Raw genomic sequence first — 69688 nt, 5'->3', positions numbered from 1 at the left:
TGTGCATGCTCCCCGCCCCCGCCCAGCCTGGCCCAGGCTCACAGTGGGCACTTAGTAAGGGCACACCAGAGCCGCTGGTTATGTTGATGAGATGACAGGCACAGCACTCAGTCTGCAAAGTCCAGACTTCTGTCTCTCCCACCCCCTGGGAATTTCATAAATAAATCCTTGGAACTGTTCCAAGAAGAATTTCAAGGCTTCTCTGCGCGTGCGTGCCTCTGTGCGTGTGTGTGTGTGTGTGTGTGTGTGTGAGTGTGTTTCCAGAAGCACAATTTTACATGCTGCCTGGTGTGCAAACTCCAAAGCAACTCCTGGGGATGGATGAGGACTCGACATGACAAACAGAAGGTAGAGGCCGGGTCAGGCTGGGCCGGATCGGGCTGGGCAGCCAGCCGTCCACAGTGGAGCCCCTGCAGCTGGCTCCAGGCTAACCAGGCTCACAGACACCCAGCCGCCTGGGGCTCAGGTTGCTTATCCTCCCCTCCCCCGCCTCTAGCTTTGGCTATAATCTCCACCAGGTTTTTGAAAAGTGCTGGGGTCTTAAAATAGCAGGAAGGCACACACACACTCAGACTATAGTGTCAATTCCCATACCATAGAGTGATCAAAAAAAGGGGGAGAGAGGAGCAGGAACTCCAGGGCATCTTCCTGAGCAGAGAGCATGGCAAGTGTGAGCTCAGGCCCCGGAAGGGTGGGCACTTGGCCTGAGGAAGGGGATGGATGAACCAGGAGGAGAAGATAAGAAAGAGCCCAGGTCTGGGTTAGTGTGTGACAACCTGACAGTGCTCATAGTCTTGTTTGGGGAGTGTGTGCGTGCATGTGTGTGTGTGTGTGTGTGTCTGGAATCGTGAAACCGGAGGCGGTGTTGGTATGACTAGTTTGGCAAGGAGAACATGGACTTCCCTCCTGGCCTGTGAACTCCGGTTGGGCAAAGAACTAAGAACTGCATCTGAACCATTCCCAAAGTCTAGCCTGGTGCCTGGCACCAAGACATTAAAAACATGTTCTAGGATGAATAAATGATGGCTGGACCCATGGATTTGCCAGAATATAAAATGATAGGGATAAAGATAATCCAGCTTCATATGGCAAAATCAGAACTGGGGACCCCAAAGTTAGTACATTCTGAACATGGGGAGGGCAGTGGAAGAGGTGGGGTTTATGATCTGTCTGGGGAAGCAGGGACAACATACCCAGGAAGGGGAAAGACTTCCTGGAAGAGTAGGGCTTTGAGTTCTGTCTGAAGGATGGATAGAATTCCTTGAGATGGTGTTTTAGCCAGGGCTCCTAGGCTAAGAGAACCAACACACTCAAACCAGTGGAGGTGAGAAAAGAGGATTTCCTGGAAAGATACGTGGGAATCTCAGAGAAACTGAGTGGGAAATACGGCCAGATCTCATGGGATCTGGACTGAATAAGTGTGGAGGACAACTTGACTGTTAAGAGTGGCTGCGGCTAGAGGATGTGTGCACACGAGCACACCTTGGTGACCACCTTTCCTTCTCCCTGCCTCGACTCCACTCCACTCTCTTCTCGCAGTACATCCTGATACCACATGGCTTCCAGATACTACTCAGTAGCTTCTGCCACCATCCAAGTAACTCAATTTCTATGCCTCCTTGGTTCAAATGCTCAGGAAAGAAAAACGAAATAGCTCAGCCAGTCTATTTACCACTTTCTCTTGGTTCAGATGTCCAACACTGATGCAATCATCTGTGACCAGAGAGTAGACCGTGTACTCATCTAGGAGAAGGGGGTGTAGGCAGGTGAGAATGATACACCCTTGGGATCCAGATGGAGAAAAAGAGAGCAGGGGCTGTGTAAGCAGCGGGAGGACAATGAGTTAGGACTTGGCAGGTGTGCTTGAAAGTGTATAAGTGTGTAAGAGGGGAGGGATTGAGGAGGCGGGGGAGCCAGGATGAGAGGGGAGCTGTCAGAACTGGGTGATTTGGGCAAATTATCTGATCTCTCTGTACCTCAGTTCCCCATCTCTGCAATAGGGTGAACAGTAGTACCATGTCCACTGAGTTTGTGAAGATAAATAATCCACAAAGTGGTCTTAGGAGAGTACATGGTCAGTCTCCATACACTCTTTTTCTGTGTAGGGGAAGTAAGTGTGGATGAATATTAAGTGCTTGGCATGTAGAGGTCTTGACTGCCAGTTCTGGTTTTGTCCTGGACAAGTCATTGAGATAAAGGGACCTCAGTTTTTCCATCTGTACAACAATGGGGTCACACTAAATAATTTCTAAAAATCATCTCCAGATTTATCATGCCATGATTTTGTCTTGGTGTTATGGGCAATAGGGGGCCTGTGTGTTCTCGGTAAGGCAGATGACAAAGTGAGAGGGAACATGGGCTTGCACGGGGGCTTGCCTGGGGACTGCAGGAGGGGTGACCAGGAGGCAGGGAGGTGACAGCAATAGCAGAGTGTGTGATATGAGGCTCCGCATGGGCCTTAATCGGGGCATGGAGAAGAAGGGGGCGCAGATAGACAAAAGCTCAGAGGTCCACAGCAAAAGAAGAATGACCGGGAGAGCCATCCTGCTTGCCCACTGGGCATGCCTGAAAGAACTGAAGTATGAATCATCACGGCCGAGGGCACTGGGCCTGTTTACCCAGGAGGCACTGGGGTGGAACGAGGTCAACGTGAGGCTTATAGTAATCTACAATCATGCAATGCCTCTGGAGCAGAAAGTGAGGGGGGAAATCCTGGGAGGGTTTTCTTCAAGAACAGCAGAGTTCAGCACCATCCCATGGGGGCCCCTGAGCACATTCTGCAGCCACCGGCTCTATCAGATCCTAAACGCTGATTGGGGCCTTCGGAATCCTCAGGCCCCTAGTCAGCAGTGCCTCTAGCCGGCCTCTCATCCTCAGATGTCAGCCACATTACATCAATTGCCTTCCATTGCCTTAGCTGCCCTTCTTCTGCTTTCCTGAACTCCCTGACCAACCCATTCTCCCACTAGACCCTATATCGCTTCCTGCACCCCTTCAGCCTCCCAACATCCCCACTTTGGCTTTCATCCTGGGATGCTGAGCATTTCTAGAGGAAACTGTAGCATCACAGAGGCTCGTTATGACCTCAGCATAATGTTTGGCAACACTTGCTGGGCCCCACTGCTCCTCTGGCAATTATCTTCTGCTGTTTTATGTGTCTGGACACCATCCGATGCCCTGCAGTGGAGTTTGCAAATTCTCACTACTCTTTTCAAGCATGTCCTCCATTGTATGCTGTCCTGCCTCCTGATCACATTGACTGAGGACATCTAGGCGGACTTCTCATGCCTGTAAACTTTGTTTCACTCCCTTCCCCCAACTTCGAGCTACATTACTTTTTCTTCTTCTTATATCTTTGAACTCTTCCAGGCTCCTTTATTGTGCTCTAAGTTGCAATCTCTCCCTTCTTAAAGCAACAAAACCCACAGCAAACACTCCTTGACCTCGTATATCCTCTGGAAATTCCTTTTTCTCTCTTTCTCTTCTCTAGTCCAGAAATCTGTATTTTTAGTTTGGATTATTTAGCCCATTCATATTTATTATAATCACAGATGTATTTGAATTTACTTTTACCATCTTATTTTGTGTTTTCTATTTATCCCCCCTTAATACTAACCTCCCCCCCCCCTCCTTCTTGTCTCCTTTTGGATTGCTTATACTTTTTTATTCTGTTTTTTTCCTTCTCTTAACCTGGAAGTTATATAGGCTGTTTCTTTTCTATTAGAGACTATCTGACAATTAACAAAGTAGGCATGAATTCATATATAACTCATATATTTTTAAAATTTAACCCTCATTTTTGGAAGATACTTTCTGAGTACATAATTCTAGGTTGTTATTTTTCCCTCGATCCTATATAGTTATTTTTGGATTTTTTACTACATAGATGTTCCCTGGTGGCTCAGAGGTTAAAGCATCTGCCTGTAATGAGGGAGACCTGGGTTCGATCCCTGGGACGGGAAGATCCCCTGGAGAAGGAACTGGCAACCCGCTCCAGTATTCTTGCCTGGAGAGTTCCATGGACGGAAAAGCCTGGTGGGCTACAGTCCACGGGGTCGCAAAGAGTCGGACACGACTGAGCGATTTCACTTTCACTACATAGATTATATTTCTTGGAATTTTGTCTGTGAGAATTCCTTGCAACCTGAGTTAAATATGGATTCCTCTAGAGGTTATTTGCTCTTTTTTCTTCCAGGTACTACCAAGGGGTCCTACCAGTCCAGCCCCACTGGAATCTAAATAGTGTATAGTTTTTTAGACCACCCAGGTAGGGTTAATTTGAAATGAAATTAAATCATACAGGCCAACTTGTGGTTCTGAATTCTCAGGAAAAATTTCCCCCCTTTCTCCTTCAGAGCCAAGGTTCAAGTCAGGCAATTTTCCTGGCAGCCTTCTAGAGGAGTGAATAATATCTAGCTTATTCCTTGACCAAGTGTTTTACTATCCCCGTGAGTCTTAGATTTAAGCAGAGGGTGATTTGTTAGACCCTTCCACCTTGGGTAGACCTGGGCTTTGTTTTCTGTCTCCTAAATCCTGCTCACCTTCAGAAAACCAAAATTCAAATTCACCTAGTATACAAATGCTCTCAAGGTGAAAGCCAGCTTTGGTTCTCTGCTTTCCTCACTTTGTTCCTTAGTTTTCCACTTTATTTTTCACTTTCTTGCTAGTTTACTGAGCATTTTGAGTTGTTTCTTTAGTAGAAGTTTTGCTTAGGGAACCTGGTCTATCATTCTGAAGGAAATCCAAATCTCTTTCTCCCATAACTGCCAAGTTCTTTTAAAAAAACAGATGACACTCAGTCTTTCTAAGCTTTCCCTTCCCAGTCACCTGGAGCCTCCTGAAGTCAGGCCTCCACTCCACCTTCCACTGAACCTGTTCAAGTAAACGGCACAGCAGGACTTCAAGTTATCAAATCCTAGACATTCTTTGGTCCTCATGTTACTTGATTCCTTCTCAACACTGGAAACTACTGATCTCTTGAAACTCTCTCCTGCCTTGGTTTCCATGATCCTGCTTTTTCCCCACATCTTTTCCCATTTCTCTGTTACTTTTTGGTCTCCTCTTTCCTGTCTGTGTTGCTGTACTTTCAGAATTATTGCACACCCCTGAGCTGTTTGAACAACTATGATATGCTGCTGATTTCTAATCCATATCGCCATTGCTCCTACCTACAGGATGCCCTTCAAACTCACTATGTCACAGGGGCTTCCCTAGTGATCCAGTGGGTTAAGAATCCGCCTTGCAATGCAAGGAACACTGGCTCGATTCCTGGTCAGGGAACTAAGATCCCACATGCCTTGGAGCAACTAAGCCTGCAAACCACAGCTAGAGAGTCCATGTGCTGCTATAAAAGATCACGAGTGCTGCAATTAAGACCCAAACCAAGACCTGATGCAGCCAAATAAATAAACAGAGAACAAACTCAGTGTGTCCAATGATGAACTCATTATCTTCCTTCCAAGCTTGCTCTTGCTAATCTGCTGAATGAAGTCACCACGTAACTAGTCACCCAAGTCAGATTATGCTGGAAACATGATGGGCATCTCCATTTCTTCCCCACTTCTCACATCCAACCAATCTTGTAGCTTCTACCTCTTTAAAATGTCTTGAATTTATTTTTTCCCCATCTCCATTGCCGCTGCCTAGGGTCAGGTCCTCCTGGTCTTTCTGTCTGAGCTACTGGAATTGTCGCCTCTTTGGTTTTCTTACCACCAGTCTTGCCTTCCTCCAACCATCTGCACAAAGTTTAAGTTCATTTACTTCAACAAAGTGATCTTCCTATAACACACATATGATCAATTTACCCCCACTCCCTGCTTAGAACCCTTCCAGGAGTACCAGAGAAAGGGACACTTCCAAGTGGATTTCCACATCTGTCTCTCTCTCCCACATTACCTTTCAGCTCCACCACCAGCCCCCCTTCACCCTGCACCCTCTGGTGTGCTGTCATGCCTAAACATCTAGCAATTTCACCTTGGTGTCTTACTCATACTGCTGCCTCTGCCAGGGATAATTTCTGCCTCCCTCTGCCCCACATAGGCCTGACTATCCAAGGAACACCCTTAGATCTTCCAGGAGTCAGCTGGAGCATGGTCTCTTTGTGATCTTTCCCATCTCCTTAACCCTGCAGAGCTGCATCATTCAAGCCCTCTGGAGTGCCCCTGCTGAACCTTCACGTGTGTGTGGTACAGCACATACAACATGTGCCTTTTTCCTCATGCTCATCTTTATTAGACTGTAAATTCCACGAGGACAAGGACTATGACTTATCCATGTTTATAAGTTAGGCCATATATACCATAGGTGCTCAATACGCACTTGCAGAATGGTTGAAGATGAGCTATTGCCTTCTTGGAATGAATGACCCTGCTGCTCACCAAGGCAAACTGTGCTGAATCCCCTAGGAGGTGGAGTGTCTTGGTGTGTCATGACCAAGTCAGCAGCTGTGACACTGGGTGGTCTAATCAGTAGAGCCTGGGGAGTAAGACTTTTTCCTAGAGAAATCCTGGGAGCTCTGGGGAATTCCATGACAAAAGGACAGAGCAAGGCAGGTGAGTAGTTCATAGAATGTGATGTGGGTCCAGTCCTAGGATTCAGGAGGCTTACAGAAATGGACACTTTGCTCAGACCTTCAGGGATGGTAGCAGAGCCAAGCTGTGGGAGGGAGCACGGGGAGAGTTGGCGGTCTGTCTCTATACAGCTAGGGATGTAAAAGGGAAGGTATATGCATCTTCTGGTAAAGTTTTGACTTGAGGAGATGCTGCAAACTCTCAGGAATAGGGTGTGAAGAATATAACTCACTGCTCCCCATCCCCATCAAGTCTAATTTCTCACCATCAGCTGGCTCTTGAAAACTAGTCCCTGGAAAAGCAAGAGATGCTGTGATGTTGAAGAGGCACAGGATCAGTAAGCTAGAGTTCAACACTTAATTAGATGTGAGCTCCGGCAAGTGGCTTACCCTCCCTTGGTCTCAGTTGCTTCATTGGTAAATTGCACACACCCTGACATGCCTCAACCACTTCACAGGATTATAGTCAAAGTCAATTCACCATCATCACAATAGCTGTTCTTTTTATATCACTTCCTATGTGTCAGAGACTGTGCCAAGTGCTTACAGAGGGTATCTTCATCCATTCTCACAATATCTCTATGAGGCAGAACTAATATCAGCTCCGTTTTACAGATAAGGGAATCAAGGTTTAGGGAGGTAAAATAGCTTGCCCAAGTTAAATGCTCTCAAGTGAGCTGGCATTCAGTCTGTGGACCCAGTCTTATGATTCCCTGGGCTGTGCCTTCAGCTATGGACCATCCTTGTAAACCAGGGGTAAAGCAACCACAGGTCCCCTCTGGGACTCCTGGTCTTGCAGCCACAAGACAGCACTTAGCAAGGTATAGGGGAGGACAGTTCCTCCCTCCTTGGCCTGGTGATGTGCTCCTGAGGGGGTCAGCTTTTCCTTCCCAACCACAAGAGTTGGTGAATGTCCTGTAGTATAGTGTGTCCCCATTTTTCATGTCTACTCAGAACCTGTGAATGTGATCTTATTTGAAAATAGGAACTTACGCAAATGCAATCAAGTTACAATGATCTGAACTCATACTGGATTAATTGGTGTCTTTAAAAGAGAGAAATTTGGACACAGATGCAGACCCAAAGGGAAGACAGCCATGTGAAGACGGAAGCAGAGATTGAAGCTATGCTTCCCCAATCCAGGGAACACTAAGAATTCAGGGAACTTCCAGAAACCAGAGACAAGAAAGGACTTTTCTCTAGAGCCTTCAGAGAGAGGATAGGGTTCTGACACCTTGGTTTCAGACTTCCAGCTTCCAGTACTGAGAGAATAAATTTCTGTTCTTTAAGCCACTCAGTTCATGGTATAATACTCTGAGACAGTCCTAGAAACTAACTTTACACTGTAGGGCTTCCCAGGTAGCGCAGTGGTAAAGAATCCACCTGCCAATGCAGGAGATGCAGTTTCGATTCCTGGATTGGGAAGATCCTCTGCAGGAGGAAATGGAAAACTTCTCCAATATTCTTGCCTGGAAAATTCTATGAACAGAGGAGCCTGGTGGATTGCAGTCCATGGGGTTACAAAGAGTCCCACATGACTGGGTGATGAGCACGTGAGCACGCAATCTTACACTGCGCCCACCACAGCTGGGAATCCTAAAGGGCAGGTGGAACAGAGTTTGGGAGATCAGTTAAATAAAATAGAGGGGAGGGGATGCCCATTTTGGGGGATGAACACTTATAAGACTACATAGAGGCAGAGCACTATAAAAATAAGGTGTTTGATCATTCAGTTACTGACCAATGTGTAGACAGTGCCTCTATAAAACTTTGCATATGTGTGTTTGTGTGTGAGTGGTGTCTGGGATATCTGCAGTCCAGTTTTTTCTTTACATTAGGAGGGGCGTTCTTCAGGTTGGTAACAGCTTTGAAGGTGAGGATTCCATCTGAGGAGCTCCACCTTCCCACTCCCACCCACCTTTGGTCATTCTCTCCACCTCTAAATCTCATTTGATGAGACTCTGCTTATGGGGGTTAAAAAGTCTGCCAAAGTTTTCATGCCAGTTAGTAAGAAAACGAGAATTCAGATCCAGAACTCTGGGTCCAAAACCCTGTCCTTGTCATGATTTCAAGCTCTTTTTCAAGATAAGAAAAGTGAATATTTTCAAAAAGATATGAGTGATTCAGTTTACTGTTTATAAGCATTTCCCCCTAAATTTGAAAGTAACAGTAGCTTATCTGCAAAATATTTAGAAAATACTGAAATGTTTAAAGAAAAAGTAAAAAAAAAAAATTATTCCAGTGATAACTACAGATAATACTAAGTTCATATCAGTCTTTTTTCCTTGCAGTTATATAGTATCAACAAAATCAGAACAATACTAAAAGTAGTTTTGTATTTTGCTTTCTCATTTAGCATTATCTCATGAATATCTCCTCACGTCATTATTTTTACAAACATAATTTTTAATTAGTAAATAATGTTTCATCGTATAGATGGGGCATAATTTATTTGTTTTCTATACTGAGTATTTGTTTCCAGCTTTTACAGTGATAAACATGCAATAGTTAACATTTCTCACAAATACCTATCCTCATTTCTATTATTGCTTGAAGATAGGAGACTGGGGTATGAACATTTTAAGACATTTGATACATAATGCCAAATTGTTTACCAAAAGGTTTCTACCTACCAACAGCATGCGAGTGCTTCACGAAGCACCCTCACCAAGACTGAGTACTGTCATGAAAAAGCCCTGTACATTCTAGGAAGGGGCATCCCATGATTCGATCACACAGGTGGCTGTGCGTCCTGCGCATCGCAGGGGGCGACTGGGGCTGGGAGACTAATTAGGAGATGGTTACGAGGATCCCAGTGGGACGTGATGGGCGCTTGAGGCTAAGCAGTAGGCACGAAGGAAAAGGGAACAAGCGCACGGGACTCGTAGAACGTTCCATGCGAGGGATGGGGGCCGGTGCTGATAAGATCACTCCGCGCTGCGGGGGGTGCAGAACTGGGCGGAGGCCGCGTGTGGGGCTCGGCCTTTGCGCCGCGCTTGGCACCCACGGGTGAGGTTGGCCGAGGCGCGAACCCCTCCCACCCCTTTAACGGGGACACTCCCCTTTAAGGCGGGCGCCCGCGCGCACCCGGCCCCGCCCTTCGGGGGCGCGCGCGGCGGCCGCGGCGCCGGCTCCGCCGGGAGCGCACGTGCCGGCGCCGGGTGGAGGAGAGGGAGGCGGGAGCCGGGCCGCGGGAGGAGGGGAGGCGCCGGGGGCGCGCGCGCGCGCGCTGGGCGCTGCTGGGCTGCGGCGGCGGCGGCGGCGGTTACTATGGCGGAGTCGGCCGGAGCCTCCTCCTTCTTCCCCCTTGTTGTCCTTCTGCTTGCCGGCAGCGGCGGGTCCGGGCCCCGGGGGATCCAGGGTGAGTCCCGGGGCGGGGGCGGGGGCCGGGATGGAGCGGGCCGGGCGAGGGCGAGGCCTCGCGCCGCGGCTCCTGGCTACAGCGCGCCCCCTCCCCACGCGCACAATATGGCCGGGCGGGGGGCGCGGGGGAGTCGCGGTGACCCCCCACCCGGGTCGGCTTCCCCCGATCCCCGAGGCGCGGCCGCCCGGCCGGGACCGAGCTCACGCCGGGCCCCTGGGGACCCGAGCCGTTTCCCAGGAGGGACTGGATTCGGGGAGCTCTCGAGGGTCGCGCTCCCAGCACCCCTATGTTCCATAGAAGGGAGTGCAGGCTTCCTTCCCCGAGATTTGGAGATCCACGTTTCTGCCGCTCAGCATGTCCAGGGGCGGGGGTCTTCATTCCCTCCGTGCAGATGCTCCAGCGTGGGGGGGGGGGGGGGCGCGCCTTTTCTCCCGCCAAGATTATGGGGCTTCGGCGATAGGGTCTTTGCCTCTCTGAGGTATCCTGACGTTGAGAGCCCTTGCGCACCATAGATAAAAGGGGAAGGGGGCTTCAGCCTTTCCGTCAGCTCCCTCCTGCAGTTGGGGTGCTTCTTCTCCTCCCTCTCCTTCCTCCCTGATGTTCTGGGAAAGCGAGTCACATTTCCCCCTCGGGCAGTCCCTTGAGTTCAGTGGGGCCAACCCCCCACCTCCAGTCCACATGCCCCGGGGAAGCTCGGTGGAGGAAATGGGACGAACAGGCCCCTATCTGGAGCTTGGCTTTAGAATCTCTCTAACCCTAGGAAACCTAGCTCTAGAACGGTTAATCTGCATCTAGGTGTATTTGCTTTCTCCCTCGCCACTCCCACCCCACCTCAGGGGGTCCATTCATTTGGTCACTGTGGATGCCTTTCAGGTGACATCGTCGAACTGCCCCCCACCGCCAAGATTAGAACCCCACCACCAGACTAGCTCTTGGCCCTTGGTCAGGATTTATTTACCTTCCCACACCAGCGCTCTTCCCAGCCCTTCCCCCTACCTCCTCCCCCACCCTTGCACACCCCTCACCTTCCAACTCCCACAGCCTTCTGCTCCCTGGTAGCACCCCCATCCTTCTCACTATCGAAGTGGTACCTTTCTGTGGGACACTCAGTTGGGTGTCTCGTTTGTGAGGCTATACGGGCTTGAGGAAAGCAGATGAAACCCTAAAATATTTAAGGGAGTCGTCTCAACCCTGTGCTGGCATTAGTGTAGCAGATGAAGGTTATATTTGGCCTTTATATTGGAGTGATTATTGACCCACAGTTGGATCCGGGAGAGACAGTCAGGACTGTGTTTGCTCCCGATGTACAAAGCCTGCTGCTCTGACTTCTCAGCAGCCCCTAACCTTCTAGCAGTGGGGGATCAAGTGTGTGTTCCGTGGCTCTCTTCTCTCCACCAAAAAATAATGGTTCTCAGGTGGGTTCAGGCTTCTTTCAGAAATAAGACAATCAGCCAAAGACTTGATCTCATTTTGGCATCTCACAAACAAGTTCATTCCCTCCAGCCTTAATGTTTGTTTCCAGTGGTGCAGCCTGTGTGGTGGGGTCTTTGTTCACTGGTTAATGCTTCTGCTAAGGCTGTCATGTGTGTTCCTGGATCTCGCTGCTCTGTGGCAGAGGTAACGCGCTGTGGGGTCGGATAGATGTGGTGAAGGTATGTGAACACAGCCTGACATTCGTGGTAAGTTAATGGTTTTCATGAATAATGTACGCTGGGCCTTATTTTTGGGCCATGTTTTTGGAATGTGTATCGTGATGTTATTTCTCTAGTTGGGTAGTAAATAAGGAGATTCAGCCGTCAGGTTTGTCATTTTACATGTGTATGAATAAATCTGTAAATTCCTTCCTTAGGAATTTTTATCCTGTTGCTAATATATCTGAGGTTCTTAGCCATTTCCCTGTTGGTTTGGTGTAGTGTCTGGTGGGGTATTTCTTGTTGTCATGAGCCTAGTTAAGAATGTTTAATTGATGATCCAACTGGTTCTGAACGGGGCAGGTTCATTTTTTGTAACCTTCCCGAAATGGATGTTTGTTGGGGTGAGGATGGGTGGGCATAGTAGGGAGTTGGTTTCTTTTTTTGGTTAATTGGAAATTAGGTTGTGTATCCAGCAAACATTCTCGAAGGCCTTCAAACTTGGCCAGACACTACAGTTTTTTCCGGGACACATCTCGTTGCCAATAGTGCATGCTACAGAGACCACTGTTGCAAAAGGCTTAAGAGTGAAGCATCAGTTCTGGGAATATAGAGGCTGTGAGATAACAAGAAGTTGATTGCTGTCCTCCCCACACTTCCTCTGTCGTGCTCCCCTAGGTGGGCCGGGAGGAGCACCAAGGCCAGGCAGCCCTGATGCCTGTGAAGACAGGATGTGAGGACAGCAAGGGCTAGATGTCTGTGTTAAATAGTGAACTAGTAGCGACTTAGTAAAAGGCCAGTGGTACAGACCTATAAACTGCATCCATTTAATAGGTGGACCAAATTCTAAGGCCTACCTTTGGCATTTTCACTTTAGTATTTAAAAATGTAAAGCTGAATTAGTAGCAGGAGAACATGACACTGATTTTCTTAAGACAAAAGCTACAAGGGAGACATTTGAGGTTCTGATGGGAATATTTTGAATTTCTGTGATTAAACCAAAAATTTAATCCCAGGCCAAGTCTTATACTTTTGTTGAGTGGACATGAATTTGAAATACAGCAGAAGTGAACTCTTGTAGAGAAAAAGAGAATCTCCGATTCGTTTTGTTAAGAGCTCCTGGAACAGATGTGATTAACACAATAAAATGGCTACTCTGGTTAAAGGTTAGAGCCAGGTTGGGGGAGGAGGCTGCTCTCCAGCCCCAGAACTTTGCTCCCTGACAGGTTGTCCTTGAGTCAGGCACTTCACCTTTCTGTGGCTGCCTCAGTTTTGCCTCCTTGAAGTAAAGAACTGGTCTGTGTCTCTCTTATTGGGACATTTGTGAGACTGACTTACTGACAGCCAGTTGGCTGGGTGGTATTTTTAGACACAGTTTCTGACTTCAGTGAACATGCAATGTTGGGTTACTTTTTATCTTATGGGGCAGAGAGTAACTCCTGGGTTTGAGAGAAGCAGCACATGTCACAATGTGGTTAATTTGTTCTCTCTTGCATTTTTGTGGACCCCTGTCAGATTTCCTCAAGTTAATTTCTGTCTCTTGACAAGCCCTCACATTCTAGACCTGGCAGCATACCTGTGCTAATCAAAGACAGTCTGGGGGGAGTGACCTGCTTTAGGCTTTATTGGTTTGGCAGCGCTTTCATTCTTACGCAACTCTGGGTATGTTTATGGCACTATGTAAATGTTACATAAGAACATGGAGGCAGAGAGGTGGCCGGAATGGTGCCTGTGAACACAGGAAGGTTAGACTGAGGACTTCATCCGACAGGGCCTTGGGAATCTGCAGGCAGTAAAAGAAGCTGCACTTTGTTTTCCTCTAAAAACCTTTTTAGATGATTGTGTCTTTCAGGTGGACTGCTGTGTTATAAATAGGTTTATTCGCCACCGGTGAGCTAATTGTAACCTTGCTACCAAAATATGAATCAGGAGACAAGGAGACGATGGGGCGTGCTGCTTCTTCCAGCATGGCCTGTTGAAGCTGCTTGTTGCATTTTGGAACAGGAGTTGAATTGCGTTGCAGCCTCAGCCTGTTCTCATAATAACTCAGGAGCACAGGGTGTTGAGGTGGAATGGAATTCTCAGTCTGCAGTGCTTGAGATCTTCTTTATTTCTGAAGGTTAAATTAGAATCCTGAAGTGGCTCTTTTGTTTTAATTTTGAAATGTTTATTGTTTACGGTTCAATCTTTGCTCAGAGGCGCGGTGAACATTAATTCTGGAATCCCGCCTCTTTGTCTCGAGCCCTTGTGCTATCTGTCTGTTACAGCAGGAGTTGATGTAAGAGGGTCTTACCTCATTTTCCTGTCTGTGTTCGGGAGAAGAAAATGCTGGAGTCCTCTTGCTCATCAGCCCCCTCCGATGCTGGAAGCGCTGAGGGCCTCTGGAGCCCATCAGTTCCACCTGGCCTGGGAGTGCCCAGACCTTTGAAAGGATCGGAGCCGGCAGTCCCCTGCAGGCTGCCACTCTGCAGGGGCCCTCATGGCCCGGTTGCGTCCCATGCCTCTCGGGTTTTGCTGTCCTCAGCTTCTGTCCCTCATACATGGTTCAACCTGCAGCTGGGCCTGGAGGCAGCATCTCTGGTCTCGCCTGTTCTCTGCCCCCCAGCTTCTCTGTCGCAGGTAAATACCATTCTTGGTGTAGCTTTCTTCTTCCTCTGTAGTTTTGGTCCTCCAGCCTGCCTGGCAGTCTTACCTGCTTGCGGGGCATCCCACACGGTGCCACCTTAGGCAGCTGTGGTGTCCTTTTTGGTTTTTTTTCTCTCTCCATTTAGTCTGAAGCCTCATTTGTCTTGCTAAATATTTTGAATTTAACATAATGAAAGTAACTGCCTTTCCCTTTAAAGTATCAGTCACCCTAATATTTACACAATTGCATATAGGAGGTTTCTTTATTCACTTGGTTGGGTGTGTGCCTGGAATGCTTCTTGGCACGAGGAGGCAACAGGGAACAAGAGGGACAGAAATCCCTAACTCCTCATGGAACTTATGATCGCAGAGGCTCAGACTGAAAATAAATGAGTAAACACAGTTATCAGTCATGAGTGCTGTGAAGGAAATAAAACAGGATGGTGTGCTGGAGTGCGCTGGGGGCTGCCACGTCACAGCCCCGTCCATCTCATTGTTTCATCTGTAAAATGGGACTAACACAGGTGGCCTTATTTTCGGCAACTGTTCTGTGAAGCCCAGTTGAACACTGGATTAGCAAATACTGGACCGCTGCTCCTGCTGCTTGCAGTGCTTTCATCAGCTGATCAGCACATAACCTTATGTTATTTGTGTTTTTGTTTAGAGACAAGTTGTTTAATATATGTTGTTGATTCATTAAAGTTGAGCTCAGGGCCAGCAGCACTATAATGCCTGCCTGAATGAAGCTTGTTCAGCATATGTATTTTCTCTCTAAGGCATGTCACTGTCTTCTTGAACTTGGGGACACTAGACAGCATTTCCGCACTACTCTTGGGGCCGTTTTAAAGTGAAATCACCAGCATAAATCACAAAAAGACAGAAAGCCTGGCGCTGAACATACCATGAGAAGAACACGTATTAACAGTATGAGAGCCAGAGTGTTCTTATTCAACCTCGGACTCAAATTTGTCACCCCTCTGCGCTCACCTGTGAGTGACCGTGAAAGCACTGAGAGTATTGATTTTGGGGTTACAGATAAATTTTAGCAAGTGGGCAGATTCACAAATACGAATCCATGAATAATGAGAATTGACTATTTTGTTCAAGCAGTGCAATGATTGTGGCAAAGAGAAAATCAGATATGGAATTCCCAGGACTCCTAAATGGTTTCACTGTACCAGTGTAATGTATACAGCATTAAGTCTCGTTTCTAGCCTGTGAATAAACAGGTATATATGTACATATATTGAGAACTGCTGTGTGATCTAAAGGTTCCTGTAACACAGGCTTACTGAGCACCTACCATATACCAGGCACTGTTGTAGGTGCAGAGATACACCAGTAAACAGAAAGAGACGAAACGCTTACCTTCTTGAAGCTCACCTTCTGGCAGGTGAAATAGATGATACAGAAACAAAGGACAAGGTGATTATGTCTACCACAGTCCTTCCTACTGCTCCCTTCTCCCCGTGATTTCCAGCCTTAGGTGTGCACACACCTGTTCTCAGTTACTCAGACATGAATGAAGGTGGTACAGTTGACCCTTGAGCAATGCGTTTTGAACTGCATGGGTCCACTTATACATGGGTGTTTTGTTTTTTTTCAGTAAATACCAAAGTGCAGTACTATGCAGTACCGAGGTTGGCAGAATTCACAGATGCGGAACTGCAGATCTAGTGGGGTGATTGTTAAGTTATCCATGTGTGTTTGACTCTGTAGCAGTCAGTGCCCCTAACCCCTGAGTTGTTCCAGGGTCAACTGTATTGTGAAGGGTTTAAATCAGTTCACCTTCAGATGGGCACGCTGTCATGGTGGACCTGACCTAATCAAGCTGGCCCTTTGAAAGCAGAGCATTTTCTCAGCTGATTGCAGAAGAGGAAGGCAGTGATGCCCCAGCTGGCTTGGGAGAAAGTAAACATTTAAGTGTGAATTGCCCATGGGAGCCGTGTGACCAGGAACTGCAGGCCGACTTTAGGAGCTGAGTGGTCCCTGGCCATCAGCGAGTAGGGCATAGTCCTTCATCCACAGGGCATTGAAGTTTGCCAGCAATGAGTGAGATTGAAAGAGGTCCCAGCCCTAGATGAGAAAGCCCCAGCCAATATCAGTCATGCTATGCCTGGACTTCTGACCTACAGAAACTGAAATAGTAAATAGGTATTGTTTTTAAAAATGCATGTGGGGTGAGTCAGATAGTTATATGAGGAGAAGGAAAACAGGATTGAGGGATAAGCGCACTCCCCAAGATAGGCTTGAGGCTCCTTGAGACCGGGTCACCCTGCCATCCCATGGACGGACTTACATGTGGAAAGAAGTCCTGAGACCACATGTGGCTTTCAGCTGCTGCCCGTTACATTTTCCTAGACATTGTGAGGTTTGGAGGAGAGAGAAGATTGTGGATGCTTTAAATGGTTTTGATGTGTTGAGGAATCTGTGACTTGAGGGGTTTTTATTTTTATAAAAAGTATTCTTCGTGTTGAGCACCCCTGGCCCCAGATCGTGATGTATTGTCTTGGTGTACATTTGTACATTACTTTCTACACTTGCAGTAGATAAATTCAGATTCAGTGTTCTTTCCTAACATCTCCCTAGTTGTTAGGGAGCACTCCTCAAGCTCAGTGTTGAGGGGGATACTGAATAAAGAATCTGTCCTTGCCGTTAGGAAATTTGCACACAGATTGACTTCTGCATGTTAGAACAACCATAAAACCACACAGAGCACAGCCCCTTCTCATTCACTAGGATGATGGCAATAATAAAACCATCTGATTTCCTTAATGTGTACCATCTACTCAAGTGTTACACTGGGCATTTGGGCTGCATTCCTTACTCTGTACGGCCATTCTGTGAGCCACTCTCACCCCCATTTTACAGGTGAGAAAACTGAGGCATAGAGGTTAAGCAGTGGGCCTAAAGTCTGACTCCACAGCACATGCTCAAAATCCTGTACTCTGCGGTGACTGTTAAAGTAGCTTTCCAACCAGTCCCTGCCTTTCCATCCTACCACTGGATTCAACTCTGGAAAGTGTACCTCCTCTGTCACTTTTATGTAGCCTCCAGGATGGACTGCAGACCCCTTCGCATGCCATCACAATCCATGCAGTCTGGTCTGGTCTGGCTTATTGCCCTTATCTTTGGCTAGAACCCTGGCATTGTTGTCCTGTTGTCCACTTACTTTGGACCTCACATGCCTTGTGCTTTTCTTGGTCTTGGCCTTCTCAGACAAATCCAACATCCTCCAAGTGTGGGACCCACTTTGTCTTCCTACTGTCCCCCAGCCAGTAACTCCATCCTCTCTGCTTTTTTTGTTGGTCCACGTCAGTAACATAGAGGTTCACACTGGCTTAAAGTTTTCTCCTCCTCCCACTCTCCCACCGTCTACGCCCTGAAAGTTGATGCTAGGAACCGCCTTATATTTTCTTTATGTGTCTTTGTTCTATCACAGAGCCTTGTGTATTTTGGGTACTTAATAATTTAATTGAATTCATTCATTTCTTTTCCATCCTCTCAGCAAAATCCTAGGTAAATAATTCCAGTTCTGTCCTGCTGTAATTTCATTATCTCCTGTATATACAGTTTTCATCCTAGTCGCTCGAAAATGCCACAGACATTTGTGTGTGACTGGGAACGTCATAATCTGTACCTCACCTCTTTCATCTCTGTTGATTCCACTACCTGCCCATTTTATTTGAGATAAACTTGATCTCAACCTTATTAGTTGTTTTTTGGGGTTTTGGAGGTGTTTTTTTTTTCAGCTGTGCCATGCACAGCACATGGGATTTTAGTTCCCTGACCAGGGATCAAACCCGTGCCCCCTGCAGTAGAGGCACTGGAAGCATGGCATCTTAACCACCAGGGCAGTCCTCAACCTTGTTAGTTTTATTCTCAATCCTTGCTGATTTTTTTTCTCTTTCATTGTCCTAGTTGTCTGAAACAACCATTCTTATCCCTTTTCTCAAAACTGTGATGTACACTGTCACCTCTCTACACGTCGTAGTGTAGTAAGTAGGTCAGGAAGCAAATACAAAACACTGCTGATAAATGCTCTCCCCTGCTCTAATGAGCCAGGAGCGTGTCTATTTAAGTACAACAAAGAGAGAAAGCAGAAGGTTGTACATGTCAATATAAACTTGTGGGTAAAGGAGAAATACCAAGTGATGAGCAGACAGCCTGAATGTGACGGCTGAGTTTGTGCACTTAGGTCCCAGGAACATAGGACATGCTCTGTCATAGTGACACCACTCCTTCCAGCTTTACCTTGACATTCCCCTGGGCAGCAGGTGGGCCCTTGCTGGATGTTCAGGCATTTACAGCCAGCCATAAATTAAGTCGCAATGACAGGTCTCCTTAGCATAAACATCAAACGTCTCTTTTGAGTGAGAACAAAGCTTTCATTCTCTAGACCTGAGGCTTAAGGGTGAACTTGTTTAAACAGCTCTCTGGGGTTGGGTTTGTCTCCAAGTAGAATGTCAGAAAGGCAGTTTGTAGAATAGATACAGTGTGGAGCTGGCTTTTCAAACACCTTTCTCTTATGCAAACCCCACTCTGAGACCTTTTCCCAGATTGAAATTAAATACCAAGCTTATCAAATGTCTTATTGTTAAATCTGTGCTTTTTTTTATTCTCTCATACAAATAGCTTCCTTTATTAAGTCAGCTAGAAGTGCTTTTTACCAGTACACTTTTTGGGTACCGCCAGCTACACTTGTAAAATTGGACTTTATTATGGCTCTTTGGTACTTGAGAGTTTTTGTTTTATTTTAGTGTGTTTTTACAGTCTAATTTTGATGATTGTGAAAACTGAAAATGTAGCTCGAATCTTTGTTACCAATAGCACCTGATTACTTTATTTCTCTGCAGCAGGACTTTTCTGCCTGGTGCTGTTGTTGGTTCCCCAGCCTTTCTGGAGAAACAGACATTACCTTTATTTTGTGATAGTGTAGTGCCAGACACCTCCATTTTTAAGCCCAATTCAACATTTTCATAAACATTTTGACAGTTGTCTAGATCACTAGTTACTGAGCAACTTTTTCTTTTTTTCTTTCTGTCTTCTTAAAGCAGTAAAAACCTTTCAAAAATGAAAATGTGGAAACGCGTATAAAACAGATAAAAGCATGTCCTCTCTGGCACAGCCCCCTGCCCTCTCAGATTGCTGGGCTGAGAGCTGCTGAATGAGATTTATTAAGCACAGTGCTGTGTGTGGGCGCTGTGCTGGATACCAGTGAGGAAATGAAGGCGAGAAGGACTCTGGTTCCCTCCTCTTGGAGTTCACGGGTTCCTGGGACCTATGAGAGCCAGGGACTTGGGAAGGACACAGAACAACATTGTACCTTCATTTTGGGGGGTATGCATGTGTTGGATTTCCGTTGGTTTTGTTCTGTAGTTGAGATTATATTATATATACTGCTTTTTAGAGATTTACGGTATTTTTTTAAATTGTGGTAAAACATATATAACAATTTTTAAGCATTTTGAAGTGTAAAATTCAGTGAAGTACCTTCATGATGTTAGGCAAACCATCACCTCTAGTTCCAGAACTTTTTCTTTACCCCTGAAGGAGACCAACCTAGTAACCCCTAAAGCCAACATCCCCCATCTTCTCCCCTATGCAGCCCCTAATAACCACTAATATGCTTTCTGGATGTTTAATGTAGATGGACTCATAATTCATGGCTTATTTCAATTAACATAGTGTTTTCAGAGTTCATCCACACTGTAGTAAATATCAGTAGTTTATTCATTTTTGTAGCTGACTAATACTCCATCTGATGAGTGTACCATATTTTGTTTATCCACTCTTTGTTCAGTGGACGTTTGGGTTTCCACCTTTTGATGGTTGTGAATAGTGCTATTAGGAACATTGGTGTACAGGTTTTTGTTTAAACACTTGCTTTCAATCTTTTGGATATATTGCACTAAGAGTGGAATTGCTGGGTTATATGGTAAATCAATGTTTAACTCACTGAGGAACCATCAAGCTGTTTTCTATATAATAGGAGCTGTACCGGTTTGCGATCCTACTGTCAGTGTATAGAGTTCCAGTTTCCTCTGAATCTGCACCAGCATTTTCTTATGGCCTTCCTAGTGGGTGTAAAGTGGTATCTCATTGTGGTTTGGTTTCTGTTTGTTTTGTTTTTCTATCAAATGAGATTTTTATTTAGCTGACAAGCACTTTTCTACAGATGCACTCTTGGGACATCACATGGCAAAAACAGAAGTTTTTTCTCTAGTTTTTTTTCCCCTCTTTTTTTACCTTATTAAAAATTATATTAAAAAAATAAAAATAAAAATTATATTGGTCCTAAAAATATAGAAAGAAATACAAATTCACCAAAAAACTGTACATTATCAAAACATCACTAGAACACCACATTTGATTATATGTGATTTTGGTTTACATTTGAATTTGAAATTCATTTGTATTTGATATGATGTTGACCATCTTTTCATGTACTTTTTGGTTGTTTGTATATCTTTGGAGAAATGTCTGTTCAAATCATTTGCTTATTTTAAAATTATTTTTTGTCATCGAGTTTTAAGAGTGAGTTCTTTACACGTTCTGGATGCAAGACCATTATTAGATTCATGATTTTTGAATATTTTCTCTCATTCTCTAGGTTTTCTTCACACTGCCTTGTTAGTATCCTTTAAGACACAAAATTTTTTTTTTAATTTGGTGAAGGCAAGTTCATCTGTTTTTCTTTTGTTGCTTGTATTTTAGATGTCATATCTAGGAGCCCATTGCCAAATCCAAGGTCATGAAGATTTACCCCTATTTTCATTTAAAAAATTGTAGAATATAAACTTTAGCTCTTATATTTTGGTCTTTGACTTACATTGAATTAATTACATTACTTGCATTATGTAATAACTTACATTAATTAATCTTGGTGTGTGGTGTGAAGGGTCTGACTTCATTCTTTTGCATGTGGATTTCTGCTTATTGAAGATTAGTCTTCCCACCCCCAAAATGTTTTAGACACTGTTGTGGAAAATCAGTTGATGATATATAGAACTGTTTCTGGACTCTCAATTCTGTTTCATTGATTTATAGTCTGTACCTAGGGCAGTTTCATACTGTTTTGATAGCTGTAGCTTTGTAATAAGTTTGAATCAGAAAGTGTGAGTCCTCCAACTTTCTTCTCTTTCTTTTCCCTCTCCTAAGATCATCTTGGCTTTTCAGAGTCACAGAGTTGTGTAGAATTGTGGTCTTTGTTCTATCCCAAGAAAGCTGTAGGGAGTTTAGATATGGTCCAAGGAAGAATAATTAAAATGATCGCAGGTTGTAATAGGCTGTTCTCATCAGTTTGGGCTGTGTGATGGATGCTGTCATCTGGAAAGAGGCAGCTATGATCAAGTTGTAAAGTCATGAATAAGCATAAGAATAAGCATAAGAAGTGGAAACAGTGGCTGACTTTATTTTTCTGGGCTCCAAAATCACTGCAAATGGTGATTGCAGCCATGAAATTAAAAGACGCTTGCTCCTTGGAAGAAAAGTTATGACCAACCTAGACAGCATATTAAAAAGCAGAGACATTACTTTGCCAACAAAGGTCCATCTAGTCAAGGCTATGGTTTTTCCATATGGATGTGAGAGTTGGACTATAAAGAAAGCTGAACGCTGAAGAATTGATGCTTTTGAACTGTGGTGTTGGAGAAGACTCTTGAGAGTCTCTTGGACTGCAAGGAGATCCAACCAGTCCATCCTAAAGGAGATGAGTCCTCGGTGTTCATTGGAAGGACTGATGTTGAAGCTGAAACTCCAGTACTTTGGCCACCTGATGTGAAGAGCTGACTCATTGGAAAAGACCCTGATGCTGGGAAAGATTGAGGGCAGGAGGAGAAGGGGACGACAGAGGATGAGATGGTTGGATGGCATCACCGACTCGATGGACATGGGTTTGGGTGATCTCTGAGAGTTGGTGATGGACAGGGAGGCCCGGTGTGCTGCAGTTCATGGGGTTGCAAAGAGTTGGACATGACTGAGCAACTGAACTGAACTGAAAGTCATGAAGAGTAAGGGGGTGGGCATAGGCTGATTTGGGCACCAAATCTTAACTCTTGTGGAACTAGAAGGTTGCCCAGTGAAGTTTGGAAGGGGCAGGTTTAGTATCCCTAAACAGCACAGTGTTCCACCCTAAACTGATGAAACTTACCATCCCCAAGGAGTACACACATACACACACACACGTATAAGCCAAAAATCATAGATACTGTAGCTTTAAAACATCGTGAACCTTCATGTACCAGGACAAATGTGGGTGTTCTGCGGCTGCCTCTTACCTTCCGAGGTTTGTGCCTCCACTTTGCCCCTCCCACACCCTGTCCACTGGTGATGTGGGCTGAAGGGCAGTGAGTTTAGCCACTTGGTTCTTGGGAATTTCTAGTTGGGACAACAGCCTTGACTGAGTGTCCTCCAGAGTATGCCGTGGGCAGGAGAGAGGGGCCTGGGGGTTGTCTTTGCTCAGAGCAGCTCCATAACATGCAGCAAGACAGAGTCTGCCCAAGTCGGGACTTGTCAGCCTTCCTCCAAATATAGCCTCTCTCACAAATTAAATTTGCTTTGATATTCTACCACAGACCACCTTCTCATCATACTTTGAAAACACGTTCAAATACTGCCATAATGTCTTTAGTTCAGGTTTGACTAGCTTGTTCGTATCAAAATACTATGCTAGTGAGAATTTCACTCTGACCACTTTTAACCTGCTTTTGTGACTCATCTGTGACTGGCTTTCCTAATTGTGTTATTTCTAACTCTTCGGTTAGGAACACGGAGTGTGTTAGGTATGTATTGTTTTATGTACATGTGTGTAGGCTGATTTCACGTGATGTGTCACTATGAAACAGATTATAAATGGCTGTTATCAGTAGTCCAGATTTAGTCTTTCAAAGAAATCAAAAGCTAAGTTTGTGATTTAGTGTACTAGAAAAATTTTAGTAAATTCAGATTTTTTTTTTTTTGGCCATGCCGTGTGGCTTGCTGGAGCTTAGTTCCCTGACCAGGGATTGAACCTGGGCCCATGGCAGTGAAGTGCAGAGTCCTAGCCACTGGATTGCCAGAGAATCCCATAATTCAGATGTTTTTGTACTTTTATGATCACTTCATTTCAATGAAAAATGAATATTAACAGAAGACAATTTAGAGACCAGTCTTTCTTGGGTCTTCCCTGATGGCTCAGTGGTTAAGAGTCTGCCTTGCAATACAGGGGATGTGGGTTCAATCCCTGGTTGGGGAACTAAGATTGTGCATGCCACGGGGCAACTAAATAAAAAAATATTTTTAAAAAATGGTTAAGACTAGTCTTTCTTTAAAGTTCAGAAAAAGGTGTACGGAATTAAAGCAGAACTTCCCAGTGTTGAATCAGTGATCCAACCAATGTGAAATTTAAAGACAACCTAGATTCAGATTTCAGCTGGAGGATTTTGGAGCTCATCTGGTTCAGCCCCTTCTTTCTGGTTAATGATGAGGAAAATGATGTTCAGTAAGGTTAAACAAGTTGCCCAAAACCACGCAACTAGTTACTGGCAGAGCTGAGACTCAAACAGCAGTTCCTTGCTGTGGTCTTGCTGTAACCTGGCACTTCCTAATTAGTGGTTAGAGAGACACGTTGTACGTGAGTGTGTTTACTTGAGTTTTACACTAAAGGGAGTGATTAAAATTTATTGAATATCTATTTGCTTCGCACTTTTTAAGTCTCGTTGTTCAGTTGCTATGTCCTACTCTTGGCAACCCCCGTGAACTGCAGCATCCCTGTCCTTCACCATCTCCCAGAGTTTGCTCAAACTCGTGTCCATTGAGTTGGTGATGCAACCATCTCATCCTCTGTCACCCCCTTCTCCTGTCCTCAATCTTTCCCAGCCTCAGGATCTTTTCCACTGAGTCGGCTCGTAAATCTCTCATTTCATGTAATTCTTACATAGTCCTGTGAAGTGATTAACAGCCCCACTTTTCAGATTAGGCAGCTGGGGCGCAGGAAGGTTACTGACTCGTTCAAGGTCATGTGACTGACAGAGCTGGTGTTTGAGCCCTGGGTCTGTGTGACCTGCTCCCGCCACGCTCCCTGCCGTGGCTCCAGAGAGAGTAACAGAAGCCTCGCAGGGGCGTGGGCAGTGGTGATGGCTATCTCAGAAACACCCTTTTCAGACTTCTCACTCCCTTGGTATAAAGAAGAGCTGTGTACAGATGTAGGCAGCCTTCTCAGAGGACCAGCAGCACTCAGCAGATGTGGGCTGATCTTCAAACCGTCTCTGTCACGTAAATGGTATTTTCTGGCTGGGCTGCCAAGGCCCAGATAGAGTCAGGGACTTGCCCAATCTCTTATCACAAAGCCGCATGGCCCCGCTCCCAGTTCCGTTCTTCGTCCTGTCTAGCATAGATTTCACCACTTTTGTTCTTTCCTGTCTTACACCAAGATTGTTTAAGTACTTCCCAAAAATAATGAGCCACGTGTGGGTGTGCTCGTTCTCCAGAATGAATCACTGTGAAAGAGGCCGTGAACCAGGGAGAGGGGCGTGCATGTCTGGGAGCAGGGGCTCTGCTTCCCCGGCTGCTAATTGACGGACTCCGAAGTGAGCTGCTTTTCCAAAGGCGGCCGCGGGTCTGGCCCGCGTGTCCCACTGTGCTCAGAATAGCCCTCTGGGAGTCGTTCGCTTTCCCTTCTGGCTTCCGAAAATAGCCCCGAGGCTGTGCTCATCCCCAGCCGGCCGTCGGGGCGCGTGTGTTGAGAGGTGTGCATGCCACAGGGACCCCTTTTGTGCCTGAATGTCCCCATTGACAGACGAATGGGCCTTCGCACTCTCTGATGAGTAGGCAGGACTCCAGCGTGAGTCAAAGGGGTTTGGGCTGAGTGTTCCCAGAGTTGCAGAAGTAAATTTCAGTCAGCAAGAAGAATGACATTTAGAAGGAATTTACTTCTAAAATTCCTTTTGTGTTTGGGATCCTAGTCTAAAGGGTACCTGCTTTAAACTTCCTGCCTTTAAAATACAGCACTCCCCAAGCCCTTCAGCAGGGAGCTGCATGTCTTGGAATTTCTCACAGAAGAAAGGGCTCTGATCAAACGCTGTGGGGGAAAAAAAAAAAACCCATAGGCCGTGCGGTGAAGATCCTCACTGTCCGAGGACCTGTCCACGCTCGCTATCCTTTGTCTCCTTGGGGATGGCAAGGATCGTGTCGTTTACAGAAAGCCTGCAAGACTGGGGGGCTGGACCCAGAGATATTTCTAATCTGTCTTTGGATTTGAAAGGCCAGGAGATGCCTTTCAGTGTTTTAGAGGAAGAGACAAAGATAGACTGTTTACAGCCGAAAGGGGTGAGTTACAACAGGATAGTTTTTCACGGGACTGGTCATAAATGTCTCTTCTCCTGGGGCCGTAGTTCGAATATGTTCCCTCTTGGTATCCAGATAGTATGCGCTTAGTGTCCAGCTGGGGACTCGGGTCCCCTTTCCACTTGCATCCCTGATGGGCGAGTGCTGCGTTCAGCACCTTGAGCCCCAGCCTCGGTACCCTGGTGGGTCTAGCCGTTCTCCTGCCCATCCCCAGAGGTCAGGGCTGGGTTAGGCTCCTGGGAGACAGTGCTGGGGAGAACCAACTGCTGCTGTCTGTGCTATTCCTGTTAGATGGATAAATAAAGGATTTCAGATTCCAGGGCTGCTGAACTGACTTTCAGAGGCACCAAATTCATTTACCGTAATTTCCTGTCAACAGTGCACACTTAGGGATAATACACACCCAGCCAAACTCATTAGTCCCAGAGATGATTGCATATACTATATTTGGGGGGGAAAATATATATATATGTTATATATATAATGTATATAATATATAAAATATATATATATAGTACTTTTTAAGTGATGATATCCAAGGCCCTTTCAGAATGCGTTAGATTTATTGAGTACTTACTATACGTTGGCTTCCCAGGCGGCACTAGTGGTAAAGAACCTGCTTGCCAGCACAGGAGACATAAGAAACACGGGTTCAGTCCCTGGGTTGGGAAGGTCTGGAGAAGGGCACAGCAGCCCACTCCAGTATTCTTGCCTGGGAAATCCCATGGATAGGAGAGACTGGTGGGCTACAATCCACAGGGTTGCAAAGAGTCAGACACTGACTAAAGCGACATAGCGTGCACCCATTCTGTGCATTAGTGTATTTAATCCTCACAATGACTGTATGAAGGAGGCACTAACATTACCTTCTTTGGAGGGCGTTCTTTTTGCCCCTCTTGAAAGGGGCTCCTGCTGGGAACGAAAGGGAGGAGGAGGTGGTTGGACCAGTCAGGGGAAGCTTGTCTAAGGAAGTGACGTTTAAGGTGAATTTTAAAGAACTGGTAAGAATTAGCCAGGAAAAAACCATTGCAGCAGAACCCTGTGTGAGAGAGCACGCACACTGCATTCAGGAAACAGTGGGCGTTTCTGGTGCAGAGAACGGAGATGGGGTTGAAGATGGCTCTCAGAAGCGGTGGTGGTGTGGGAAGGAGTATGCGGGGGAGGGGCCCTCATCTCCCAGGGGACCGAGCTTTGCTCTCATCCTTAGGCGTCTAAATTCAAAGGAAAACCCTTTTCCGAGCCACAAGACAGTTTTTTAAAGCAAGTCTAAGTCTAAAGCAGCCCCCCGCCTCCCAGGTGGTGCAGTGGTAAAGAATCCACCTGCCAAAGAAAGAGACAAGGGTTCAGTCCCTGGGTCGGGAAGATTCCCTGGAGAAGGAAATGGCAACCCACTCCAATATTCTTGCCTGGGAAATCCCAGACAGAGGAGTCTGGCAGGCTACAGTCCATGGGGTCACAAAGAGTCAGACACAACCTAGCTACTAAACAACAACATACAACAGTCTAAAGCAGAGTTAAAAAGGTAGTTTTTTGTTTCTTGAAGACATAAGCTAGAGCAATTAGAGGAAAATGCGGGGTGGGGAGGGGGTGTCGCGGAGCAGAAAGCCTTGTCTGTGATCTGAATAGACAGGTGAAAAGGTTGGGCTTCCCCTGACAAAGTCATCTCTGGCCCCATCCCTGTAAAAAGCACCTTGTTTTGGAACCGTGAGTGTGCTAGGGGATTGTATTCTAACTCCAGAGAAGGACCTAGGCTAAGACCTCACCACTGACATCAGCGTCCACTCCCAAATTCCCCACAGCTCTGCTGTGTGCATGCACCAGCTGCCTCCAAGCCAACTACACGTGTGAGACGGATGGGGCCTGCATGGTCTCCATTTTCAACCTGGACGGGATGGAGCACCACGTGCGCACCTGCATCCCCAAAGTGGAGCTGGTCCCCGCTGGGAAGCCCTTCTACTGCCTGAGCTCCGAGGACTTGCGCAACACACACTGCTGCTACACTGACTTCTGCAACAAGATCGACCTGAGGGTGCCCAGCGGTGAGTGGACACCCTTGTTGGACTATTGGCGCGTCGTGGAGGTAGGGCACCCCGTCATTTCATCCTTCTCTACTCTGCCCCCGCCCCTTTGTTGGAGGCTAGGTGAAGGTGCCTTTTGGATGCTCCCTGAGGTGACGTGGGAGGGCATTCCTGCCAATTCTGGTCTGTAGATCCCAGGAAAGGGAGACAGACTTGTCGAGTGCACCGCAGAGGTGAAAGCCGCGTTTTGGGTCGTGGCTGAGGAGCCATCGGCAGCTGGTGGGGAGTGGGAGAGCCAGACAGAGACGCCCATGGGAGGGTCTGGGGTGATCCCGGAGGAGGCAGCCCATAAGCCGTGTGACGGTGATGGCAAAATGGGAAGAGGGACTCGAGCTGGGAAGGATGGCGCGCTAAGCTGGGGAGTAGTAGACACCAGCCTTCACAGGTCCGCCACTTAAGAGGCGTGACTGGGGAGATCTGAGGAGGTGGGGAGAGACTGCGTTGAGCTTCAAGAGGCCATCACAAATGGAGGAGCAGAACCTGGTGTGTGCCTGGGGCATGGGGTTGGGAAGACACTGTGAAGTACTGTGAAATGACCAAGCGGGTTGTGGCTCTGACTGCTCCAGAAGGTGCCAGAACTGGAGAGGCTGGCATGTGAGAGTGTCCAGACAGATCCACTAGCCCAGTGAAGCCAAAGTGTGGGGAGAGGAAGGGGGCATTTCCACCTGGATGGAGGAGCCAGGGAGAGGGAGGCCTTGGCGATCGCACGTTTTCACTCTCTTCTTTCCCTCTCCTCTCTCACCTGCCCCAGGTCATCTCAAGGAGCCTGAACACCCCTCCATGTGGGGCCCCGTGGAGCTGGTGGGCATTATTGCCGGCCCAGTGTTCCTCCTGTTTCTCATCATCATCATTGTTTTCCTTGTCATTAACTATCATCAGCGCGTCTATCACAACCGCCAGAGGCTGGACATGGAGGACCCCTCGTGTGAGATGTGTCTCTCCAAGGACAAGACGCTCCAGGACCTGGTCTATGACCTCTCCACGTCAGGGTCTGGCTCAGGTACCGCCTCTTCAGGCCTCATGCCAGCCATTAGCCTTGCTCACTGCCTCCCAACACGATGGAACGTTCAGGAAGAAGGCTGGCTATTTGCTTTCAGAATTCCCCTTCTTTGGGAGTCTTGACATGTAATAAGATGATGGGGTTCACAGAAAATATCTCCTTCTCTGGAATTCCAAGGATCAGCTGCAGAACTCTCCCTTCCAGAGTCCCTGCCTCTCTTCAAGTCTTGTAACCATGCAGCTATTAAAATTCACCTGGTTCCGCCTGAGCAGCGGAGTGCTCAGTATCAGGGCCCCTTTTGAGAAACTGGAGTGTGCCGGGTTCCTGCGAGGTGGTGGCAGCTAATCATTGATCTGTGAGCAACCGCACGGGGAGTTTAAGGACACCGAGTAAGGCCAGAGAACTGGAGTTGGGTAAATCATTGACTCGTACCAGTTGCCCAGGGGTTTATGGTGGCAGTTGAAATAAAAGCAGCCAGGGCTTCCAGCATGGCGTCAGCACCACTTCCGGAGCTGCCTGTCAGTGACCGAGCCTTTCTTAGATGGACTCAACTGAGACTAGAACTTAGGGTAAGGGCTGCTGGGTGGTTCCGGTCTCAGAGTAGAGTTGACCTAGCTAGTGAGTGTGGCTGGGAGTACAAAGCAGTCTGTTTAGGAAGATAAATAGTTACTTTAGTGACAGTGGTATTCTGTTCCTATGGGGGAAAATGTGCACACAATGGCCACTGTTGCTATTCTAACTCAAATTTACAGGCTCATGTCCGTGAGAGTTCCATGTGTGTTGGTGTATGTTTTTTCAGCCCATGACAGACTCTTCTGAGGGGAAATTATGCCATCAGTCATGGCCAGACATCCCTTCTTGAGCACAGGAATACTTTGAGCTCTGACATCTTCTGAATTTCCGTGGTTTTGCCTTTATTAAGCTCTGCAGTAGAGAGTGCCAAGATGATGGATATATTTAAAAGCTGCATATTTTTAGGAAGAGAGAAAATATATGGCTTGTTCTTTGCTCAAAGAGGGTAGGGCAGTGGTTAGAACTGACTGGCTCTGTGACTTGATTTGCTGCTGGAGGAGGGTCACTTGGGTTTTCTGGAGTCTTTTTTTAAGATCGAGATTAGCTGAGGCGAGGGCAGGTTCAGAGTGGTTACTACATCATCTGGAGTGAAATGATAAGTAACTGCTTTCTCTCTGGTTGGTTTAGTCCACTCTTAATTCAGGATATGCAAAGCTTCCAAGGTGCCGGGGTTTTAATCCTGTGGCCTTAAAGTAATAAGTCCTTCCTGCTTGTGTAACTTTACAAGTGTGTGTTGAGCGTCCTGTGGGTGATACAGGGTAAACAAGATGAGCAAGAGGCCGAGCCGGGACTGGATAGAAGAGATTGTGGGGAGGGATCTCAGAGAGGAGGTCGTGTCTGAAGGGGTCCTGTGTGGGAAGTTTTGAGAGTGGGAATGGGACAGGGGACATTCCAGGCCACCAGAAAACCCTTGAGCGAGAGGACAAAGAGACACGAACATTCACTGAATGATCCAGAGGCCGGCTTGTCCAGGCCCTGGTGGGGAAATGCTCGGGCTGTGCTTTGTCTGGGGAGGGGAGAGGCAGCTACCGAAGGCTGTCGTGTGAGAAAGCGTGTGCTCATGTTTTTCTGCGGAAGGAATCCTGGCCGGTGTGGAGGGTGAATTCATCCATCTAGCAGCCCCCTGTTAGGGAGGGCAGGGCGAGGCTGGCTGTGCGGGGTGTGTGGGGCAGGCCAGGTCAGAGGGCAGGCAGAGAGACCGCTGGAAGTCTTCCAAAGGAGGTCAGAACAGGTCAGGAGGGCCGGGAGAGGAGGGGGCCAAGTTGAGAAGCATTTGGCAGCTCTGTGCTGTGGGAGTTATAGGCATAAACTTCAGAGTCAGTCTTACGTGCTTTGCCATTTACAGCTTGTATGAATTCCAGTGAATAACTTAACCTGCCCCTTTGAGGCTTGGTTTTCTCATTTGTAAAATGGACATGATAATAATACCTACCTTATGGGTGGTTGTGAGGAAATGAGGTCATTTATGCAAGTGCCTCTTGCATAGTAAACAGGCAGTAAACAGCTTGGGGGTTGATAACACTTTGATTTGTTCAGTCAAGGAGAGGGAGAGTAAGAGTCAGTCACGATGGTGGAGCTGACTGGAGAGGGAGGGAGACACTCCTTGCATGGATCAAATGAGGTGATAAATGAGTCCTATAAAGACAGTGAAATTAATCTGAGAACCAGCCTGGGCAGTCGTTCCCCTCCCTGCCAGTCCTGCTGCATCTGGAGCTCTCGGTGAGCAGAACTGTGATTCCTTTGGAGAGCGGTGGGAACCTGGTGTGCCCTGAGCTGGCGTTGGCGTTGGCTTTCATGGGCCACGCAGCACTGCCCTCTAGTGGCCACTGAGCAGAGCAGCCAGAGGCGCTCCGCTCACTCAACCCCCGACTTTGCTCTTCCACATAAAGCGGCTGTGGGTGGCCTGGCCCACAGGAGGCTGGCTGAAGAGTTAGTAAATCCGGTTAGACAGTTACATTCACATCTGTGGTACATACTGGCTGGGAGGAGAACCTGCGTAGATGAGGAACAGCTAATCATATGCATTTCCCCGTCTGGGCTCCCAAGCTCTCGGTGGTCAGTGGACCCCTGTAGCAGGGAGGCGCTGTGGGAAGGAAGGGCTCCTCCAGTGTGGCCGTGAGAGTGGGAGTTGCACAGTTCAGCAAATGTATACAATGTCGGCTTTCTTTCCCTTCTTTGGTCCCCAGGGTTACCCCTTTTTGTCCAGCGCACAGTGGCCCGGACCATCGTTTTACAGGAGATTATTGGCAAGGGCCGGTTTGGAGAAGTGTGGCGTGGCCGCTGGCGGGGCGGTGATGTGGCTGTGAAAATATTCTCTTCTCGGGAGGAACGGTCTTGGTTCCGGGAAGCAGAGATCTACCAGACAGTCATGCTTCGCCATGAGAACATCCTTGGGTTCATCGCCGCTGACAATAAAGGTAAAGGGCTGGGCTTACAGACAAGGTGTCCCGGAGCCCCCCACAGGCTCAGATGGAGGGGTGACTGGGGAGCCTGAATAGCCACGAGGCAGCACAGTTCTCTTTGCCTTCACAGTTGCTCCCCATAGAAGAAGAATATGAGTAAGGGCAGTGGTTTTCAAATTTTCCTTCTATGAAAAGCTTGTACTGCAATCCAGGTTATTAAGCAAGTAAACAAGCAGTTATTAAACAGATAAATAAGCCCTCATCCTGCCTGCTCACTCGCCCTTCTGTGATACCCCCAAACCCACCCCCAGGGTAGTCCCTAGAGGAGCTTCAGTAAACTTACGTTGAAAACAACTGGAAGGAAGAAGGGAAGCTTGAACACCTGGAAAGCCTGTGGCCCGCATTCCTTGGCAGAGTAGCATCACGTGCATTGTTGCAGGGGAGCAGGCGCCCCAGAGCCACAGCCTGCCTCCCCCGCTGCCCCACCGCGGCCTTCACGCTCAGCTTTTGATCCACTTAGATCTGAGGTTCTTTGTTTCCTCCTCCCTCCTCCGCTGGTTTTGCTGTAGTTTTTTTGAGTTTTTCTCATGTGCCTAGGCATGTACTCATTTTTAAAAGCCTCACTGACTAGCAAAAGAGAGAAGTAAACTAATGGTTGATTATAGGAAGTAATCACGCAACAGGTGTTCTGGTGAGCACAAAGTGGGGGTGAGATGGGGGTCACGGAGATCATACCTGAACTTGATTGAGGCAAAGGTGGCAGGGAGTTGGTCAGAAAGAAAAACCAATGAAAAAAGAAGTCCAAACACATGTGCAGAGGGGTGGTGTCTTTGGGAAGCTGCAGGTGACTTAGAACGTTCCAGCCAGAGACATGGGTGGGGAGGTGGTGGAGGCCAGGTCATGGGGAGTTGTTTTGAGAGGATTGTATTTTATTTTAGAGAGAGGGTAGTAATTGACATTTCATTCGTCGATTGAGTAATATTCATTGGCTACTGTCTGGTCCGGGGGTCATCACACATAAGACCAAGGCTCAAAAAAAAAAAAAGACCAAGGCCCAGTTCCTGCCTGTACAGTGCCCAGGAAGAGAGGACAGCTGGCACCTGGGCAGGCAGCGCACTTAAGACAGAAAGACCGTGGGTGGTGGTGTTTGCATTTTAGAAGAGTGTCTCTGGCAGTCAGGACACAGTTCGCTCCGTGGTCCAGCAATTTTAGAAGTTGGTGCTGGCAGAGGCTACAAAAGATGCTAAGTGTTTGTTTTTCTGTTCTGAAACAACAGCAGGCTGCTTGTTTCTCACAGTGCTGTGGGGGTTGTAGGGGCCTCAGCTGCCCCCAGACTGAAGAGCCTTGACCTCTCACGCAAGGGAGGAGAGAATTCCTTGCTCCTTCTCAGTAAGCTTGGTGCTTTGCTAAACAGCATTACCTTTTGATGATTAGTTTAAATCTAACATGTATTTTAAAGGCTCAAAAAGACCTCTTCCCTTTAAACTTAAAGCAGGGTCCTCTGGACCTCAGGGGTGTGTTTGATGGACCCCTTGCTCATAATCAGAGAAGCAAAGGTTGGTGCTTTCCCAGGAACCACTCCCTGTATTGATTCTGGCAGCTCGTGTGAGTAGGATCTGGCTGTTGAAACCCACACCAGAGCCAGGGGAGAAGAGCAGACTCTTTAGTTCTTGTCTTTTTAGCATGATGTGTGTAGTGTAGTGCCCTAGAACTAGGGCCAGCCTGGAATTGGGAGATCTCAATCCAATTTCCAGTCTTCATATTGACAGTAGAACAAGCTCATTAGATTACCAGCTTTGGTTTTCCTTTCTCTCCCCCCCTCCCTCCCTCCTTCCCCCTGTACACTGCACATCCTCCTCCCCTTGGATGAAAGTGTGCTCACTGCCTCCCATTGCTCTTCCGAGGCTAAGATGATAAGATTCCTCTCTGGAATCCTTGGAAAGTGTGCTCTTCATGTATTGAAAAGCATTTTTGGCCTGGAACACAGTAATGCACAAAGGAGCTCTTTCCTCCTCTCCCGGAGAGCTCATAGCCTGGTAAGAGCAGTGGACTTCAGAGAAGCGCTACAGATGGGCCTGGTGCTGGGATTGGTCTGTGCTGAAGGGTCTTGGAGCGCAGAGGAGGGCCTACGAAACCTTCCTCCTTGATGGGGAGGACACAGCCAGTCATGGTTTTGATGAGCGGGTCTTGTCAGGATCAGAAACAAAAGAAACAGATGGTCCTGTTACTTCCCCTAAGCACATGCTCCCTGTTCTTCTGAAGGCCTCACATTTCAAATCTGGAATAGGGGAGTCAAGGTTCAGAATCCTACAGCCACCTGCCAGAAGGGAGCAGGTCTAACTAAGAAAAGCTGTTCTTCTTATCTTCCTGGAGCCCAAAGCTGTGGACGGCTGTAGATGAGAAGGGCACCGAGGGGCCTCAGGAGGTGTGGGGGCAAGGAGCAGGAATTCGGGGGTCACGGGGGGTTTGCGTGGCACGTATACTCTTCCTCACCGACCTTGCCCTTTCTGCTGGTAGTTGTGCCTTTTCTGGAACTCCTCTGTGGTTCTCCGCAGATAACGGCACCTGGACACAGTTGTGGCTCGTGTCGGACTATCATGAGCACGGCTCCCTGTTTGACTATCTGAACCGGTACACGGTGACCATTGAGGGGATGATCAAGCTGGCCTTGTCTGCCGCAAGTGGGCTAGCACACCTGCACATGGAGATCGTGGGCACCCAAGGTGAGTGGACCTGCTGAGCAGCCATCCCATCCCTGTCAAGCTCCTGGAAGTCCTGTGCGCTGAGAAAGCTGGAGCTGGGCCTCAGGAACGGGGGTCTGGGCTAATGGAGAGGGGTCTGAGCTTTACTTGAGAAGGAACGAGAGGTGCCTCTGCCTTCAGAGCTACCTGAGGGACTCCTGTGGGAAATGTTGGTTGGTTGTTCCCCGTTTCCTGGCGTTGTTGGTTGGGGAGCTGGTGTTAACTGAGAGATCGTCTCAGATGCCCACAGTTCACAGGTAAATGAAGGGAATGAGAAGATGGATTGAACTACTGTGCCGAGATTCAGTTTAGTGAGCGCACGTGCTCATCGTTGGGTCAGCTGGATGCTTAGACACTGGGCTGTACTGTCTGGGAGGGTTCTCCTGGAGGAACACTACCTCGGGTGTCCCTGCTTGTTGACTGACATCAGCCTTTTGGGAGCTCCCAGGTCTTGGCAGGTGGCACGTTGCTTCCTGGTGCCTGGTCAGTTGGGCAGGAGCTCTTTCTGTCTGTGATCAAAAACCAGCCGTGAGAGTTTGACACTATCCCTAGGCTCTGCAGAGAAAGTAGTGGTTCTTATCTCCCTTGTTTGGTTCTGAGAACCTAGTCAGTATAGCAGCTTTTTCTCAAGTCCTTGACTATTCTGTACAGGAGTATATGAGTTCAGGGAAGGTGAGCAGGAATAGCATTCATAAAGTAATGTTAGCTAATCCACATGCCCTGTCTAAGCACTTGAATCACTCACATTAATATATTTAACTTTCACAACATTCCCGTGAAGTACTGGTGTTCAGGCTTCCCAGGTGGCGCTAGTGGTAAAGAACCTGCCTGCCAGTGCAGGAAACATCAGAGACGTGGGTTCAGTCCCCGGGTCGGCAAGATCCCCTGGAGGAGGGCATGGCACCCCACTCCAATATGCTTGCCTAGCACATCCCATGGATAGAGGAGTCTGGTGGGCTGCAGTCCATAGTGTCCCAAAGAGTTGGACACGACTGAAGCAACTTAGCATGCACACACACACTGGTGTTTACTCTCATTTTATGGATGAGACAACCAATGTATAGACAGATTAAGTTGCATTTCCTGGGTTAGTGGGGGGCAAAACCAGAACTGAAACCCTCATATCCGGCTGCAGAGACTATGCTTAAAATGCTTATGCTATTTTTCTTTAAAAGATCCCTGTTTTTATCCTCCACCAGGGAAACCTGGAATTGCTCATCGAGACTTAAAGTCAAAGAACATCCTGGTGAAGAAAAATGGCATGTGCGCCATCGCAGACCTGGGTCTGGCTGTCCGTCATGATGCGGTCACGGACACCATTGATATTGCCCCTAACCAGAGGGTGGGAACTAAACGGTAGGAAGCCCCAGGGCCTGTGCCCTTGCCCAACACTTGTACTGAATAGCCCTTGTGTGCCCTGGCCCATGTGCACGGGAGAGGGAGTGTGGTCTCAGACAGCTGGCGGGTGAATTGAACTCCTGCCCCTACACTGGAAAGCCACACAGGTTGCATGGAGCAGATACAAGTGTCAGCAGCATACCTCCATAGAACTGTATACCCATAGGTATACATTGGGCAGGTGAGGCAGCGGAGAAAGAGAGCTTGGAGCAAGGTTTGGAAGGGGAACAGGCACCGGGCTTGACTAGCCGGAAGGGAGAATGCAGTCTGGAGGGGTGGCCTCTGTAGGACCCCTGAGGAGGCAGAGCATATGTTTTGCTTGGGGTGTGGAGGGCAGTTTCACTTAGCAAGAGCAGAGGTACTCCAGGGTAGAAAATAAGGGGCCCCCTTCAGGACTGTGGGGCCTCCCTCCTGCCTCATAGAAAAGTAAGAAATAAGGGACTAGGACTTCCCTGGTGGTCCCAGGATCAAGACTCCACGTTCCCAGTGCAGAGGGCCCAGGTTTGATCCCTGGTCGGGAAAATAGATCCCACATGCTGCAACTAAGAGTCTGTATGCCACAACAAAGATCAGAGATCCTGTGTGCTTCAACCAAGACCCAGCATAACCTAATAAGTAACTAAATATTTAGAAAAAGAACTAAGGGACAGGAACTCCCCTGCTGGTCCAGTGATTAGGAATCTGCCCTTCATTGCATGTGGCACAGGTTTAATCCCTGGTCAGGGAACTGAGATCCCACATGCCATGTGGCTTGGCAGAAAATTAAAAAAAAGAATAAATGAATGCAAAACATGGGAGTTTGCAATAAGAAGAATCCATCACTTCCCCCTCCCCAAGGGGCAGTCTTTGGTGGTGGCCGTCCCACATTCAGGGGACCCTTGAACCAGTGTTTTGAGTCAGGAGAGAAGTCACTGTTTTCCATGCGTGACCACATTTCCTTTGCTATTGCAGATACATGGCCCCTGAAGTACTCGATGAGACCATCAACATGAAGCACTTCGACTCCTTTAAATGTGCTGATATCTATGCCCTCGGTCTTGTGTACTGGGAGATTGCTCGAAGATGCAACTCTGGAGGTACCTTTCTCCCTGCCTTCCCTGCTCCTACCTCCCAGTCCAGAGTGCCGGGCCACCTGAGAGGCTGGGTTTTGACTGCAGCCTCCTTTCTCTTCACGGCTTGTCAGATGCCTCATGCCAGCACGCGTCACACGTAGGATTCTCATCCTAGCGGAGGGAGGGGACCTGGGAGCAGCAGTTGCTAAGAGTGTGTTTACTCTTGTTGTATGTTGTGGTGACCATTCCAGAGGCTCATTTGGCTTTTTTTTTTTTTAAACACACTGTCTTTAGTGGTCTGTTGAGGTTGGGAAAGCCCTGGACAGGAATAGCACAGAACTAATGCAGGGGGTCTCCTTCACACTGAAGGCAGGGTATTCTGATACACTGGCTCTCAAGCCACCTGCTTGGGGAATGTGGGGTTTTATTGATAATGGTGATTCTCAATTCATAGCAGAAAGCTTACTAACACATAGAATTTTCTCACAGTGAATTTTTTCTTCTGTAATATTTTCTTATATCTTTGGCATTTGCAACTGCTCAACCATGTCAGAACCCAGTGAAAAGCAGTACCGGATTTGGCAGAAAACACTTTTTAACATCAGCTTAGTACGTTCAAATTTTACGGTGACGTCCAAGTATTCTGTCACGTGATCAAGTTCAAGAGCCACTAGAACCCTGCCCTCAGCCATTTATCTTTGATGTAAGAGAGTCCAGATCAGTGGAAGTGAATTAAATTAATAAAAAAGAACTGGTGGGTGTTCCAGCAGAGCCCGTTGCTGTGTTGTACTGCCTTTTTCCTTCTGTGATATGTCTGGTAAGGTCCGAGTCATAGGGAGGCATCTAGGTATTGTACATCTTAAATTTTGATCATGATATACAAATAAAAGAGATCAAGATATATCTAGCCACACAGATTTTAAACTGTGAACAAGTTAAATTTTTCTTTCTCCATACCATCCAGAAATTGGGGCTACGTGTGTAATAATAGTACTAAGATTTATTCACCACTTGCTATGTATAAACTCACTTAATCTTTACTGCAAACCTATGAAGTGGGTACTGTTAATTGTCACCATTTTGCAGATGAAGAATATGAGTCACAGGTTAGGTAATTTGTCTAGAGTCACACTGCTAATAAACTAGGATTCAGACCTTGGCGGACTGAGGCCAGAGTTGAAGCTAACTGCATCTTAGCTAATTACCAAGTCAGACTCCATTTAAAAATCTGTCCCATCAGCTCAGGACAGTAGAATTTTTCTGGAAAAAAGGCATGAGAAAGTTACATTTGATTTTTTAAAATACTAATAACTTTTTATTATGGAAAATATTTCCGTTTGTAGCTCTAGAAGGTAAAAGACTTCAAAAATATAGTCCTGTTATCACACTGTAAAAATCAACGGTAATTCTTCTTTATAAATTTTTTAGCTGCTTTGGTGGGTTTACTGGCTATTTCTCTCTCAGTTAGTTGATTAGTTGGGCTGCGTCAGGTCTTAGTCGCGGCACCCAGAGGCCTCGTTGTGTCCTGTGGGATCTTTCCCTCCAGGGCTCAGCTTCTCTAATTGTGGCTAACGGACTTAGTTACTTCGAGGCATCTGGGATCTTAGTTCCTCCAGTAGGAGGACAGATTCTTAACCACTGGACCACAGGGGAAGTCCCAGTAGTTCTTAATATCATTTAACATTAGTTAGTGTTGAGATTTCCTCCGTTGTCTCCTAATTTTTTTAGAAACAGCTTGGTGAATGTCCATCCATTGCAGTTGATTGATATACCTCTGAAGTCTCTTATGATGTACAGCTGACCACTCCATTTTTTTTTCTTCTGCAGTTTTTAAAGGTGGAAAATCCAGGCCCTTTGTCCTGTAAGATTTTCCTATGTAGATTTTCCTGATTGCTTCTTTATGGAGTTTACACATTCTACTGTTTCTGTGAATTTCCTATGGGAATTACATCTAAAGACTAGAACCATTTTTCCCCCAAAATCCTTCCGTTAAAGGCACACATAATGGTGGTTATCTCTCTTTTTGTGATAACAGCCATCGTTGATCATTGTCCAAATCCAGATTTATCAGAGGTTGAAAAGTGCCAGCATTCCAGTTCTGTCAAACTTTTCATATTAGCTAGATTTTTAATTAAAGAAAAACTTCCCCTTATTGTCTCTTTGGTTACAAAGATGTTTAATTTGAAAAGGAAAGGTGGGAAAAACACTTGATTCTTTCCATTTATTTACCATTTTTCTTTTTTTTTTTTTTTTTTTACCATTTTTCAAAATAATGAGTTTATTCTCCTTCATCCTACAAAGGTGACTGATGTTTTGGTTTGTTTCTTCTTAGTGTCATCATGAACTGATGATCTAAAATATTTGTTTCCATTGATGTTATAAGTCTTACTATTGCTTAAATATTCTCATCTTTGGCCAGTTGGGAGCCTTTCAAGGTGGTACTTTTTGACATGACCTTAGTAGTCTTTGATAGTTTCCTTGCTTTTTGTTATGGAAAAGATGTTCCTGGCTAATCCTGTGTATATCTTGTCCCATACCTAGCATTGACCAGGCCGTCCAAGGAGCCCTGGTTCCTCTTAGTGGCAGGCCAGATTTACTGATCATGACATGAGTATTGTCACTGGCTTTTGAGTAATCCCTTCCTTCTTTTGGTAACTCTGGTGGATATTTTTTTTTCTCCTAGGAGTCCATGAAGAATATCAGCTGCCATATTATGACCTAGTGCCCTCTGACCCTTCCATTGAGGAGATGCGGAAGGTTGTATGTGACCAGAAGCTCCGTCCGAACATCCCAAACTGGTGGCAGAGTTACGAGGTAGGAAGCGCCTGTCTCCTGTGCTCTTCCATCTGCCCAGTTTCTCTACGCTAGAGGAGGGTTTCCCAAAAATGGGAACCCCAGGGCTACTACCTGTGTAATAAGAGTTACTATGTTTCTGTTACACGCTGTTATATACTAAGCCATTGTCTTGGACACTGTAGGGTCCCCTTTGGAACTTAGAAGAAGAAAGGCTTGTTCCCAAGACACAGATCAGAGACAAAACAAAGTCCGAGTGGGCTGTTAGACCTGTCCAACTAGAAAAATGGCTTTGGAGCCATAGTGGGTGAGCTGAGCTCCATGGGAGTTCAGAAGCAGCATCCACGGGGGGTCAGCAAGTAAGAGGTGGACTCAGTGAGCAAACAGGTCTGAGGGAGGTGGCTTTCTGAAAACTCGGAAGCGAGGAGGGTGCAGAGGGTTTGGATTTGGGGTTAATGGTGGATGCAGTGGGAAGGGGACGACATGCGGTGGAAATAATAGATGTGAGGACAAATTTGTGATCTAGATTCCTAATAAACCTGGAGTTGTGGGGTGCTAGAATCTTTGGGGGTGCAGGATTTGCTTAGCTGGTGCTCCTGGGGCCCCTTTTCACTGGTGGCTCTGCGTTAAGGCGTGTCACCACTAGAGGGCAGCTCTGCGTTGAGGAACAGAGTCTGCACATTTCAGTGGCCCTTCCTCTTGCCTGACAGAGCATTTTCCATAGTATTCCTCGGAACCTCAGGGCCCATTTACTTCAGACGGTGAGGGAAGCAGAGAGCCAGTCTCTAGCTGTCCCCCACACTCCGTCTTCAGTCAGGGCTCTTCGTGCGTCGGGACTCTGCTTGGGAAAACAGGTCCCACTGCTGAAAGGAATCGAGAACACTGGCCAGGGGCAGCAGTCAGGGAGCTCTGTAGCCTCCACCGGTGACCCCCCAGATCCACCCGGCGCCTGTCTGCCGTGGCCGCCTGTGTCATCCAGGCCCTGGCTGCAAACCACTGCCTCCTCCCCTTCCTCCTCTGCTGTGTGTCTGCGGGTAAACGTGGGGTCACCGCTGCGTGCGTGCGCCTACAGGGGTTTTCCCTGCTGGGCCTGGTTCACCTGCTACTTTGAGAAAGCCGTCAGTAAACAGTCATAAGCGTGGCTACTTGGACCTTCCAGAAGTGGTTTTCAGATCACAGGCTGTGGCGGGTCTTGCTCTCAAGTTCACCTGGACTTGGGGGAATGGCGGACCATGCTTGTGGAGAAGGCCCCTCCACAGGCTGTCCGTTAAGGACTGGCGAGCCCCGGGGGAGTGGGTTCGCGGGCATTTCCCCGGGGTCAGAAGGAAGGCAGCTGGGGGATCGGGCAGGCAGCAGCGGGGCAGGCTCCAGTGACCCCGTTTCTGTGCAGGCGCTGCGGGTGATGGGGAAGATGATGCGAGAGTGCTGGTACGCCAACGGCGCAGCCCGCCTGACCGCGCTGCGCATCAAGAAGACCCTCTCCCAGCTCAGTGTGCAGGAGGACGTGAAGATCTAGCCGCCCCTCCCACAGCCGCCAGGCCACGGGACCTACAGCCGAGCGGCCACGTCGAGCATCAGATGGAGGCCTACCTCTCGTTTCTGCCCAGCCCTCTGTGGCCAGGAGTTTGACCCACAGAGGGACAGAGCCCGGGAGACTCGCTCACTCCCACGATGGGTTTGAGACACAGACACCTTTGATATTTACCTCCTAGTGGCATGGAGCCTCTGAGAGCGAATGGCATGGAGAACTCAATGCCGCGACCCGGACCGGCTGTCGTGGGATGTCCCACAAAGCCTGGTGCCCCCAGCAAGGAGCCTGGTGTGGCGACACGCGGCCCGGGAGGAGCTGAGTGTGGCCCCGTGCTGAGCAGCACTGAGGGCTTTACCCCGGGACCAACCCCAGTGCAGCGAGCGGCCCCGGGAACCAGAAGGATGGCCCCTCCTGGCAGCTCCAGGTCTCCGGCTCCCCTCCGCCCGCGAGGACCCCTGGAGGGACTGCTGGTGCCTGTCTGTCCAGCCGTGTGTGCATGTGCCGAGGTGCGTCCCCTGTTGTGCCTGGTCTGTGCCACGCCCTTACACGTGTGTGTGTATACGTGTGTGTCTGTAGGTGCGCACTTACCTGCTTGAGCTTTTTGTGCATGTGCAGGTCGGGGCTGTGGTCGTCATGCCGTCTCTGCGTGCTGGTGCCTCTGTTCAGTAGTGAGCAGCGTCTAGTTTCCCTGGTGCCCCTCCCGGTGGCCTCCCTCCCCACCCCTCCTTCCAGAACCCCCACTCCACAGTGGTACCCCCACCCAGCAGGCTGTTCCACCTGCCCCTGTGTCGCCTGGCCCTCCTTCTCCACTTCAGACTGTGGAACCAAAGCTGGCCCAGTTGTCCGTGGCAGGCGAGGCTTTTGGGTCCAAATGTAAGGGAGGAGGGTGGGACGGGCAGGGCAAGAATCTCATCGGAAACCTGGGGTGTTGTGGTCAGCGGCCACTGTGGGAAATGAGCCAGCCTAAGGGCATCATCCTCTGCGGCGTCAAGGAGGGGCTGAGGAATTTGCAGCCCAGACCTGGGGAGACTCAGACTGGAATGTCACATCTGTCTTTCATATCCCAGATTCTGGAGACAGCAGTGTGTATTTTCGGTGGTGGTGGGTTTAGGGTGGGGAAGGGAAGCGGGGATGAGGACTGGGGAGGGAGGCTGGGGGGGAGGGAGGCATCTGCATGGGTCTTTTACTGGGTTATCCGATCATGGTGGAGGGAAGATGTGAGACTTGCATCCACTTCAGGGGCTTTACTAAAGGGAACAGCCTGAGCTGAACCTGTTATTTAACCTGAGTGTAGTATTTAACGACGTCTAGAAGCACGGTTGTGGGTGGTGGTTCGGTCAGCATATCTTAGGTATATAATAACTTTGAAGCCATAACTTAACTGGAGTGGTTTGGTTTTCTTTCTTTCTTTCTTTTTTTTTTTTAATGTTATTGGGAGGGTCTGGATTTTAACTTTTTTTAAATACTGTTAAGTTTTTATAAAAGGAAAACCATCTCTATGTGATAATTACCTCTCAATCCATTTGTTTTTAAGGAAATCCCTATAAAAACAACCACACACAAAAAAATGCTTCAATCAGACACACACAGCTCAATCACACTGGAATATCCTTGTACCTGAGCCTGCTCCCCCCCCACCTCAGCTGCAAGAGTTCCTCTGCCCTGGGGGTTGGTCTCGCTGGCGTCCTGCCTCCCTGCCCAGTCCCACCCAAAGTGGGTTTTGCACTGGGGCTCTAGCTTTTTGTGCGTCGCCCACAGGTTGCACCTTCTCCTCCAGGCACTCACTCAGCAGACACTCGCTGAGTGCCAGCTGGGTGTCAGGCACCATGCTGAGTGCTGGGAAATACAGCTGTGAACAAGATAGGCTTGGGTCCTGCTCTTGGAGCACTGACAGTGGGACTGACTCAAGTCAGGGGGTGCCTATCTTGAGACCAGAAGTTTTCATAGTTGGTTCTGAGCCTTTTGAGCCTGGAGCGATTGCTCTTATACAAGACCACTAAGGAGGCAAGGATGCCCCCCTGTGCCCCACCAAAGAGGCCGGTGGTGGGCAGTGAAACCCCCCCATCACTGCGTTCATCCAGAGCCCCCTTCCTGCCCCCCAGGGGAGGCACAGTGTGTGTGCAGCCTCAGTGCATCCCTGCCTCTAGCCCAGCGATTCTCTGCCAAAGCTTGTGGAGGAGGGGGGAGCCCTCCCCCCACTTCCATCCGTCTCCCCAGTGCCCTGGCCTTCCTATTTATTTTCCTGGTGTAGTGCTTCTTTCCTTGCGTTAAAGGAGATCTTCCCCTCACCTTTTGGGCCAATTTACTGGCTACTGATTAATTTCCCTTAAATACCAATTGTGTCATTAGGGGGATCTTCTTTCCCTACCCCTGCTGACGCGCTTTCCCCCTTCTTGTCTGCCCTCCGGCAGAGCTTGGCGGGTTATGGGAGCTGATGGAACTCAGACTCCTCACTCCCTGCCTCAACCAGCCTCTGGGATCTGCCGACACTCCTCGACCCAGGGACTCCCAAGCCACTAGCCCACTGCCCAGGTGGCCCGCTGTCCTCACCACACACTCCTCCACCTCCGGGGAAGACTCAGCAGTTCTGGGGGGAAGCTCCCAGCCCCACTGCCGCCACTCTTAACCCACGAGTTAAGAGTTAGAGAGTTGGGGAGAAACTAAAGCTGTGGTTTTGGCTCCCTGAGGCTAACCCTGATCCATAGGGCTACCTGCACCTCTGGATTTTGGATTCACAGACCAAGTCCAAGCCCGTTCTTAACGTCGCCATCAAGGCCCCTGAACGGCATTCTCGGTACTTCTGTTTGTTTTTGTACATTTTATTAGAATGGACTGTAAAATAGCCACTTAGACACTTTACCTCTTCAGTATGCAAATGTAAATAAGTTGTAATATAGGAAATCTTTTGTTTTAATATAAGAATGAGCCTGTCCAATTTCTGCTGTACATTATTAAAGTTTTATTCACAGAGCCTCTCTGGTGCTGTCTGTTTGACATCTGTAGACCAACTGGCTGCCCGGCCTTTGTCAGGGAAGTTGGGCAGATGCTCTCAGGTAGTATCTTTCCCCTCCCACTTGCCAGGGCATGACGTTCATGATCATCTGCTACAGCAGCTCACGTCAGAAGAGGACCTGATTGGAACATTGTGGGGGTCTTCCTGAGGCTGTTTCTCTGCATTTCATAGAGGGAGGGCCTGGCCTGGAGAGGGAGTGGAGGACAAACTCAACACCTTCTCTTGGGCTTTGTCCGTATTTGTCTTTTGACAGTTTTCTCTTTATATAAAAGAGGGTCTTGATCCTGGTAAGTCACAAGCCACCTAGTCTCCACATCAGCCTAGGCCCTCCTCAGTTTTCGCTTCCCCACTCCTGACTCGGAGTAGAAATGTGAACTTGGGGATGGGTTAGGGGACTTTGAAATGGGAGTGTACAGTGGTTACTCTGGGATTTTCAGTGTGTGGCTGGCTGTGAATGTCTTTAAAAATCTCTAGGCTGAGGAACCCAAGGAAAAAGTCTAGAATCATAGGATCTCAAGTTTAGATGGGACTCCAGAGGTCCACCACCCATCACGTGCTTGACTCCCCCACAGCATCCCCGCCAAGTGGCCATAGCCTCATGCCGTGACACTGAGTACCACAGCACCCACCTGCTGGCCATCTGCTCAGCGGACAGCTCTTCTTTGCATAGAACTGGGCAGCCTCCCTGTGAGTTCTCTCCACAGATGGTTCAGAGCACTAATTCGCTCTTCCATTTAAGGTCCCTTAAAATACTTGAAGGCAGCTGTTATGTTTTCATGAATCTTGCAAAGCTTAGAGCTTCTCCCATTAATATTAGCAAATACCTACTTAAAAGTTACTGTGTGCTAGGCAGTGTGCCCAAATTGGCCTTACATACATGAACTGCTTTCATCCTCAAAACAACATGAGGTGGCCATTATTATCCTCTGTGGATTAGGAAACTGATAGAGAAGACAAATTGCCCACGTACGTAGCTCACAATGGTGGAAAAGACCTTGGGTCCACAGTGTCTGGCCAGAGACTGCATCCCCTCAGCCTCGGCACATCCTGCCTTCATGACGCCATCCCCTTCCCCCACGCTGGCTGCTCGCCGAGAACCTGGCTGGATCCTGGGGCCACGGAGGGCACGTAGCAGTCCACCTGGACATTGACAGCACAGACTAGGATGAGAATCCCAGACTGTTTGACACCTTCAGGTCACATCCCAGGACTGCACCGCATATTGCGGTTTAAGTAAAATCCAGCCCCACTCCTCCATCCTGTATATGAGAAATTGGTATTTTTGAACTCAAGTGCAGGATGTTATGTGTTTACCCCATTAAATTTTACCATAGAACCCTGCCAATAGCTCCAGCCTTCTCAATATTTTAAAATTCTGATTTGTTACCCAGAGTTTTCTATTGTCCTGTCACCTGAGACCGTTGGACTGGAGAAAATCAAGCAACTTTCCTCTAGAAGTTGGCTTTTAAGTCTGGCATACATCCCACTAACCCAAATTAGCCACTAATTAAGTTGTCCTTGCATCCTGGCCAGAATTCTTTAATGGACAAAATAACAGCAAAGGCACAAGCACTTTGCAGATGTAGCAAGGTATTCTTGTGTTTGTCGAAAGGAAAGGTGAAGTGGGTTATAGTGGACCTCATCCCAGTTCAAAAGCTAATCAGTAGTGAGTCATCTTGCCAACTATGGACCCCAAATCCACTAGGCTAAGAACTGCAGGTTCAACTTCCATCATTTTGAAAATCAGAAGGCAACCACACTGGGACCTCTTCATGTGCCCTTGAAGGTTACTAGCATTTCACCTCTGTAAGGCCCATGACACAGGAGACCTGAATTTGTTTGAATGTGCGGGTTTTGTTGCCCACATTTAAATTTTCTGTCCCTGCCGTCCTCCCACCAGACCATGTCTTCTGATCTACAGTCTGGAGAAAATGCTTGCTAAATACAACCAAAACAAAATGAGGGGTAGAATAGCAAAAGTTTAAGAGATACACAGGAACATGTGAGGGACATGTAGATGAAGGCCTGGGGAAAGCTTTGGGTCAAGACAGGAATGGTTTTATTAGGGTTCACCAGAGAAATGAAACTAATAGCATGGATGAATAAATATTTAAAGGAATTGATTCACACAACTGTGGGGCTGGCAAATCTGAAATCTACAGAGCAGGGTGACAGGCTAGAGAGGCAGGAAAGAAGACAGTCTGGAGTCAAAATTTCTTACTCAAGGGACTGCAATCTTTTAAGCCCTTCAACTGATTAGGTAAAGTCCATCCACCGTATGGAGGGTTACCTGCTTTATTGCAAATCTATTGATTTAAATGTTAATCACACCTAAAACATAACTTCACAGTAACATCCAGACTTGTTTTTGACCAAACCCCTGGAACCACACCCCAAGAGGAGTTGGGCATCCCATGGCCAGACAGGATCAGATTTAAGGAATATGGCAGATAGCTCTGGATCCACCTGGGAATGGTCCTTGGAGGTCAAGGATGGATGGAGGATAATGGGATAGGAAAGTTTAAGGAACAACAGGATGGACTGGGCTCTAAATTCATTATTATTAAGTAAGAAGCATTTGTTCAACAACCTTAGTGTGTAAAGCAGTAGGCAGAACAGAAGGACAAACAATCTGTGGCCCCTGCCCTTCGAGATGGAGAGAATCTGTACAGAGAACAGGAGGGCAGGTTTTAGCAAGTCCCACTACACAGCCATGTGTAACGCGTCATGGAAGCACAGGTGAGGTGCCTAGGGAAAGCCAGTCCTCCAGGGGCTCCCCACCAGATAGAATGGACTAGTTAATAGGTAATTACAATGGAGCAAGTTAAGTGCTATGATAAGGGCAGACATGTAATACTCTGGGAACACAGGAAGATGGGATCAAGAGAGGTGATGTCTCATCTATTTTGGGTTCGGCATTGGCCTACTGACTGGGGACAGGAGATTTGGTCAAAAAGAGTGTCACCGTTCAAGAACTAAAGGTGGGACCTCCCTGGTGGTCCAGTGATTAAGAATCTGCCTGCCAGTCCAGGGGACACAGTCCCCTAGTCCAAGAAGATTCCACATGCCATGGGGCAACTAAGCCTACGCGCCACAACTACTGAACCCATGCTGTAGCACCTGTGCCCTGCAACAAAGCCACCGAGAGAAGCTACCACAATGAGAAGCCCACACACCTCAAGGAATAGTAACCCCCACTGGCTGCAAATAGAGAAAGCCCAGGCACAGCAAGGAAGACCCAGCACAGCCAAAAGTAGTTAATTTAAAAAAAAAAAAAAAAAAAAAAAGAGCCATAAATGTTCAATATCCTAGAGCAAGGGAGCCAGGGTCCACAGAGGAAATCTCTTAGAGCTGCTGAGAAGTCAGGACTGCATCCCGAGGGCCACCAATGCCACCACCTCCCTGTGACAGCCACCTCAGGCTGCTAATCTCCATCACTTTCCCTCTTGAGTTCCGACAGGGTCTCCAAATTCTCAGTAGCATGTTTATGTGGAGTTGTCCCATGAGTGAACACCTCTTTGTCATTCCGCATGTAGGAACAAGCCCTCGGTGGGTTCTGAGCAGCGGAGTCATGTGATCTTGTGTTTGCGGAAGAACACAGTGCTGACTCGAGAAGGCAATTACCGGAGTGGTAGAGCAGGAAACGCTGGAGGACAGGGAGGGGCAGTGGGTAGGACGCTCAGGCTGGGAGCACGGTCAGATGCGGACAGTGAGGAGGAGCCAGCTTCAGTTCGGAGTCTACAGGAGAATCTTAGCCTCGTGTACAGTGCTGTCCCCGGGAGAAGGAGCCAGGGGTGGGCCACTAGAGCAGCTGGGTTTGCCAGGATGGAGGAGATGTGGGGAGTCCGGGCCCCTGAAAGGTGTCATTTTCTTTCCTAGCTATCTGTACCTGTCTGAAATGAGGCGGGATAAAATAATACATGCCCTCTGTCCTAAAAGTGCTAAGTGGATGCTGTAAGGAAAACTAGAGAGCTGACCCTGTCTCCCTTCTGCCAGTCTAACCTGTCCAAGCCTGAGATATTAATATCTTGCCATCCCACCTAGGAGGCAAGATGGTCCCTGGCTTCTGACTGGGACCAGGCTCGGAGGCCACTGTATCCAACACAAACAAACTGCCATATCCGCCTTGCTCCAGTTCCCAGACCCCCCTCCCCCACCCCTGCCTCTGCTGCTGGGCTTCCCTGGACCCCAGTGCCACACACAGACTGTGGAAACAGTTGGGAAATAGGAGCCATTAAGGAAAACAACCGCTCCCTGCCCAACCAGCTGCCCACCAGCTGCCCAGGCCTCCCTCAGCATCCTGCACCCGGGGCCCAGCCCCATTCCTTCCCAGACAGCCAGCTGAGTTCCAAGCCCTCGCCCTCCCACCTCCCACTCAGAAGCAGTGGCAACACCCCAGTCCTGGGATGAAATGACCATGGGAGAGCCCTGACATCGACTCAGACCCCAGAGGGGCCTGGGCTTCTGCAGCTCTTGCCCTGAGTGTCTGGATCGCGTGATGGCAGCCGAGAGCTTGAGCAGGTGGGTGAGGACAGGATTCAAGGGACTGTTGATGGTAAGGTGTCTGGGAAAGGGCTTGTCTCAAAGAAGGAGTCTCACCTAGGCCTCGTCCATTAGCCAAGCCCCTGTGTCTGTGCCCCCTTCCACAGACCAAGCCCTGTGTACCCTGAGAGCTAGGAGCCAGGACAGCTGGAACGAAAGGATGCAAAGCCTGGGAAATTCTTCTGAAAGCCTGGCACTTGCTCAGGAATAAGGTACAGATTGAGTGCAGATGTCTGTGGAGCCAGAGCAACAGGGCTTTGCTTTTACCAGGAGGCTTCCTTGGGGATGAGGGTGGAGTGGGGAGGTATCCTAGTATGAGGCTGCAGAGTGCAGCATGTCCCCCACCCCCATCCCCAGCCTTAAGGAGCTGCCGAAGATGGGATGAGGGGAGCAGATGCTACACTAGAGACTCAGGCTCAGGAGGAAGTGGAGGGTTGGAAAAAGCAAAGTTTTGCGGGCCCGTGTACTGTCTGGCGCGTGCAGGTTCCTGCACAGAGGAAGCCCACTGGCTGTCTGCCCTCTCCCTGAGGAATGTCGCCTGCAGCCAGGCTTAGATCACCAACACAGCTTCCTAACAGGTGTGAAACTCCAGAACTTGGTGACCAAAGCAGAGCTTGGCGTCTCAGCTGAACACAGTACTTCTCAGGTGCAAGAGGAGCTCTGGGTGGGGGTCCTTAAAGTGGGGCTCTAGCGCCTGCCGGACAGCCCTTCCCAGATTGATTTGAAGATTTTCCAAGAGATTCATGGCCAGCAGAGGGCACCACTACCCCACCGTAGAGCATCCTGGGCTCCCCATTGCCTCCCTGGAGGAACTGGGAAGATTGGGAGGAGGTAACAGGCATGGATGGATCTCTGAGCTCTCAGGGGGAGCTACCAGCCGCTGAATTAAATAGTCTCCAGAGCCAGAGAGCTGGGCTCTTGTGGGTTCTAATGCTTGTTCTGCCACCATCTTTCCCTCCCCGCTTCAGTTTGCTGCCTCCATTGAATGAGGGTTTGGTTCACCTGGTGTCCACTCTGGACCACAAGGCCCTTTTCGGCTCTGAACTAGGATTTGAGGAAGTCATGTGAGGAATGTGACAGAAATTGCATCTTCTGGGGCCACCTTTACTCTGGGGTTCTCCAGAGCGCCCTGCCTGGCAAGAGGCAGAAACTTGAGTTTCACTTCTCTGGTGCTGTTCCCTGTCCCTTGAAGGCGGAGAAGCAGACTGGCCTGGATGCTGACGGAAAGGCTCTGTCTCCACGTCAGTCTGAAGAAGGACTGTCTCAACAGGGCTTGCGGACACCGATGCTGTGACACCCATGGCATCTGCTCCCCCAGATTTTAGGCAAGGTGTCCCTTAGGTACCACTGTGGGATAGGCGGGGTGGTAGTACAGAAGCACTCATAAGACGCCCTTTTGAGAGCCCCGTCAGAGATAGGCAAGGAGTGAAGAGAATAGAAACCATTGCCTCTCCTGCCTTCGCTCGCCTCCCCATCCCCACCCCCACCACAGATGCTGTCTGTCAGGAGCAGGCAGCAGACGGTCCAGGGGTCCATCTGTGCTACTGCTTCACAATAGAGCCCCGTGTTTCCCCACCAACGCCCCCTCGGCCCCTCAACTGATGGCCACTTGGTGGTGCCAAGGGGGAAGGTGGGAGGAGGCAGAGGAAGGCTCTAAGGGAGCTGGTACTTGGCTCCTGGCCGTCCCCAATCCACCCCTGCCCCCCACCCAACAAGCATCCTGCCATCTGGACTTGTGTAATCACTGCGGGGTGGAGAAGCACCCCCTCTCACCCACGCCTCCTGCAGGGGCTGGGGCCCCAGGGGCCTGGGGTTGGGGGAGACAGAGGCAGGAGACTAGGAAGCAAGAAGATGGAGACAGACCCGTGGACGGAGAGACACAGGAGACAGAAAGCCTTTCCTAACCTTCCCAGGTTGCTGGGTCACTAGCCCCTCTGTGCTCTGCATGCCATGCATCTAACACAGCCCTGGTGTGTGCATCACTCCCTGCTGACCAAGAGCCTCTGTGACCTGGCCCGGAGCAGGGCTTCAACCTAAGGTGAATGAAGAACAGCAGAAGACTGCATCACACAGTGGGTAGATTGCAGGCTCTACAGGCTGCCCAGGTTTGAATCAGCTCTGTCACAGAGTGGCCTGGAGCAAGTTACTTGACCTCTCTGGGCCTCAGGTTCCTTCTCCGTAAGATATGATAATGGTATCTCTTTCATAGGGTTGTTACGAAGACCAAACAAGTTCATTCATGGATGTAATACACAGAACAGTGTGCACAGCACATGGTAAATGCTTCATAAATGTCAGCTATTAATATAAAGGCATAACACAGATTTGGGAACACTGGAGGAGGGGACAGATGAGGACAGTGCATTCCTGGCTTCTGTTTAGCGGCAGACGTCGGGATGTGGAGCCCTCAGCTTGCAGTGCTGACGCCCTGTGGTGGCTGGCCACTCTTCAGACGCCAGGCCTGACCTACCACTTCCTCCTCTCACTTCTTATTCAGGTACCACTGACGACAGAGACTTCGGCTGGGCCATTCCCACCTCTCCCATAGGCTGGCAGCCACAGACAACACAGCAGAGGGTGGGGGGGAGGTGGTCCCCAAGAAGGGTCAGAGAATGGTTGAGCACAAACCCCCAATCCTGAGCACCCCCTCAGCGCACCATATGCCCTGCCATGAGTCAGCCCTACAGTAAGCATCTGTCTGCTGGAGAAAGGTTACCTGATCTCCAACATCAGGAGGTGAGGCTGACGGGCCAGAATTCAGTCTACTACTTTCTGGGTTTCCCTCTCTTCCCTTTTCCCTTGACCTGGGAAGGAGAGGCAGCTGAGCTATGTAAAGAGGAAACCCTGGACCCTTTCACCCCCTAGTGGCTTCTACACAGCTACTTCAGGGCCATCTTTTTCCTCCTGCCAGAGACCTCACCCCTCCCTCTGCCTCCTTCTCCTAGCCTAAAGTCTCCTGCAGCCCCCTGGGTCTTCTCAAATCTTACTCTGGGCCTCCAAATCTCCTTCTAAAGACTCCTTACTGTCACTCCACCGCCAGACTCCTCGAATCTCTGAAGACATCCATCCCTAACTTTTCAAATCTCGTGCACAAGCCCCTTCACAGGCTCCCCGTCCCTCAGGTATCATAGAGACCCATACTCCGCCCCAGGATGCCCTAGCCCGCCCCCACCCCCTTTCCGCGGCTAGCTTTTTCCCCTACCGGCGTTTGAGGTCCCCAAGAGCTTCCCCGTCTAGGCAAGCCTCAGGAGCTGTGGGCGGAGCTCCGGAGCAGTGGGCTCCGCCCCGGGGGCGGAGCCAAACGCGCAGGGGGCGAGGCCGCTCCCTGCCCGCAGCTCCACGCCCGCCCCACCAGCCCGCCCCGCTCCCCGAGCCTATAAAGGGAGGCGACCCACCACCCTCCAGGCTGGCATCCTAGAGCCACCGCCAGCCCCGCCGCGCGGAGAGAGCGCCGCCAGAGAGGGGCGCCGGAGCCATGACCCTTCGCCGACTCAGGAAGCTGCAGCAGAAAGAGGAGGCGGCGGCCGCCCCAGACCCCGCCGCTCGGGCTCCTGACTCGGAAGCCGCTCCCGCTGCTCCGACCCCGACCCCAGCCTCGGGCCCCCCTGCTGCAGCCGCCAGCCCTGGGACCCCCGGGGACGAGCTGTACGCAGCGCTGGAGGACTACCACCCCGCCGAGCTGTATCGCGCGCTCGCGGTGTCCGGGGGCACCCTGCCCCGCCGAAAGGTGCGTACCTCCCCAACTCCCGCGGACCCCCTCGGCCCCCGGTACCCTGTGGTGTCCCTTTCTCAAGACCAGAGCTACCCGCCACAGTCCCCATGGACGCCTGCCGATCCCCACCCACACCATGCTCCTGGGGTCCCCGAGTCCCCCAGTTCCTCCCCCGCCCTCTGACCCCCACGGACACGTTCAGATCCTGCTGGGTCCCCTCGACCCTCTGCTCGGAAGGCGCAAACTAGCCCCTCCCCGGCTCCACGCCGGTCGCGAGCTGGGTGGCTCTCCACTCCCCACGCGACGCCGCCCGGTCTCGCTGCTCTCCCTGCTGCTTCCCCGAGTCCCCTTCCCCTCGCCCCAGCTGGCCATCGGCACCCCGCCCCAGCCCCGCCTCCCCGCGTCCAGGAGTATTGAGGTCCCCAGGATCCCCCCGCCCGGGCTTCTCCCGTGGGAGCAAGAGGCCTCGAGCTGGGGTTCCGCCGCTAGTCCAGTCAAGTTGAGAGTCCGCGGGCCCGGGGTGGGACTCTCGCCGAGGAAGTGCCCGCGGCGCCGCCGATTCTGAGAGCTCACCCTTCCGAGGGGGCGCCGGGATTCCTGGGCTCAGCCGCCTCGCCCTACTTCTGAGGTGCGGGGCACGAGGCCACGGCTCCCTGGACGTCAGCCGCGACCGGACGCGGTGGGAGGGGTCGCAGGGCGCCCGCTGGGCAGGAAGGATGCGGGCCGCGCCCGCCCTCGGAGTCTCCCCCTCCGCCGGGCTTTTCCTCTGGCCCGAGGGGGACTCGAGCGCTCAGAAAGAAAACTCAAGACTCAGGTTAAGGAGAGGGGACTGGTGGCCTTTCCCAGCTCAGCCCCCCTCCTCTTCCTCTGGCCCCTGGCTCCCCCCCAACACAATGAACAGCTTGTTGAGAATTTGCATTTTATGAAAATCGGCTGGAAAGACAAAGGGGTCTCTCTATGCTGCCCAGTCCTTCCTCCTTGGCCCGTTTGGGAACTGTCCCCACCCTTGAGGCCCGTCTGTAAGGTTCTAGAGAAGGAGGGCTTACTTCTCTTCCTGGCCTCGGGGTAGCCTGGGGGGAGGGTTAACCAGTGCACTGACCAGGAAACTCCTGGGTTGTTTGGGGCACACGGGACAAGGGCTGGTCTGGAACTGGGCTTCTTCCAAGCATCAGTCATTTAGGGAGGGAAAGACACTGCTTTAGTTTCTCAAGGACTCAAAAGAGGTAGGGTTCCCTCAGCTCTGTCATCCCTCACACCAAAAACCAAACGAAACCAACCAAACAGCAATGATAACAAAACCTCCCCATCTCTCTCCTTGAGTGCAGTGAGACTTAAGAACAAGTCTGAGATCTAAGTTTTTGTTTTGTCCCAGAAAGCTGCAACATGTATCACAATGCTGAGACCCAGGTAGAGCTGGGCACAGCTGGCCACCTGCAGCTGGACTGCATAGTTTGAGGGAAGGGGCTTGGCCCCTCTATCCCCCACCTTTCCATGATCAAGCTGAGATTCCAGCCCTCTAGACCAGGGCCCCTGACCCCAGCTCCTGCAAGCCACTCTTTGTGACTGAGAAATTAGGAGAGATCTGACTGGCCTTGGGGCTCTGAAATGTCTTGATAGACAAGCCCAGGGGCCCCTGCCCTTCTCTGAATAATATCTCTGAAAAATATCTGAATAGGAAGAGCCCTTGCTTCACCGTTTGGGGTCTAGGATGCCGAGCCCCTGCAGACATGCACTCTGGGGGCAGAGGCTATTTTACCTAGAGTCATGAAAACTCCCACCCCCTCCAGACTAGGAACCAGGACAGGACTTAGAGGTTCATGCATCTGGAGCCCAGGAGATTGTTGTGTTCCCAAGGTCCCAGTTGTGGGGATAAAGCTTAGGGAGAAAGCTGTGGAGTGATACTGGTGGTGGCACTCTGCAGGGTTAGTTACCCCAGCACCAGAGCAGGTATGGAGCTGGAACAGGACAGATAGGCAGCAGGAAGTGAGATGCTGGGTCTAGGACTTGAGCCCAGGTGAGGAACCCCCCAAAGGAGGGCTCTCAGCATCTGCTCCAGGACACCTCCCTCTCACCTGCTTCTTCCTGACTCTCCTTCCCACCCAGGGCTCAGGATTCCGCTGGAAGAACCTCAGCCAGAGCCCTGAGCAGCAGCGGTGAGTCACCATTACCCCCGCCTCTGCCCTGGTCCAAAGGATGCGGTGCTGGGGAGGGGGCAGCATGACACAGCATCGCAGCCCACCCAGGGGGAGTCACGCTCCCACCCTTTCAGCACGGTGCCCTCACCAGGAATGAGGGGCAGGTGGGGGTGTGGGCTGTGTGAAGGGGGTGGCGGAGGAAGGAGGGAGGGACTTTTGAGTCATCAGGTGCTCCTTAAACCACCCCCAGTCCCTGCCAGTCACCCCTCCCTGGAGAAATCTGGATCTGGGAGCAGGGAAGCAGGAGAAGTTTGGGGGGCTCCCCTGGGCCTTCCCAGCCCAGCAAACCCTGAAGGCCCAAACCGTGGCAAGCTGCATCCAGCTGCTCGACTCTCTGGCCCTGCACCCAAAACCTCAGTGCTCTGCTGGTCCCATCCGTGGTGGCCTCTAAGGAAGGGCCTGAGGTGAGGGCAGAAGGACTAGCCCTACTGTGCCTGTGTCCCATCCTGATGTGAGCCTGGTTTCTGCAATGGATCAGCAGACTGTGGCCTGCTGGCCAGACTGGCCTTGAGCTGAGAGTTGTTTTGATATTTCTAAAGGGTTGTAAAAATAAAGACAAAGAACAATATAGGACAGAGGCTGTCAAATAATTCAGGTCTCGAAAGGCTGAAATATTTACCGTCTGACCCTTTGCAGAAAAACTTTGCCAACCCTTTTAGAAAAGCAGACAGCACTGGAATAAACACAGTCACCCTGCCCCCCACCCCCACCCCCGGCCGAATACACACAGAGGGGGAAAGGCCTGCTTTCAAAGCAGGGAGGAGCTCGCGCTGGGGTAGGGAGTTGCCGATCAGCATTTGTGGGGGTATGTGGGTCAGGCTGGGCACCGAGAGGCCTGGGTCTCCAGGGCCTTGCTGAGGCCGAGAGGCTTGAAGGGGCCTTTGGAGGCTGCTTCAACTCGGCTTCTGGCGGGGCGGGAAGGAAGGGGGTGGGAGTGGGCAGAGGAAACTCTGGGCTCCCCCAGCAGGCGAGGATCTGGAGCTGCTCCAGACCATTGTGTCCAGTGGGCAGGCCTTCAGTGCGGGAAGGGGCGGCCTCGAGGCTCCCCTCCCCCCAGCCCTCACATCTGGTGGGCTGGCCTCACCACAGCTGGGAGGAGCCGCTGGGGTCCGGGCTGAGCCTCGTGACTGGCCTCTGGGGGTGGGGCCAGCCCTCTCCCCAAGGCTCTGGAGCAAACAGCGCTCCAGGCTGTCTGGGGCCGAACTAGGGGCCGAACTGGGGGCCTCGGCTAGTCAGTCAGTAGTATTCTGGGGCTCACTAGGAAGCTGGGAGTGTGGCCGAAAAACTCAGCTAGTTCAACTGGCTCTGGGGGCTGGCCATTGCAGTGTGTTCCCCACCAGAGGGGATTGATTTTGTGTGGCTTGATGAAGCTGATTTCAGTATGGGGAAAGACATCCCGACAGCCTGGGATGAGTGTGGCTTGTCATTGGAGACAGTGAGCCCTGCCTGGATGTTCCAAGAGCAGACTCTGGCATCAGCAGAGGGCCACATTATGGGCCCGCCAGGCTCCTCTTTAATCCTGACGGACTTGATGAGATGGCCCCTGTGTCTCCTGCAGGAAAGTGCTGACTTTGGAGAAGGAGGAGAACCAGACCTTTGGCTTTGAGATCCAGGTGGGAGAAGCTGGGTGCAGAGGGAGGGAAGGGTTGGGAGGCTGGTCTGAGGGACGGCTGGATCCTGCCCCACCCCTGGGCTGAGGGTCCCCTTGCCTGTTACAGACTTATGGCCTTCACCACCGAGAGGAGCAACGCGTGGAGATGGTGACCTTCGTCTGCCGGGTTCATGAGTCCAGCCCTGCCCAGCTGGCGGGGCTCACACCAGGTGGGGCCTGAGCCCAGGACACGGGGCAAGCAGAGGGGGCAAGAAATCCAATCGGTTCCCCTTCCTCCTCCTATTTAGAGAAGGCCAGAAAGAAGAATGAGTTGGATCAAGGCAAATTTACCATTTACTGTATGATCTTGAATATTCCCATCTGTACAGTAACATGTTACAGTAACATGGGGCAGTAACATGTCCTCACATCAGTGTGGTAAGGGGCTTTCCCGGGCACAAAGCCAGGGCCTGCCTGGTAAATGGCAGATGTTGCCACGGCTATTCTGGCTCCTCCTGGCGATCTGGCAACCCAGCATGGGCAGGAGTCGGGGAGAGAGCAAGTCCATCTTGTTCCCAACCTGGCCCAATACTGGGGTACCCGTGATACTTCCTCTAACAAGGACATGGTGCTGCCAGTAGGAGACCTTTGGGACTGGCCAAATCTAGAGCCCCAAGTCCCAGGAAGGGGCAGCCTGAGACTGCACAAACTGACCCCCACCCCTCCTACCCAATCCTATCACTGTTTTCTTCCTGAAGCCCTCATCTCCTTGCCCATTCACCAGCAGCCTCTGGTAGCTAAGTGGTGTACTGCAACTTTGCAGGGTAGTTTCACATCCCCATGGTAGCCACCACAGGGGTCCACACTTCCTTTTCCAACTGGGCAGTGGGTCCTAAGAGAGGGTGGTCTGCTCTGCTGGAGGTCAGGAGGCTCTGCAGCAGCCTAGGGTGCCAGAGGTTGAGGCCTCAAGCTTGGGGGCCAGTGTTAGTTCCCGGTGTGGTGCTCCTCACCCTCCTGCCTTCCTGTCTCAGCTGGGTCACGCTGGTGGCAGCCTGTGGGCTGGACCGAAATAACCAGCTATGGGGGAAGCCCAGGCTTGTTGGAAGGGCCCAGCCTTTGGGGACAGAGCTTCCTGAGAGTGAGATGTGGACATGGGTGTTTGAGGGCCCTGGCCCCCATGCTAGGGTGCCAGGTCTGGACAAGATTGCCCCAGAACCATGAGCGGAGGTGGGGAGCTCAGGAGAGTTCTCTGGGGTTTGTGGTGAAGGTAGGGGGCTGGAATTTTTCCGCATGCCCAGTGGAGTAAATGCTGATCCCCTCTCTGCCTGGCAGGGGACACCATCGCCAGCGTCAACGGCCTGAATGTGGAAGGCATCCGACACCGGGAGATTGTCGACATTATTAAGGCGTCTGGCAACGTTCTCAGGTACATCCAGGTGCTGTGGTCCCTAGGGGATTCCTGAGCCCAGCCTTTCTTCCCCACCCTGTGGGCCCACTCATTCTTTGATTCCCCTGCCTTCTCAGACTGGAAACTCTGTACGGGACATCAATCAGGAAGGCGGAACTGGAGGCTCGTCTGCAGTACCTGAAGGTAAAGCAGCCTGGAAACCATCCAGCCGCCAGGCTCCTCTTCCCAAACCCCTGCCCCTGCAGGTCCCACTGGTTTTTTGTTTTTTGGTTGTGCTGGGTTTTAGTTGTGGCATGTGGGATATTCATTGTGGCATGCAGGATCTTTAGTTATGGCATGGGAGGCTTAGTTCCCTCTCTGGGAACACAGAGTCTTAATCATTGAACCACCAGAGAAGTCCTCCCACTCTTTTTGGGGGGTCGTTTATCTGCCTGAACCTCCTTTTAACCTTCAGGTTTTTTCTGTGTACTCCCCGATCCCTCAGTCTGTAGCCTCTCTGGTTCGTTTCTTGCTGACTCCTGACAGTGAGGTGGGTGTGTCTCTTGCAGCAAACCCTGTATGAGAAGTGGGGAGAATACAGGTCCCTAATGGTGCAGGAGCAGCGGCTGGTGCATGGTGAGTAGATCAGTGGTGTGAAGGGCCACTTGTGCCCCTACCTATACCCCCATACCTGCTTCCCCCAAAACTAGTGGGTTACTTCCCCCTCCAGGTGAAGAAAGGTTTGCCGAACTACTACTCTGGGTACAATGCTGCCCTGAGCTGGGGCCCACATATTTTCATTTTCACAATAGTGCCCTGAAGGAAAGTACTACACAGAATCATCTCCATTTTACAGATGGGAACACCAAGGCTCCAAGAGCGTGTTTCAGGCCCCTTTCGTGACTCTTGTGTCATAAGCGACCCTCATAAGGATCTGAGTGTATAATTCGTGTTTTACAGACCGGGGAAGTAGGGTTCAAAGTTTTGGCTTGCCCAAGGGCCACACTGATGGTCAACCAGAAGGGGCGAGGCCCCCTATCCGTGCCCTCTGACGCCCCCGCCCCGTGTCTTCTGCCCCCAGGTCTTGTGGTGAAGGACCCGAGCATCTATGACACGCTGGAGTCGGTGCGCTCCTGCCTCTACGGCGCGGGCCTGCTCCCGGGCTCGCTGCCCTTCGGGCCTCTGCTGGCCGCCCCGGGAGGCTCCCGCGGGGGAGCGCGGCGGACCGGGGGCGACTCGGACGATGCAGTCTACCACACGTGCTTCTTCGGGGGCGCTGAGACGCCTGCGGCCCCGCCGCCGCCGCCGCCGCCCCTCGCGCGCCTGCCGGGACCGGGCGCGGCCGACGCTCCGGCCCCGGGGTCCCGGGCGATGCTGAGCCGCAGCGCCAGCGTGCGGTGCGCCGGCCCCGCGGGCGGCGGCGGCGGCGGTGGCGGCAGCGCGCTCTGGACTGAGGCCCGCGAACAGGCCCTGCGCGGCCCTGGCCTGCGCAAAACCAAGTACCGCAGCTTCCGCCGGCGGCTGCTCAAGTTCATCCCCGGACTCAATCGCTCCCTGGAGGAGGAGGAGAGCCAGCTGTAGGGGCGGGGGCGGGCGGGGGAACGTATTTATTTATTTATTCTTTCCAGCCAGTGCAAAAAGGGGGCGGGGGCGGTCGCTCGGCCGCCACGGGGACCCCAAGAGCCCAGAGCAGCGGGAGAGGGTCCTTGGCAACCCCAGCTGGTCCTGGCTAGTCTCTGCAGAGTGGTGAACCCCAGCCCCAGGCCTCTACTCGTCCTCCCCCAAACTACACTGGGAGGTGGGCACAGGCGAACCGGAGAGTTCGGGGTTGGGAGAGGTTCGGGGGCCCAAAATGGGACGTGCCGTCCTACATCTGGGTCAGTAGTGCCTTGTGGGGTGTCCAGGAAAACTCCTCCTCCAGGTGGGGGGACCCTGTCCCACGAAGCCCTCTCCTCAGCTTTACTTGCTCCCCACCCTTGGCCTTGCGGATAAATGGCCTCCGCCCGGTCATTCCCCTGCCCACCCCACACAGACACAGTTCCAAGTATCCAGTGGGAGCCTGAGGGGCCCAAGGTGTGGTCTCCCTCCCTCTCAGCCTTGACCCTTAAGGGCTTGGCCCCCCTAGGGGCCTGTAACTAAGTGGGGTCCTCCTGGGCGGGGGTCCTGGGTCCTCTGCCCTTGGGAGATAGGAATGGGCACATCCGGGTGGGGTGAGGCAGTACAGACTGTTCCACCGTTTTGCATATTGTTGCTTCTGAACCACAAACTGTATAAAATGGACGGTTTTTTGCATCTGTGTCAGTGTGGTGACTGCCTGAGGGGGAGGATTGGGCTCCAGCAAGCTCTGACTCTACCACTCCGCCCCTCAACACACACACAGACACACACACACTATACTTTACATCTTATTTGCTTGGAGCCTGCAGCCAGGGAAACAGACTGGGGGATTCTGACTTACATGTATGGGCCTGAACTAGAGGCCCCACACTGCTTCAGAACTTGGGCCTCTTGTTTAATGCATCTGGAACTGCCCCCTCCCCAAATACCACAACAGGTGGGGTCGAGGTTTCTCTAAATCTAGCCTTGTGTAAACAACTGTTTGGTGCTCTTTCTCCTAGGAATCTGGGGCCTCCTGCATAGGAGTCCCTAGCCATCATCCACCCAACCTGTGACAAGCCAAATCACTGGTCACTCATTCTAGAACTCCTCAAAGGTGTCCCATCACTCCCAGAATAAGATCCTAATTCCTACGGAGGCATATCTGACCCCTGCCTGCCTCATCTTGCCTCCCCTCTCGCTCCCTGCTCCGGCCACCTTGCCCACAGTACACTTCAGGTGTCCTGCCCTCAGTGTCTCTGTGGACTTCCTCTGTCCACAGTTGGCGCCTTTGGTATGCAGCATGGCCTCTCCAGGGCCCTCCCATTTGGTCTAAAATATGGCCGAGCCTTGTTTTATTTGCATCATATTACTCATCCGCATCTGAAACTGTCTTGACTTGAACAGGTTTGGGTTTTTGCCTGGCTCCCCTCCCCACAGGCTGAACACTCTTGAGAGCAGGACTCTGGAGCCTCTCCTGTCTTACTGCTTTATTTCATGCTCAACACTAGCACATAGTAGAACCTCAGTAAACACAGTGTGTGCTCAAAGCGTCTGCAAAAGGTGGTCACCACCTTCTTTGAGGTGACCCAGGGCAAGTGAGCTGTCTAGGGGCCACAAGTAAGTGGCAGAGTAGGGCCCAAGACTCGAGCCTCCTGTGCTAGCAGTGGTCCTCCGTGGCAGTGGCCATCATACAAGGGTGCCCTTGAGAGGTCTCAGTGGCACCCTCCCCCAGGCAGGCCACCTCCTATGCTCGCCTTCCTGCACCGGGGCACTTGGTTCCTGAAGGGGCTCCCTGCTTCCCCTCTCACCCTCGGACCATCCTTTTACACAGCAGCTGGGGTGATCTTTCCAAAAAGGAAATTGGGTCACAACCCTTCTCTGCTTAAAACCCATTATGGCTTCCCCTGGAATTAAAAAAAAAAAAAAAAAATCCAAACTCTTTATCATGTTATCCAAAATCCAAACTCCATAACATGTCCCTCTGGGAAGACAAATTAGGAAAAGGCATCCCTTTCTGTGGGTTGACGGCAGCCACACAGACTGAACAGTTTGGCAACTGTGAGCCTCCGTGCAGTGCCCAACCTCTGCAACTGTACTGGGATGCCCTGCACGAGGCTCTCTGGGATCCGGGCCCTACCCTTTTCAAGCTCAAATTGTTTCTCCCTCTATGTCACTTATCATATTTAAGCCACACTGCTCTTTCTGATTCTATTCTCAAATATGCCAAGCTCTTCTGCCTCTGGCCTTTGCCCATACTGTTCCCTCTGCCTGGAAGAGTCTTTGTAAGATTGATGCCTCCAACCTCAGATCTCTTAAATATCACCTCCTTGAGGAGAAGAGATTTCCCTGATCTGATCAAAAGTAGTTCCCTGTCCCCATTATTATTTATCTTGAGACCTCTATTTGTTTTTCTTTATAGCATTTGCTCTCAATTGGTAATTATACTGACATCTATTGTATCTGCCTTTTGCCTTTCTAAGGCAGGAAAACTCAGCTGTGTTACACTGTACCTTCAGGGCCTAACACAGCCTGGCCACAGCAGCGGCTCAAGACACCAGAATGTCCCCTGGGGACCAACCCTGCACAGGGGTGACCACCACCTCCGCACCTCTCAGTCCTGGAAGGTGGGGTGGAGGCCCCTCCCCTGCTCCATCTGTAGCTGGCATCTCTGTACCCAATCACCAAATCCCTTTGGGGCTGGGTGTTGGCTCCAGCCAGGGGCACCTGCTCCTGGCCACCCTGCCCTCCCTGGTCCTGGGGAGGGAGAACATTTGATTAAGAAAATGGAGCTTCCCCAAGCTCCCTGTTTGAACAGCTGCTCTGCTGTGATGACAAACAGCCGCTCCCAGGGGTTCAGGTCTAGGGGAGGGGCCCTCTCACACCTTTGTTCCCAGAGCCCCAGGCTGCCAGGAGCCCAGCTGCCTGCGCATCGCCTAGCACCTTCCTGGTGTTGGGGGGCTGCCAGGGCCTCCCTGACTTTCTCCTCCCAGAACAGATTCCCAGCCCCTCTCCTACCAGCCTGCTCCCCACTCCCCCACCCTGCAGCTAGTGTTGGCAGTGATGTCAGTCCCCCTCACCCAGGCTGAAGGGGGCTCCTGACTGGCCGTGTGCACCCCGAGGAGGCTGAGGAGGTGCCCAGGGCGGGGCTGGATCCCACCTCTCAGCTGATGCCATGACGGTGCCGGCACAGCAGCCTCCTGCCGTGTAGGTGGGTGACGGGGAGTGACTAATGTGCGAGCTGCGATGCTAAAAATTAACCCAGGGATCGTGTTTGGTGGAGGGGTGGGGGTGGATGGGAAAGAAGGGACTAGGAATACTGTGTGGTCGGTATTCCCCCTGCCCTGCCTCCCCTCCTTCACCTCCCACCAGCCTTCTGGTCCTCTCAAAGCCTCAGGGGGCTCTGCAGGAGCCCCTCCTCCCCAGGCCAGGAGGGGCCCCTAATAATTTCAAGGAGGAAGAGAGTAGATGCCACTCCAGGCCTCCTGCATGGTAGTCTGAGGACACAGCCTTGCAGACGGAGTTCAGATCTGAGGTCCTCACAGAGCCGTCATCTGCCCCATCCCCTCAGTATGGGGGCTGTGTGCCCCGGAGTCCTCTGGTTCATCCCCCTCTTTCCAGGCCAGAGCTCTGCCCAGGGGTGGCAGGGGGAGCAGAAGCAGCCAGTGCACAGAGACAAGGGCAGGTCCCTGCCAACAGGCTGGAGCTGGGGGACAGTGGGGGTGTCAGCAGTCCTGAAGGAAAGGACAGGAGTCTGTCTCCCAGAGCATCACCTAGGAACCAGCACTGTGCTAAGCATGTCCACATCCGTCACCTTACTCAGGCCTCACAGCATATCTGACAGCCCATTCTCCAGATGAAGAAACTGAGTATTAGAGAAGATAAGGTAGCCCAGCTGGTACTTGCCTGAGCCTGCATTCTCTCAGATCCATCTATCTCTTGAGCCTAGACTGGGGAGAGGGATGTTTTCTGGAGGAAGGAGTGTGAGGACGGGGTCAAGGTGGCAAGGAACCATTTTGAGGAGCTGAACCTCCAGAGCTGTGGGCCTCACTTGTGGGGAGCAAGGTGGGAGCCTGGAGGGTAAATGGAAGGTGGAATCTGAGAGAGCAGGAGCTGAGGTGTGCCAGGCAGCAAAGGGAGGAGGTGATCAGGACCACAGGATCAAGGGTCCATGGATTTGGGTGCTGTCCTAGAGTTAAGGGGGGCAGAGGAGCTCTAGGAACTGGGTTCTAGGAGTCACAAAAGGAACTTGGACTTAGAGAAGAGCTTTGTGGACAGACACAAGAAAAACTGTCAGAAGGAGGGAATCCATAAACACTCCTGTTTTCTCTGGAGACAAAACCAGAGAACTTGAGCTGAACTTGAGCAGGAGGGGAAAGGTGAGACAGTAGAAGACACTTTCTTCTCACCAGTCCATTACTCACTCATGAAGCTGCGGAAGTGAGAGAGGCTGTGGGACTCTTCAAGTGTCGGGGAAAATGTCAGGCTGTCACGCTGGGAGGCTGCCTGGTCCTGCATTGAAGGCTGGAAGGGATGACCTAAAGGACGGAGTGATGGGTCAAGAGAAGTGAGAGAGAAAAGACCAAGGACCAGGAAGGTTCCTCATAGAATAAAATAGATGAGACAGAAGCTGGAAAACAAGTGTGCCTGACCCCTGGTGGTGACCTCAGAACACTGCACCTCTCAGCCCAGAGCTCCCCAAAGGCAATGGGGCAGAGTGGCAGGGTTCTCTCCTCAGTTAAGATGCCCTGAAGGCAGCTCCCCATCTTAGAGCCCACCTGCTCAGCCCTGCCTTCATGCTCCCAAAGCGGACCCTCCTTGAACCTCAAAAACCATCTGAAGCTCTCTGACACCCTTGCTGGGGCTGGCACCGAGCAGGCATTCAAACACTGGAGGCAGGTATGTCTGAACGAACGAACGATGAATTCAGAACCTATAAGTCATCCAACTCCACTGATTTCAACCAATTTACCCTCTCTGCAGGGCACACCAAACACTGAACTCAGGCCTCCCTGAGGTACCGACATCTGTGTCATCCTCCGGGAGCTGAGGTCCTGGGCCTCCCATCTCCCACTTCATGGTGTAAGTTTGGGGGTGTAAGGTAGCTGCTCCCCACAAGCTGGGAGCGCTTGGAGAGCAAGGAGAGCCCATCTATGTCCCCACCTTGGCTGGAGTGGGGCATAGGGACACCACACAGGTATCCAGGACCTGCTGGCTGACTGGGTGTAGCTGATGCTCAGAGGGGAGGGGAGCGGACAGGAGGTGGGGGACAGAGCAGGGATTCATGTCTAGCCCAGAATTCGGGGTCAGCAGCGGGAGGTGAGACCAGTGGTGGTGCTGGGGGGGGGGGGGGGGGGCGGCCCCATGAGCTGTCGAAAGCCGACCTTCAAATTCTGGGCTTGGTTGCAGTGGGTGGGGGCTGGAGTGCCACTTTCGGTGACGAACTGGAGTCAGCTGGGCACTTCCACCCTGAAGCTGAGAGGCTGAGGGCTGAGTTGCGGAGGCAGGTCCCAGCCTTGGGGGTGCAGCCGCCATTAGCTGAAGTGGGGGTGGAGATGGGGATTCTGGCTTGCGTTTGGCTGGGAGCTGGGAGGGAAGCAGGTGGTAAAGCCTGAGTGAGTAACCGCCTCCCCGGAGCAGCAAATCTTGCTGCCTCAGGAAGCCCCACAGACACGCGGCACCCTGTCCCCCGCCCACGGCCATCCTCGCTCCGCCGCGGCGCGTGGCTCCCCAGCACCCTTGACCTCATCGCGGACGCCCACACCATCCCCCTCTCCCCGACAACCTCTCCTGCGTGTCCTCCCCTCATTCCTTGCCCCACTGGCACCCGCCACCTCTCCAACCCCAAGGGCGGCAGACCCTTTAGAATCGAGGGAAGGCGCCCCTTGCGCACCTCGCGACTCCCTGGATCTGGGGAGGGGCTGTCCGGGAGGGGGGTGTGGCCCGGAAGGTTTGCGGAGTTTGGGGCGGCGTCGCCCTCTGCTGGGCAGATCCGGGAATTGCTTCGCCTCCGTCGCCGCGTCCTTCCACTGCCAGTTGGCCCACCTGTTTTTGGACCTTCCTTGACTTCTCTGCCATTTTTCTTCTTTCCTTGACCTGACCCTTGCAGGACTCCGACTATGCAGATGTCGGTCCTGGCTCCAGCTGTGTTACATTCTGTCTGAGGCAGAGTCGCGGCCTCCCTGGGACTTGGCTTCCTTCCCTGTGAAATAGCAGTCATGAAGTCCAAATGTGGGACTGTGAAAGAAGACACTTTGTAAACTGAGAAAGAGCATCTGAAAATGAGGTGTGGTTGTTGTTAAAGCTAAGGACGTCCTCTCCCGCCTTCTGCAAGGAGAGACTTAGCTCATCCCTTGGGATCACCACATTTTGATGCATTGCTTTTCAGTCTTTTGAAAAAATTATATATATATATATGGTCACATTTGCATTAAATATATTTATTATATATTGTATATTTTGGGCTTCCCTGGTGGCTTAGTGGGAAAGAATCCGTCTGCAATGCAGTAGCTGCAGGAAATGCAGGTTGGATCTCTGGGTGGGGAAGATTCCCTGGAGCAAGTCATGGCAACCCACTCCAGTATTCTTGCCTGGAAAATTCCATGGACAGAGGCGCCTGGAGGGCTGCAGTCCATAGGGTCGCAAAGAGTCAAACATGACTGAAGTGACTTAGCATGCATGCATGCATACTATATATTTATATAATAAACATATAATATATGATAAATATATATAATGCAAATGTAGCCATACTCTGCACGCTGTTTTATGTCCTATCTTTTTTTTCCCAAGTGCACAAATCATTGTAAAAGCCTGGCTTCTGGAGTCAGACAAACCTGATTCAAGTCTTCTCTCAGAGACTTTGTATTTCCGTCCTTGGGCAAGCCACATAACCTGTATTTTTCTCAGCCTCATTTTCCTCCTCTGCAAAATGGTGATAATGTCAGGAATATCCACTTCACAGGCTTGCGGGAAAGCCCTGGGCAGAGAGAGCTCAGAACTTGTTAGCCGGTGTTACTGTGTTGCCTGTGTTTTGCTAAAGGCTCTTCTCCAACCGTCTGATTCTTGGAGCACGGGTCTGATGTCTCCCTTGTACTGTGGCATAACCCTAAGAAAGGGAGAACTCTCCATCTCTGAACTTGCTGAACCCCAACACCACTCTTGGCCACGTGGGTCTTATTATTTTTCCAGCCCACCCAGAAATGCTCCTTCTAGTGCCATCCAAGTCATCCTCGGCCTCGTTAGTTTTTTCCCCAGAAAAGGGCTCCCCCCTCACTTCCCTGGGGTTCCTGCTACCTTGTTGCTTCCTCAGAGAAGCCTGTCTATTTCTTCATCACCACGTCTGTCATTCTCTAACTACTTACCTGCTCTATTTTTCTTCATAGCACTTCTTATTACATTACATTACATGGGTTCCCCCATGGCTCAGTGGTAAAGAATCTGGCTGCAATGCAGGAGACGCAGGAGATGTGGGTTCAATCACTGGGTAGGGAAGTGGGGAAGATCCCCTGGAGGAAGGCATGGCAACCCACTCCAATATTCTTGCCTGAAAAATCCCATGGACAGAGGAGCCTGGCAGTCTACTCTCTATGGGGTCACAAAGAGTTGAACATGATTTATTTTTAAAATTTATTCAAGTATAGTTGAGTTTCAGTGCTGGGTTAATTTTTGCCATGAAAGTGAAAGTGAAAGTCACTCAGTCGTGTCCGCCTCTTTGCAACCCCATGGACTATAGAGTCCATGGAATTCTCCAGGCCAGAATATTGGAATGGGTAGCCTTTCCCTTCTCCAGGGGATCTTCCCAACCCAGGGGTTGAATCCAGGTCTCCTGCATTGCAGGCGGATTCTTTACCAGTTGAGCCACCAGTGAAGCCCAAGAATATTGGAGTGGGTAGCCTATCCCTTCTCCAGGGGATCTTCTTGACCCAGGAATGGAACCGGGGTTTCCTTCATTTCAGGCAGATTCTTTACCAACTGAGCTATCAGGGAATCCTGTGTATGGAAGCCCATACATGAAAAAGAATGTATATATAACTGATTTCTGCTATACAGGAAAGGAATCCAGTTATACATATATATACATTATTTTTCATATTCTTTTCCATTATGATTTATCACAGAATATTGAATACTGTTTCCTGTGCTATATGGTAGGACCTTGTTGTTTATCCATTCTATATATAATAGCATCTGGAAGGAGAGGCATAGTAATAGCATTTGCTAATCTCAAACTCCCAATCCATCTCTCCCCATCTCCTTTTCCTGGCAACCGTAAGTCTGTTCTGTGTGTCTGTGAGTCTGTTTCATAGGTAAGTTCACTTGTGTCAAAATTTAGATTCCACATATAAGTGATTTCATGTAGTATTTGTCTTTCTCTTTCTGATTTACTTCACTTAGTGTGAGAATTCCTAGGTCCATCCATGTTGCTGCAAATGGCAATACTTCATTTTTATGGCTGAATAGTATCCATTATGTATGCATCACATCTTTATTCACTCATCTGTTGATGGACATTAAGGTTGTTTTCACATCTTGGCTATTGTGAATAGTGCTATTATGAACATAGGAGCTCATGTATCTTTTTGAATTATACTTTTGCCTGCATATATTCCTAGAAGTGCTGGATTATGTGGAAACTCTATTCTTAGCTTTTTAAGGACACTCCATACTGCCCTTCATAATGGCTGAACCAATTTACATTCCCACTAACTGTGTAGGAAGGTTCCCTTCTCTCCACAGCCTTTCCAGCATTTATTTGTAGACTTGGAAAAGTTTTTTTAAATTTTTAATCGAAGGATAATTTCTCTATTTGTAGACTTCTTCACGATGGCCATTCTGACTGGTGTGAGGTGGTCCCTCCTTGTAGCTTTAAGTTTCTCTAATAATTAGTGATGTTGAGCATCTTTCCATGTGTCTGTTATCCCTCGGTAGGTCTTCTTTGGAGAAATGTCTGTTTACATCTTCTGCCCATTTTTCAAATGGATTGTTTGCTTTTTTGCTATTGAGTTATATGAGATGTTTGTATACTTTTGGAAATTAACCCCTTGTTGGTTGTATCATTTGCAAATATTCCCCCCCATTCTGTAGGTTGTCTTTTTGTTTTGCTTACAGTTTCCTCTGAGCGACTTCACTTTCACTTTTCACTTTCATGCACTGGAGAAGGAAATGGCAACCCTCTCCAGTGTTCTTGCCTGGAGAATCCCAGGGACAGAGGAGCCTGGTGGGCTGCCGCCTATGGGGTCACACAGAGTTGGACACGACTGAAGCGACTTAGCAGCAGCAGCAGCTGCTGTGTAAAAGCTTGTAAGTTTGCATATGTTTTTTATCTGTATCTCCCCACCCAATGTATCTCCTTGGAATGTAGGGACTTTTTGAGCTTTTCCTCCACCTCTGTGACTCCTAGGAGACTGTCTGCCACATAGTAGGCCCTGGACAGATTTTTGTGCGAATATGAATAAATCTACCACTTGCCTTCCGTCGGAGGCAGCAGTCCAGCAGAAGCAACTTCTTTCCAGTAGAGGGCACCACTACATAGCATTTTGGGTCTCCAGGAGCTTGTGCTAGGAATGGAGGTATTTATAAAGCCTGAAAGTCTCTCTCCTCCCACTCTGTGGGCCGCTCAGTCGGGCTGGAACCGGAAGCAGGAGGGCCCCCTGTGCTAATCTACCCTGGCAGCGGGGAGCTGGCATGCACTGGCCGCTTCATCCGGCGGGCTCCGGTGCCCGAGGTCGGAATACCCTGACTTGACCGCTGTCCTCGACACACCCCTTAGCAGCTGAGGCTTCGGAACAGATCACACCCTGTCCCAAGCTCTGCAAAATGAGGGCAATGACAGGAGTCGGGCGGCTGGCTCCTGGCTTTGCTGTGAAGCCCAGACAGGAATGTGTGTGAAATGTTTTGTGAATGTAAACACCAGGGGAATATAATTTACACACGCCTTTATTGGTAGTGGCAGCAAATTAGCGACAAAAGAGAGATTAGAGGGCACTTGCAAGGCTAAGTGAAGGTGGGTTTATGAAGGGGATTAAAATAGTGAAGGAGAAAGAAGTTAAAAATAACAACTACCTTTCACCAAGAGCTTATTAGGAGCCAAGGCTGAGGAAAGTGATCTCCAAACATTGTCTAATTATAGCCAACACTTAGATGGGGCTACCCTGTGCCAGGCACTAAATGCTTTATGCATAGAAACTCCTGAGATCCTTACAATTCAGGGAGCTGGGTCATGTCACACTCTACAAAAGGACAGGCAGGCATGGAGAGCTTAAGTAAACTGCCCAAGGTCACAGAGACAATGAAGGATTCTAACCTGAACAATCTGCCTCTTGGCAGAATGGGTTCTTAAGTCCTCATGGTCACAACCACAGGGAAAAGGAGATAAGATCGTTGCATTGCCCCTACAGGAAGCTGAGGCTCAGAAAGCTGACAATGCCTGCCCAAAGTCATAATGTGAATACGTGTATTTGAACCCTGCTTAACCTCCAAGGGCTATTTCCCAGTCCCCACTGGAGTCAGGGAAGGGGCTTCAGGGGTGGGTACAGACTTCTGTTAGAGGGGCCAGCAGCAGACACACC

The 69688-nt window shown here is 50.2% G+C and overlaps 2 protein-coding genes and 1 long non-coding RNA gene across 5 annotated transcripts; 2 read left to right on the top strand and 1 right to left on the bottom strand.

Annotated features, from left to right (window-relative positions):
• The first annotated feature begins 9717 nt into the window (after positions 1–9717).
• Positions 9718–44051, top strand: ACVR1B (activin A receptor type 1B). Of its 2 annotated transcripts, none has more exons than XM_020884708.2 (9): positions 9718–9929; positions 27313–27552; positions 28343–28591; positions 31351–31581; positions 34122–34289; positions 35507–35663; positions 36657–36781; positions 39441–39571; positions 40941–44051. In XM_020884708.2, the coding sequence occupies exons 1-9, from the start codon at positions 9839–9841 to the stop codon at positions 41064–41066; spliced, it is 1518 nt and encodes a 505-aa protein (XP_020740367.1). In that variant the 5' UTR covers positions 9718–9838; the 3' UTR covers positions 41067–44051. The 2 variants fall into 2 exon arrangements, with proteins under 2 accessions (XP_020740367.1, XP_070310486.1); XM_070454385.1 differs by lacking the exon at positions 9718–9929 and adding an exon at positions 11196–11347.
• Positions 44052–50867: 6816 nt separating this feature from the next.
• Positions 50868–51884, bottom strand: LOC139030920 (uncharacterized). Of its 2 annotated transcripts, none has more exons than XR_011483360.1 (2): positions 51839–51884; positions 50868–51185 (listed from the first exon to the last, which is right to left on the bottom strand). It is a non-coding gene; the product is annotated as an uncharacterized lncRNA (long non-coding RNA). The 2 variants fall into 2 exon arrangements; XR_011483361.1 differs by lacking the exon at positions 51839–51884 and adding an exon at positions 51353–51476.
• A 142-nt stretch (positions 51885–52026) lies between these two features.
• Positions 52027–59813, top strand: TAMALIN (trafficking regulator and scaffold protein tamalin). The gene is made up of 8 exons (XM_020884707.2): positions 52027–52363; positions 54452–54501; positions 56102–56156; positions 56262–56364; positions 57467–57560; positions 57659–57725; positions 58091–58157; positions 58603–59813. The coding sequence occupies exons 1-8, from the start codon at positions 52112–52114 to the stop codon at positions 59100–59102; spliced, it is 1188 nt and encodes a 395-aa protein (XP_020740366.2). The 5' UTR covers positions 52027–52111; the 3' UTR covers positions 59103–59813.
• Positions 59814–69688: the final 9875 nt, after the last annotated feature.

The sequence above is a fragment of the Odocoileus virginianus genome, chromosome 24 (assembly GCF_023699985.2).
Source record: "Odocoileus virginianus isolate 20LAN1187 ecotype Illinois chromosome 24, Ovbor_1.2, whole genome shotgun sequence".
In the NCBI taxonomy this organism is placed as follows: Eukaryota; Metazoa; Chordata; class Mammalia; order Artiodactyla; family Cervidae; genus Odocoileus; species Odocoileus virginianus.
The sequence above is the reverse complement of the archived record's forward strand: the minus strand, read 5'-3'. Positions and strand labels throughout refer to the sequence as shown.

Coding starts and splice junctions, on each gene's coding strand:
- TAMALIN (XM_020884707.2), top strand. CDS start 52,112: ATGACCCTTCGCCGACTCAGGAAGCTGCAGCAGAAAGAGGAGGCGGCG. Junction 56,157..56,261: donor CCTTTGGCTTTGAGATCCAG/GTGGGAGAAGCT, acceptor TGCCTGTTACAG/ACTTATGGCCTTCACCACCG. Junction 58,158..58,602: donor GGAGCAGCGGCTGGTGCATG/GTGAGTAGATCA, acceptor TTCTGCCCCCAG/GTCTTGTGGTGAAGGACCCG.
- ACVR1B (XM_020884708.2), top strand. CDS start 9,839: ATGGCGGAGTCGGCCGGAGCCTCCTCCTTCTTCCCCCTTGTTGTCCTT. Junction 9,930..27,312: donor CGGGCCCCGGGGGATCCAGG/GTGAGTCCCGGG, acceptor AATTCCCCACAG/CTCTGCTGTGTGCATGCACC. Junction 28,592..31,350: donor CACGTCAGGGTCTGGCTCAG/GTACCGCCTCTT, acceptor TTTGGTCCCCAG/GGTTACCCCTTTTTGTCCAG.